At 41.8% G+C, this 51474-nt stretch overlaps 2 protein-coding genes across 2 annotated transcripts; one reads left to right on the top strand and one right to left on the bottom strand.

Annotated features, from left to right (window-relative positions):
* Nucleotides 1-4339: 4339 nt before the first annotated feature.
* EIF2A (eukaryotic translation initiation factor 2A) lies at nucleotides 4340-36135 on the bottom strand. The gene is made up of 14 exons (XM_054039131.1): nucleotides 36003-36135; nucleotides 26488-26557; nucleotides 25996-26070; nucleotides 23361-23479; nucleotides 19970-20069; nucleotides 19496-19578; nucleotides 17207-17280; nucleotides 16931-17075; nucleotides 14954-15070; nucleotides 11693-12264; nucleotides 10011-10127; nucleotides 9277-9405; nucleotides 7783-7848; nucleotides 4340-6040 (listed from the first exon to the last, which is right to left on the bottom strand). Exons 1-14 carry the CDS (start codon nucleotides 36028-36030, stop codon nucleotides 5975-5977), a joined length of 1761 nt encoding a protein of 586 aa, XP_053895106.1. The 5' UTR covers nucleotides 36031-36135; the 3' UTR covers nucleotides 4340-5974.
* A 172-nt stretch (nucleotides 36136-36307) lies between these two features.
* Nucleotides 36308-38470, top strand: SERP1 (stress associated endoplasmic reticulum protein 1). Its single transcript, XM_054039139.1, has 3 exons — nucleotides 36308-36595; nucleotides 36837-36912; nucleotides 38183-38470. The coding sequence occupies exons 1-3, from the start codon at nucleotides 36512-36514 to the stop codon at nucleotides 38221-38223; spliced, it is 201 nt and encodes a 66-aa protein (XP_053895114.1). The 5' UTR covers nucleotides 36308-36511; the 3' UTR covers nucleotides 38224-38470.
* The last annotated feature ends 13004 nt before the right edge of the window (nucleotides 38471-51474 follow it).

The raw sequence follows: 51474 nt of genomic DNA, 5'->3' as shown, positions 1-51474 counted from the left end.
CCTGCCCAACAGAGTGAACAGCCCTTCCAGGCCCCAAGGTCTGAGGGAAGAGACCCCACCAGAGGCGAGAGACTGAACTGGATGTCTGGCCTGTTGCCACCATGCCCTTAGGGGCTACTACAGACTAAGGGGGTCCCTTCCATCAAGGAGGCTGGGAGGAACCTTGCACAGACAAGATGTGGACAGTAAGCCCAGGGACATGGGGAAATTCTGAGGGAGAGAGGAATACCCTGGCTCGCCGCTAAGAGGAAGCGCGAAACCCACCAAGGCCGAGATGGAGCTCTGTCACAACTGGTGTTAGGGTGGGATTGTGACAGTGCAGCAGATTAAGCTTAAAAAAAAAAAAAAAAAAAAAAAAAAAAAAAAAGACAGAGTGGGATTTTTCTTGTCCTCACCACAGTGGACGATGTGGTGAGGGCACTAGTACAGGCCATGGTGGCTCAGCAGAAGGCCATCCAGGCTCAAGTGACAGCCCAGCAGGAATCAATGCAGTTTTAGCATAAGACAAACCAATTACTTATGAGTCAGGTGACCCAGGACCAAGCCCTCCTGCGAGAGGTGATAGATCAGATAAAAGCTCTGAACACCCTAGCCCGTGAGCCCAACGGGACACAAGCACTGAGGGCCACCAGTTATCTACCAAAGATGGCTGTGGAAGACAATGTGGAGGCATAGCTCCTTACCTTTGAAAGGATTGCATTACGCGAGGCCTGGCCCCAAGACCAGTGGGCCAGCATCCTCGCCCCTTTTTTGTGTGGGGAGGCCCAGAAGGCTTACCATGATATGTCTGCAGAAGCCGCAGCCAATTACCCCCAGTTGAAAGCGGAGATCCGGCCCGATCAGAGATGAGGGTAGCAGAGCAGGCCCAGAGGTATCACAAGTGGAGATACCAACAGAACAAGCCTCCGTGGTCCTAACTATTTAACCGTATCCACCACACATGGAAGGGGCTGCAACCTGAGGACCGTAGTCCAGAGGAGATTCTCATCATAGACGGTACATGAGGGGACTGCCACCAGACCTTCACACATGGATAGGCCAGAATGGCCCCTCCTCCTACGATGAGGTAGTTGCACTGGTGGAAAGATGAATGATGGCCCAGGAACTATCCCGACCACCCAGGGAAGATTCACTCTGAATCAAACGACCCGCCCCGATCCTGGGAGTTCGGACAACCTAGCACCCAGGAAAGTCTAGGTGGAAGCAGAGAGGAGTCAAGGACCAGCCAGGAGCCACGAAGGGATGGAGCAACCTGGGCAGAGGACCGCGGGGTCCAACCCCTTAGTCCAAAGAACAAAAGGGGTTCCTAGGACCACATATAGGTGTTATGCACGAGGGGAGTTGGGGCACATAGCGTCCCAGTGTTCCAACGCCAAAGAGCCCATGCAGTGTAACCTGGGGAACTGGGCAGACCTGTGCACCCTAATCCACCTCGTGGAGGTTGCAGTGACTCCACATAAATATACAAGGCTAGTGAGCCTGAATGAGGTAGAGACCATGGCACTTGTGGACTCTGGGAGTGCTATCACACTCATCTCGGGGAAGCTAGTGAAACGTAGCTGTAGCCAGCTAACGCAGGCCAAACGTACTGGGGGTAATATGTATCCATGGGGCAGTTAATTATTACCCCACCATCTGAGTGAAGACTGAGATACAGGGGAACGTTACTGGAGTAACAGCGGGAGTGGTCCCTAAACTCCCAGACCCCGTACTCATAGGGAGGAATTTCCCAGGATGTGGAAGCTTGCTTCCACCAGAGGGAAGGAAGGAGAGGATCCCGAAGTTAATGAATTGTCCACAGCAGAATGCCAACTCTCCCGACTTTCTCTGAGATATCTCAGGGTCTGTTCCCCGTTCCTGGGAGGGTCAGGAAGGGTATGTATGAGGTGAACTGAAAAATAGTATTTCTTTTATCATTTTTACAGTGCCTATATTTGTAAACAAAAATACTATAAAGTGAGCACTGTGCACTTTGTATTCTGTGTTATAATTGATATCAATATTGAAAACGTAGAAAAACGTCCAAAAATATTTAATAAATTTCAATTGGCATTCTATTGTTATAAGTGCGATTAATCGCAATTCATTTTTTTGAGTTAATCGCATGAATTAACTGCAATTAATTGACAGCCCTAGTTTTGACCCTTTAAGGTACACTTAAGTCAGATTTTCTCTGCTATCATGAGAGCTAGAAACTTTTTTTTAAATAAAAGCTGACAGTCTCGCATAATCACTTGTTCCTAGGAGCTTTATGTAAAGCATCAAATATCATAAGACTGGCAATAAAATGAGCACTGGGTCTCTCATCTCTGCTATGTCAACAAAAGAGACAGGAAGCCTTGTATTTGGGTTCCTGCAGGTCAGATGCTTGCTCCTAGTCTCATGTGCTCTGTGACTACAGCTCTCGGTTTCAAAGGGCTCAAAGGCTGTAGCAGCTACCCTAGGAAAGGACTGTCTCCATAACTACACATTTTCTCAGGAGATCAGTGTTAGGCAATCTTCAGAAAGGATCACTAATCTAAATTAAATAGCCAACCAGCCATAATGATATTTTTCCTCACAAAAAGACAATTGATAGTTTAGATTGCTAGGCACAATTCAAAACCAGACATCACTGAAAACCTCTAAGCACTAAAATAATGGGAATCATGTCAGGTTACTTAATTCTGGCAGCAGCCTTAAAGGGTTAAAAATCACATGCTTACCTTGTTTATTTTAAACTTATTACCATTAGAAGTAGCACTTAAGGATACTGTAACTTCAAGATAAGAAACTATTCTATTTTTCCACTCTGCTTTCTGGGTTTGACCGCACTTTGTGGCATGGCCAGTTTTTCTTGTTGCTTGTGTGGGTATTTCACACAGCAACAGGGAAGAGAAAACCTTATAAAACAAATAGGAAAAATAGTAAAAAAGTTCAACAGAACCACAAAAAAATTGGCAGAGAAAGTGTAATAACTGACCGTACTTATAACTCTCTTTTGGAAACTGACTAGCTTGCAAATGAACTGTTTCTTTAATACCTAGTTAATGCATGCACACACCAACTACTGTTATTTCCTTCATTTTTAGTGTTCGTAAAAATCTCTCTTGTTTTTTAATTGCTCTTAGCCTCCTTAATTGTAACAAAGATTTTCATGTGAATTGAGATTTTTTTTTTGTTAAAGTTGTTTTATGCATTTGGGATGAAGGAGAAGCTAGAAGGTTTGACTTAGTAGAAAAGATTGACAGAGCTACATATAGGCAGCTTGGTTAGGAAATAATTAACTGTCTGTGTGATACATAAACCATTTTTATGTTTTTTAAGGATGTTAACTACAAAGAGAGGAACTATGCTGCACAGTAAATGGAGGTGTAATTTGAAAAAGGAGAAATTTAAGCCACATAACAGGAAATACTTCTTGACAGACTTATTAGGATGTGGAATAGTCAGAGAACATGGTAGAAGCCCCATCACTTTGGATATTTATAACCAAATTGGTCAAACCAGGAAATGTACTGAAGAAAACAGACATTGGGAAGGAGATGGTATGGATGGTCTAAATAGTCTTTTTAGAGTAGCAGCCGTGTTAGTCTGTATCCACAAAAAGAAGAACAGGAGTACTTGTGGCACCTTAGAGACTAACAAATTTATTAGAGCATAAGCTTTTGTGGACTACAGCCCACTTCTATGCATCCGAAGAAGCGGGCTGTAGTCCACGAAAGCTTATGCTCTAATAAATTTGTTAGTCTCTAAGGTGCCACAAGTACTCCTGTTCTTTTTATAGTCTTTTTAATTTCCAATGTTTATAAAATAAATAAATAAATAAATAAATGGAAATGTCCTATCTCCTAGAACTGGAAGGGACCTTGAAAGGTCATATAGAGTCCAGCTCCCTGCCTTCACTAGCAGGACCAATTCCAAATTCTTATGTTCAGCACTGCCACCAGAGTGAAAGTTTCATATCCGTCTAAACAATAATGTGATTCTTCCACTAGAGGGAAACCATTGCATTTCCATTGATTGTTGCTGTATTGAGGAACTGTGAAGTCCTCTTAAACAGTGGTTTTCAACCTCTTTTCATTTGCAGACCCCTAACAAATTTTGAATGGAGATACAGATCCCTTTGGAAATCTTAGACAATCTGAAGACCCCCACGGATCCACTGATCGCAGGTTGAAATCCACTGCTCTAAAATGAGCAGTAGATTTTTGCACAAAAATTTCTATTGAACCATAATGGCTCATTTTTACAGTATTCTGAAAAGTCAAGATCATTTGTTTCCAACCAAGTCACAAAATCAAACAAGCTGAATTCAGTTTAAAATAAAAGGTTTCTTTTCTTTTCTTTTCCTATTTTTGGTAACAGTCTCATATGTTTTTCCTTTAACAAATGTGGTAACGTACTGACACTAACATTACAAAGCAATTATATGTCTAAATGTATGTTAAAAAAAACTACAAATACATTTTTAAATCAGATTAACTGAGGGAGACACCAGATAGATGCAAAATTAAATTATTTGCTTTATTCTTCTAGCATAAATTTTTAAAAATCTTTAAATCCTTATTTTCTTCAAAACTGTTTCAGTATAAAACTGTGGACTACTATTTGTTACAAAAACAAAGAGAAAACATTTACACAACATAAATTAATAAAATGTGATTGTGAATTGTGTATCAGAAACAAAATGTAAGGAAAGATTACTTTTTAAAGAATGGAAAATGTTATACCACCTAAACAACAATGATCAATTTAATTTAATAGGACATCATCAATTAAGAAAATATACTTATATCTGATTTTTAAAAATAATCCTACTATTCAAGTAACATCCATGACCTCAATCTTTTAGTCTCATCCATATGGGCAATTTGCTACCTCTATGCAGAGCTCCATTGACTTAACTGAGACTCTACATTGGTTTAAAGGCAGGGCTGGCTCCAGGATTTTTGCCACCCCAAGCTGCGGGGAAAAACAAAAACGCCGCAATCGCTATCGGCGGCAGGTCCACCATGCCACTTTCTTCTTCGGCGGCAATTCGGCGGCAGGTCCTTCCCACCGCCGAATTGCCACCGAAAGAGCCCGACGTGCCGCCCCTTCCCCTTGGCCACCTCAAGCACCTGCTTGCTGGGCTGGTGCCTGGAGCCGGCCCTGGTTTAAGGGTCACCCATATGAATCAGATTGCAGATTTGGCCTAACATTACTATAAACGGAGAGATCATCAAATTTTCTTTTTCTCAGTTTACTTTGTGCATTTGATAGCACCCGGTGTAGAGTCAGTTTCAGTGGTTTCCTCCTATAATCTGTTTTCCTTTTTGTTTGTGTGGATCACATACAAAAACCCAGCAAAAGGGGAAAGGATTTAAAAAAAAAAAAAAAAAAAAAAAAAGGGAAATGTGATTGCAAAACCACAATAAATTGGTATGGGGAAAGACAGGTGTAGCAACTGAAAATACTTTAAACTTATTTTTAGAAATTTACTAGATTTCAAGTTGATGGTTTGCGATAACTTGGAAATGGTTGGTACATTTTACAAGTTCTGACTTGGTAACACAAAACCAACAATTCTTTAATGTTAAATGCTCTTTATTATTGTCTGCAATCCTATTATTGCATAAGGGTCACATGTATCTTAAGTTTAATAAAGCTATCAAATTGGTAGACCAACCAAAAAGCCAAAAACACACACACACACAAAAAAAATACTTGTTTTGATTTTTAAGCAACACTGTTTTAAAACTGTGAGTGAATGTGTTTCTGGTTTTGAATGGAAGCAGGAATGACTGACTGAACATACATTGTTTGATTACAATTTTGCACATGCGCAGATTTCAGAAAAAAGGGTTAACAAATGTAGATGTGCAGCAAATATGTAAATTTGTCCTTCCTCAGCCAATTGCAGTTGAAGGATATTCTTTGTTCTTTTCAGGTTAAAACGCACCTCATTTTGCACAAATTTTATGTAACAATCCAATTCCTTTTGAGTAAAGTTTTAAAAGCCCAGTTCCAAATCTTCTAGCTCCTTTAGGAGAGCAGCCTCTTTCTGAATTTTCTCCAACTAGAAAAAACAACAGCACAAGATCATACATTTTGCTTATTACACAGGAGGTAAAAAAGCAATATTTAATGCAATAAATAATGTACATCATTGTTAATATGCAAGTCTAATAGCAAAGAATAACAGTGCAGTAATTTAACAGCAGCAGACATAATGAAGACTCAAAATACAGAGGCTGATCTAGAACCACATTCTATTTTAATGTTTAAATTATGCATGCAAATTGATAGTGTATAAAAATACTAATTTTTTAATTGAAGACTTCATATTATTGCTATTTTGGATCAGTCCATTACGTACATTCTCCACACACCTTACAATACAGTAATAATTCTTTCCACTTGTATAGCTCCTTATATCAGACATTCAATCAATGTGTTTTACAAGTGTGAAAGTGCCACTGTCAACCTGAAATCTAGTGAATTTCCAAAAATGAATTAAAGTAGATTTAAGTACTACACTTGCCTCCGAGTCTCTCTGCCAATTTTTGTGGCTTTATAATCAGATTATCCTATTTCCCCCCCCAGTTTTTCCTCTCCTTAGCACCATGTTAAAGACCCATATAAGCAACAGGGGAAATTGACAAACTACATAAGGCAGATTGAGCATAGTCAATTTCACTAAGTGCTATGAAATGCAAAATTGAAAAAAATAGAGAAAAATATTTTCCATCATCTCTCTGCTATAGTAATCTAAGCAGAGTCTGTTGTTACTTGTGACTATACCACAGAAAGGGTTTCAAATAGACGTGATTTTTAAGTTGAAGGTGTCCCTTCAATTTAGCCTCACACAATGTAATCTTCATTTTAGAGATGAGGGAACTGAGAGACACAGGGTAAGATACTTGTTCAGGATCAAGAAGTTTGGGGCAGAGCTAGAGGCAGAACTCAATTTGTCCCAAGTATCACTTGACCACAAGACTCTCCTCTATATTCGTAAAGCTTTCTATGCTCCCTACTAGTCCACCCGGGGAGAAAGGATACAAAAGCCTGTTCAAGAGGTATTCAGGTTGGGTAACACTACGGAGGAAATGCATGGACAGATTCTGAGTATACTTCCCCCCTCCACTAGCAGCTTCTTGTATCTGCTAAAGGGGGAATTATGTGAAAAAAGGGTCTGGCCAGCTGAAGGAGCGACAGAGTTGAGAAGTAGCCACAGACAGCATGCTGCCATCCAAAATTTGTGTAACTTATGATAGTAAAAGCAGCACAAGTTAGTGTTCTTCGTCAAGCACATTAACCTAATCAAGTGGAGTGTGGGTAACGGCACAGATGGCTGCAGAGAACAAATGGCAACAAAAGTGTTGTGATGGGGAGGGACACATAGCTACCAATGGTGACCGATTCCCTTGCTCCTGTGTGTGTGTTCTGTTGGCCATGCTCCCTAGTAGTTCCTCAGCACTGGTGGCCTTGCCTCTTTAGCGGTGAATTTGAGAAGAGAAGCTTTACCTTTTTTAATGTATGTTCTTTCACTTCATTTGATTTTGACATGGGAGAGAGACAGGGAGCCATACTCTTATAGGCATTTAACCAGAATTATATTTCAAATGTACTATGGATTAGCTACTCCCACTGAAATAGCTTCTGCTGTTCACGGAGGTGGTTTTATTACGCCATCGGCATACAGCACCTACACCAGATGCGCTGCATGGTACGGTTGCAGCGCGGTACATATAGATATGCCTTTAAGTGCATTGAAAAGAAGTATGATCCTGAATAAAAACACATGCCAGTTAGTAATACCTGGTTTTTCTCTAGCTGTTTTCCAGTAGCTGCTTGATCTTTCAGCTGCTCAATTGCTTTCAGTTTCTGTGAAAAACAGAAGTATGGGAGAGCCAAGAGAGGAACAGAAATTTTCAGTTTTCTGGGTTTACAGTTGATCAGCTTAACAGAGAAAGAGAAACTCCGATGGGGAGACTTAGCAATAGAAATACATCTACTTTTCATTTATATACCTAAAATCAGAATTTCACATCAACAGAATCCAAGACAACCTAACAACCTATCTTACTTTCTTCATGCATAGACCTGAGTAAGGAAACAACCATCTCTAGTACCTGAAGAGCAGGGCCGCCTGGGGGGAGGGGGCGGGGGGCGCAAGTGGGGCAATTTGCCCCAGGCCCCCAGGAGAATATAGTATTCTATAGTATTGCAACTTTTTTTTTTAATGGAAGGGGCCCCTGAAATTTCTTTGTCCCAGGCCCCCTGAATCCTCTGGGCGGTCCTGCTGAAGAGTTAGGAAGATTATTTCATGCATTTGAAATGTAAACACCATAAAAAATCTGACCCTAAATAACAATAACAATAACAATTTAAAAGTAGGATAATTTCTTGTACAGGGAAGCTACACGTAAGATTCAGAAAGGGAACTCCTCCATTGTAAATATCCCCCTTCTCCATACATCTTTCCTCAGCATGGCTGAGCATTAATCAAAGAGATAGATATGGAAAGAGAAGCTAACTTGACTTGGAGAGGAAAATCTCTCTGTATTATGAACCAAAGAGAAGATGGCCTGCTGTGCAATGCAGAAATAGGAAAACTTCTCTAGCACTGGCCAAATGCAACTCTACCCTTGTTTGAAAGGATTTAAATCAAAGAGGTCTGAAGCCTGACAGAGCTACACAAGCAGTACACTTGGGTCCCTTTGTAGGTTTGGGGACTGAGAAGAAAGACAGACTGACTTCCTTTGTCCTCTAGTGACTCTCTCTCTCTGCACACAGTTGATAGGATCTAGAGAGATACATGTCCAACACTGCTCCATCAAAGGCAAGCTTTATACCTTCCTGGCAATCCTGAGATATAAACACCACCAACCCTCTCTTCTCCCAACCTTAAGTCAGAACAGCCTTCCCAGATCCTAAATGAGACTAGGATTTGCAAAGCAAGGTTAGGAAGCTCACTTAGTTCCTTCACAAATATTGACCAGCTATACCATCTGCCCTTTTGAGGGGAGCCTTTGTCCAATACCCAGCAGTTCTTGAGAATGGAAGGTGGAAAAACTACTGCTGTTCTGAACAAGTCCCAATTTTCTTTACATGCTTAGACACAGCCCCATTTTTAAGTGGTTACTGTTGTGCTACTTTACACTATGAGAAAGCAGAGAAGAGAAGTTGCCTGAGGTGTATGCTCTACATACGCGCTACACCTCACTGCTATTAGTCATCTCCACAATCAGACTAGCCCGCGTCAGGACTTTCTACAAGAGGAAACTATTCTTAATTAGAAAAATCTCTCACCTTTTTCAAATTCTTTATTTTTTTGTCTACCTCAGGGTCTCCTGATGTCACAGAAGGCAGAGCGCTGCGTGGTACATCCTGTAATGCTGGAGATGGTGTTGATTCCTGGCTCCCATCAGTTTTGGCCTCCTGTAAGTTAATACACTTCATCTACTGTTCCTGCAAACCATTTAAACAACAGCTCTGTTGTTTTATAACATGGAAACCTAGAAAAGCTGTTGAATATTTCTCCCTTTCCTTAGTCCTCTGGTGCTCTCTATTGTTTGTGACAAGTTTTCAGTTATATGTTATGTTATTTGAGACAGAGCTCCTACCAGAAGATGTTAGGCATAATATTAGAGTTCTGATATACTGTGTCTTCATTCTTCCCACAGAGAGAGACGAGAAACATGCTTAATATAATGAAATTGGTAGGAATGAAACAACAAATATACATCCACAACTATTTCTTATAATAGCTAGTGGTCCATCCTCCCCACTACCACGAAAACCAAAACCAGATCTAATTTACTAAGCAAAAGTATTATACACTTTAGAAGGGTGTTTTAGTAATTGTGGAAACTGTAGAGATAACATCAAAAGCTGAAATCTGCCATCTAGCCATAGAACAAATACAATACAGGTAAGCTGCAAAAATACAAGCTTCTTTGCCAAAGTTTGATACTGCAGGACTAGTCAACACATTTGTAAAAGCTAATGTAATGTTACCCCAAGAGGGCTGATACTAGCCGTACCTGTTTAGCCGCTTTCTTTGCTTCGTGCTTCCTTTGATTTTTAAGTGCCATCTTAGATAATGGCTTATCACTATTTCCTGGTTGTGGTTTCATGTTCTGAGGTGGCTCCTCCTCATGCTAAGGGATACATAAGATTGACATTTCTGAAATGTATGTGCCATACTTCAAAATATCCTACAAAAGAATAAAAATTCTAGAAAAATTTTCTACATGTTAAAGTACCACAGTTTAAAAGGTGACCTGCAAAGGACAAAAAAAACAGGTTTATGCCCTTTCTGCTTCTTTTGATGGTTGAAGGCAGCCTGAAAAAAGTGTCACCCCTAAAAAGATTTTCCTTTGTTTTTTACACTAGCCTTTTAGGACTTGTCTGTCCTGTTTCTCCTAGAGGCATCTATAGATGGCTGGAAAAGTACTAAAGCAAGTACTAGGTATATAAAACCTGAACAATTGAGTGGGAAGGTGATTTTTAGTCAGACTGTTTAAAACTTTGCTTTTTGTTTACACCTATTTAACTCAAATGCCTGATGTATAGTTGGAAGCAAAGCACTTTGTTAACAGTTTTACAGTCCTACCCCTCCAGTTAAGGGATAAGAAAGCTCCCACATCATTTCTTTAATCCTACAAGCAAAAACAGGACAGACCAAATTTGATTTTGTTTTTACATCTTAAAGAAGCCAAGATAGGAAGCTTCCCCCGCCCTGCTGTTCATCTTAAGAAAACCCAAAACTTACCATTAATATACTCTGTTATTGTCTTAAAAACTAGTTTTAGCAGGTCAGACACATTAAATGCTCAAATAGATTTAAATGTTTTCCACCCACAACTCTGATTTTTCCACCATAAAAGCTGGCAGAATATAGTTCCCTGAATTCTTTTACAGAATGAATCTTTTCTTGCTAACTCTGCTTATGTAGCACCTGTGAAGTCAGACCCTAGTAATAACCAACTGCTGATAGCCTGTGATGAGTCTATCGCTCCTTGGAAGATAGAAGCCTCAAAATCAAAGTCTTCTAAAATAAATAAAAACAAAAACAAAAAACAAATCAAGGCTGTAATCGTTAATTACAGTTAGTATCTTCGCACACAAATCTACTTCTGAAAACTGAAAAAGAAAACAAAGCAAGGCTAAATAAAGGAGTAGGTCCACATCAGGAAAACAGTTAAGCTGCAGTGGACTTGCCAATAGTATCACTGCGTCACAAATGCTCAAACTATACTGAAGGAGGGCAAACAACCACTCAACTACTTCAGTACTTGGGCAAGCTTGGCCAAATCTGTGTTATGTCTGACTTTAGCATGTTGGTTCATGAAAACCAGCTGAACACACCACAACTGAAGTGACAGTTTACCCACCCACTCAGGCTCTTTGTTGTTCAACAGCAACAAGACGACGCAGCATTTGCAACTGTTTGTGCTGCTGGTCTAAGGGGCAGTTTTGTGCAGGAAAGAGGATTTGACCCATAAAATTACAGCATTCCTAGCACATATTCCTGCAAACAGGGAGCAGAGGGGCAATCAGTGAAACAAGCCTGTTAAAAGGCAAATGTTTATTTCTTAAAATACAAACAAACAACCAAACAACCTCACGACTGGTGTCGTCATTCCCCAACCAGTATTTTGCAATCAAATTTCAAGTACAGATGAAATGATGGGCCAACATAATTGAGATGAAGTTTACTTACCAGCTTAGAACTGGTTATAGGCTTGTTTCTCAGAGCTGGTGGTCTATAAGCTTGGGCAACCTTCAGCTCAGCACTTGGCAGTTCACTTGGAACTGCCTGGTAAGTTACTGCTTTTGCTGGAAATGTTCCATCCAAAAATGGCTGCCAGGAAACTTGCCATATTTCTGCATTTGGTGGGACTTCACATTTGTGTAGAACAGAGCCAGTATAATGCCAGATCTTGTACCCATTACCAACTCGTAGTCTTGGAGCACACGTAGCAGTTACAAAATGTTCCCCATCAGGGCACCAAGCAAAATATGTAGAATCTGATGCCAGTGGCTTGGAAATAAGTTTGTAGTTTTTTACATCCCATACTTCCATCTGTCCTCTGAGATTTCCAAATCCTGCTAGTACTAAGATATGTCCAGGAGAGCTGTAGTAGGCAGCGTTACGAGGGCCAGTTCCAAAATCAAACAAAGGGTCACATTTCAGATTGAAAACAGTTGCCTTCGCAGGCATAAAACCATACACAGCACAAAACTCTGTGGAATTGGGATTCCATACTACATCATAAATGGGACCATTTTTTGCTAAAGAAAAAAAAATATAACAGATTATGAAATCATATCATTTACATGTGTCTGGATAAAAAACAAAAAACATGATTACAAAGCTTTCCTGAAATTGAATCATTCGCAATTCTAGAAAAACTAATTTTTGGTAACTTGTTTTGGTGTTGGTAGAAATTAATATTGCAAACCAACGTCTTATGCTCAGTTTTATTTAGAGATTGCACCACATAACCTTCCACCAACTCTGAGTTACCTTTCCTTCTCTGGTCAGCATCACCACTTCTATAGTAAGAATAGTTTTTTGTGTGGAAAAATCCCATTTTTGTCTCAATATTCAAGTATGATCAATCAGAACCTTCCAAAACTAGTAGCAATGGCCCACTAGAAACCTACAAATATCCTCTTTCACAGTTGTACAAAGCTCCTGTTTCTATGCCTACGTAGTTGTGAAATATTGGACTTTAATTTGTCACTGGACTAGGAATAAGTACTGCTCAACCTGAACCTCTTACCAGTGACATATTCTTTTAATGGAGTAAGTGGGCGTGCCATCTTGTTCAGGACACCCAAAACTGTGAGCCACTGCGTTACTCTTCTGCCTTAGCAAGAGGAGACACACTTTAAACCACAATATTAGTGAATATCCCTAATTCCTCATATAGTGGTAATACATATATTTCACAGTGATATTAATCACCAGTGTATCACCAGCTTTCATAGAAGACCTTACTTTAATACTTTTACAATACAGTAATACCATACACTATCAGTTGATTTAATTGCTTATTCTTTGGGGTTCAGACCCCTTCTTCTCCCCTATGGGTGTCTGGACCCTGATAATCACAAGGGAAGAACAGAAAACATTTTTGTGGTATATTTATTTAAAAATGGGGGCTGTCTGAAGCTGCTCAGGCACTTGGAACAATAGACTAAGTTATGGGGAGATGGATTAGTGGCCAGAGTGCAAGTGAGGTGCTCAGTGATGAATGAAAAATGTGATTCATTACATAGTTGTAAAAATTATCACATGGTTATCACTGCCAAGTGGTATATATAGACATCTTTACTTATGTCTTGTACAACGTCAACTGCATTTCTAGTGCTTAAAGTAATGACTCTTAAAATAAAATGTTGACCCAGTATATCTAAAGAGCTTCAACCACTGATTCCTGTAGCTTTTTTTTTTTTTGGCACGCACACTGGAAATAGTTATTGCAGTTGCAGTAACCCATTTTATAAACAAAGTGAGTCATACTTCATTTTTCCCTCCAAAGAGAATACCCACATTAGGGATTATTAACTACAAAGTTTCATTTAAAAAAAAAATATTTGAAATAAGGGGGTACATTAAGGCATCTGAAACGTAAATGTCAGTTGGCAAAGAGGGTATTAAGAGACACAGGCACAAGCCCTAACTGGAATGGTGAAATTGACAAGAAAGGATGGTAGGTTCCCTGCTGATTCACCCTGCGGTCACCCCAGGTTGGGGGCTCCTTCTGGGTGCAGAGCTCCCTCCTGGGAACGGGCAGTTGGGGAGGGGGGCAACTGGGTTTGCAGTGGGGAGCTATGCATAGCTCTCAGCCCCCCTCACTGCCTCTCTTAAATTGGTGGAAGTTGCTCCTGGTTGCTGTAAGCTGCTGTAAGTTGACCTAACTTAGTTCGACTTAAGTTTGTAGTGTAGACAGGCCTTCAGGCTCCCAACACTCTTGACTCACAACAGTCTTTAACAGTGCAAAACAAGTCTAACCACAGTTAAGGAAAGAAAGGGAAGAACACCATTACAGAGGAAATTTTAGGTATACAGATTAGAGGTTTGGGTATTGAACCAGGGCACTGGGATTAAACATTCCTATTTGTACAAAAAAAGTGTCAGTTTTAAATCTCTCAGTGTTGCCAACTCTCATGATCTTGTCATGAGTCTCATGATAATTATTGTTTTCCTTAAAGCCCCAGCTCCTGGGGTCAAGTGGATATGTGATGATTTCAGCCTTCATTCTTAAAGAAAAAGTAAGTTTCTAGCCCCCATGGCTGTGGAGAAAGCTTCAAAATGTGACTCCAATGCACCCTAAAGGCTCAAAAAGCAGAAGGCAAATAAAAAGAACACCAAATCTATAATTTTTACATAATCTCATGATTTTTGGTGAGCCTGACTCATGATTTTTGAACTTTTGGGGCTGGCAATAGTGTCCCATCCAAAAGTTTTAGTGATTTTTTCCTCCAAAATAGTAAACCCTTTTGTTTTGCAATGCGTCTTTTCACTGTACATAGGGGGATATGATTAGTTTGTATGTGTGCCTTTGTGGGGGGCGGGGCAACTTATTATGGAATGTCCTCGAAAAGAGGCAGGGATTCCTCATATGGGATGCTTTCATGCTTTGATTGAACTTCAGGATAGCAAATCATATGCCACCAAGCATGATGCAATTTAGCAGTTTTTCAAGTGTCAAGGAGTGGAGTGGAATTTTAAGTGTTTTTATTTTGAATAGTCCATCACTATTATTAAACAGAAAGGGGAGAGGTCATAGAAACTCTACCATGTGAGGTAACAAAATTCACTACCTTAATAGCTGTTTAGTGCAGAAACATATTTGAATGACAAACAGTAGTTCACAGTTTTCACCGAAACTGTAAGATATTTAGCATACATTAAGAACAATTCCCATTAACATAGGACATAACACTATGTAAATGTCCAAAAGCCACTTACGTAGTTGTACAACAGCACTTTCTCCATTTGTTGCAATGTAGTGCAGGGTTTGTTCTCCATAATATGAAGCTCCCGTTTTATCAACTTCTGTACTAGCTATTACTAGCACAGCCGTAGCTATTAGGGTACAAAACATAATAAGATTCTTTTAAACATGCAAACCACCTAGTAATCCTGAGACTCTACATTTTAGTCTCCACTAACAGAAACTACCATATACACAGAGGAAGAATTTTAAGTTTGGCCAGTTGCGAAATCTAGAATTAAGATTATATGGACACTTTCTTTATAGATGCCTTATCACATGCTCAGAACTTTCCATCCTCTTCTCCTTTTCAATTAAAATTTTCCTTTCTTGATTTTTAAGCCAAAGATGATCTTTTTTCATTTAAAGAGGATGGAGCAAGTGTGAGCAAAACCCATTCACTCATTTTGAACTATTTAAAGGTAAGGGGTTTTTTTTTAAGTGGTGTAAAGAGAATTTTTATACATGCATAACACTAACACTAACTATATTAAGCTTTCCACCTGACCAAGACTAACTGTAAACTAGCATCCAGGCCAGTTTACCAATAAAACAAAACAATTTTGCATATTAGTAGCTTTTGTATGTATATCTATTTCACTTACGCACACACAAATAAGCAAATATACATGTATATAATATAAACATTGCCTTCTGTTCACATGTATATGTAATAATTGGTGGTTAGTATAAAAGTTTTACCAACATGACTTTGAAATGACCATCATTATTCATGAGTGGTAAAGCACAAAGTGAACTATGCAGCTCATCTTAAATGTGATGTGTTTTTATGTAATTACATTTTGAAGTTTCCCAAATCTAAGTGTCTAAACACAGTGGAATTGTATACATTACACACGAAGGCACACACAATACATATTACGTATAAGATGAATTTTCCACATTATTAGGCGGTATCTGTGTTCATGGGACTAGAAGTATGTATTAATAAAGTTTCGTTAGTTATGTGAATGTGTCTCTGTGCTGTTTCAGTCTGTTGTTCTCTAGTTTTCTAGATTTTTGACTACACAAATGAGAGTGTACAGAATGTAGTGTTTTAATCCCACTTTATAAAATGTATGGAAATTATAGATAAACATATGCTCCATGTATACACTAAAAAGTCAAGAAATGCATGTTCAGATTCCTGTAGTAACTTGAATTTGCTCACGTTACACATATATGGAATATTTCCAATTATTAGTTATTATGTTAAATATACAACTGAATACAATGGGCCAGCTTCTACTCTCAGATATTCACAGATGATTCCAACTGACTTCAATGGGAGTTGTGTGGACATAGGTAGGGCAAAATTAGGTCAAAGAGTATGTGGAATGGTGCTTACCACACATCTTATGTAGCAATGCAAATGTATGTGGCATTTTACAAAAGAAGGTAAGGCATGTTCCTTGTCTCAAAGAGATTACAGTCTAAAGAACACATGACACCAGTTCAGGTACAGAAAGGATGATGAAGCAGGATTTCTGGATGAAATGGCTTTTAAAGAAGGACATGAAAAAAGGAGAAAGTATTTTCTGTGTTAACAAGAATTAGGACATGGTGTGGTGGGATTTCCTTTGGAGGCTGGAGTTTAACTATAACAGATTTTCTAGTCCTACATAGATATACAGGGCAGCATGAAAGAGCATGCAAAGATGAGAATGGAAGAAGAAATTATAGTGTTCAGGCAAAAGAAAGGTATGCAAGGAGTTGAGGGAGCAAGATGATTAGGAGGAAATGAGAGCAGATACAGATGGGGGACGAGATCATGAAGGGCAATGTGGGCAATTTATGAGAACTTTATTGTTTAAAATTATAACATTAATGTTGCATTAACACAAGTTTTTTGTCTTTGCATTTGACGAATACAAAAACAACAGTAAGCAAAATAACCAAATCTTGAGGTTAGTGAATAAAATATAAGAGATTAAATTAAATAGCTGCTGTACCTTTGTTATTCCAGAGCATTGTTGCCTTGTCAGCTTTAAAGAAACTTTTATTGGCCAATGCAGACTGAGGGCCACCAAAGTTAGGGTACTGATACAACCTTACAAACGAGGGTGCACCCTTGCTTCCAGGAACATAAACAGAAACCTAAATCAAAACCATTATATTAAATTAGTGATACATTGTTCTTAGTAGCACAAAGACAGAGAAATACAATGATTTCTAAAGGAATTAAAGAAAACCAAAATATATGAATTGTGAATAAACATTATAGGTACCTTGCTTGGCTGTGGTCCTGGTGATAACACAAAATCATTAACTTTTTGCAAATGAAGTTTATTTGCAATAGTATCTGCAAAATCACAATTACGGTCAGGTTAATGACAAAACACTGTTAACTCACACTACTTAATGTATTTTTATATTATACCATTTTATGAGCGTACCCCATTGATAATACACAAGGAACGATGTACTTAACCATAAAAAGATTCTTTACTTGGCAAAAGCAGCATGATAACCATCTTTGATTATGTATTCTCTCAGACTTGAAGTTTTGGCTAGATTTATTTCTCTTTATGATCACAGGTATGACAATTATAGGGTGTGAAATGTCTCCATCAAACTTTGAACCCACTTGAACCAGCCTTGGGTTTAAAACATTCTACAAACCTTGGAGGAGAAGTTCACACAGCAAGAAAGTCTTTGAACCCGCATGAACATACTTCATGTTCTACAATCAAAGCAAGTGGCAGAGCCCCCCACCTTAACTAGGCTGTCGTCAGAGGAAGTGCGGCCACTTCCCACACATCCTGCTCCACTCTGTACAGGCTCCCCTCCTTGGATCTTTGTGGATGGGACACAGGTGATTGCTCCCCACAGCAGGCTCTCTGAAAGGCCTGCTGTGAATTGATCACTCCCCTACACATAGGAGTTTTCTTTGGAAGTGAATCCTGCACTCGGTGCCAGTTCCCGCACAATACGGCAGTGGGAAAACAGTCTCATTTGAGCAGCTATCAGAATGAGCTCAGTGGCAGAAGTGACAAATGACCCCAACACCTTAGTAGATACACCTCATATTTCCCTACCAAATGATAGGGGAGTTCCTTAGCTACCACACTACAGATTATGGAGAGCTTCTGCCCAAGCTAGGTCTGGAAGCCATTGCCTTGTTCCTGCTACTATAGCTTTTGGGAGGGATGAGGTGGCACCTAACATCCCTTTGACCACCCTGACTGATTTGTGGGATGAGTGGATTGCCAATACCATAAAACCTCTGTGTGTGGGGAGGGGGGAAGGAGTATGGAGGAGAGAGAAAGGAACACCTGGCACCCTCCTTAGGGAGTGGCCAATAGGCGGCACAGTAGGAGAAGTGGCCGTGCTATCATGGAATTCTCTCTTGGCAGCTGAGGCTTAATTAACGTAGGTTTTCTAGCCCTCTCAAACAAACTTCAAGATTCAGTTCATGAACCACCATTGCTATGTAAACCCAGCAGGATTTACACAGACTAATAATAATCAATGTTAAATAAAAAGCTTAAAGGGTGTCTGCTCTCATAGCAGTCTCATCTCTCCATCTATAACAGATCAGAAATGGGAAAGAATAAGAGCACCATGTAGGAAACCCCACCTGACGAGAATACAGATTTTTCCCAGCATAACCCCTGAACACCTCCCCTTTAATAAGCATTACGGAAGAATGGTGAAAAGCCTCCTCCCAGAACAACGCCTATGTTATTCTGTAAACCAGTCACCAAATTATAGGGGTGGGACTTTCACCCTCATCTTCCTCCTCCAACAAGCATGGAGCCAGAGACATCCCATGTCGCTATATCTCCAAGTTCCACTAGTTTCAGAAGAAACTGCCCCCGAATCCTAAAACCATGTCTCCCGTAAGGCAGTGTGTTACACCATTAGCCCCCAAACAACTTTTGTGTCATCTACGTTTTTTCTTTTTCTCTGAATTCCTCCTTTCTACTTTCACTGTTCTCTTTTTGTCTCTTTCCCTGGAGTTCCTTTTGTTCTCTTCCATTTTCAACAATCTCCAAACTCTCCTGGGTTCCTTCCCTCTGCCTCAGCTTGTTCTCTTTACTTCCCAAACACCTTTTGTTAATGCTGAACTACTCTGGAAAATATCCTGGCTCCACAGTAATGGTGTTGCCATAAGCATCAATCTTCTCGTGGCTCTTTGGAAACCGAAAGAGATAAGCTCAGCACAACCCACAGAAGAAATCATGGGTCAAATTCTATACTGACACACATCCTTTGAACTTCACTGGGCATAGATCAATGCAGAATTGGCCCTCTGTATCTAAAATGGGGAACGATCTCACATTACAGAGGGGCAGTTGAGAAGTAGAAAACAAAAAATGTCAATGTGCTGAAAATATGCTAGGACTTCATAAGACCTTATTTATTCTGGGTACAAAATAAAAGAGGATTTAAGCAAGATTTCAGATAAAGCCAACAACATGAAAAAAGTCAGAAAATGCGGAAAGGGTGAAGATAGGCAAAAGAGAGACATATCTAGAATGCAATGAAGCCAAAGCTTAGAAATGTTTGCATACCAAAGTTGTTGTTTTCAAAGAAGTGCACTTCATTATTTACGATCCTAGCAGATATACTTTCGTCGTCTGCCCAGCAAGGACACCTAAGATTTAAAAAAAAAAAAATGACAATATAAAAACTGAAGTAGGCAACATTTACTATCGCAATATTTAAAAACTACATTTCATAACTTAAGTTTAAAGACCAATGCTCACAAAGAGATTCAACAATACAAGTTTATATGAGGTTAGTGGTAAAAATATCATACAACCAGTTACTAATGGTACTATTTCCCCCCAGTTGTACAAAATGGTAGTGGATTTACTATGTTACAAACTGACTACACATGTGTACAAAGATACTAGTATAGATACTTTCGGTTTGTAACAGAAAGTATTTTGAGAATCAACACAATATTAAAATCATACTTTCAAAATTAGGTTTTGAAAACTACATTTCTCTGCAGATAATTAATACTTGAAAATATTATTTACCAATTCTGCATCTTTTTCTGGATGAAAGACTTTAAACACTTCCCAGTTTTTACATCATAAAGTTGTAGGTTGGGCATGCCTGCTGCGCCATCTTTAGCAGCTGTAATAAAAAACATAGGTTTGCAGTCGTGGCCCCAGGAATAAGGTTAGGTTTGCTTCACTCACCATCCTATTCCACCCCAACAATGGCCTTTCCTAATCCTGCAAAGGGCTGGAAACCCTTATGAATGTGCAAGCACTTTGCAAGATCAAGTCCTAAATTTGGCAGATTCTGACAGTATAAGGTTTTCACCTACTCCTTCATTGGACCAGCTGCTTATTTTGTGCAATCACATATCTACTTTCTCTTTAAATATGGTAGCTATGCTCCTCCAGTTTACTGGATTTACCTTGCACTAGTGAAGCATCCAGCATTCTTCAATGCTGTGATCCTCCTGCCTAACAAGAATTTTAGTTACAAGCTGGGGACGCATCGGTTGGAAGTAACGGAGGAGGAGAAAGACCTCGGAGTCCTGGTAGACCACAGGATGACTATGAGTCAACAATGTGACGTGGCAGTGAAAAAAGCCAATGCGGTCTTGGGATGCATTAGGCGAGGTATATCTAGTAGGGATAAGGAGGTGCTGCTTCCGTTGTACAAGGCTCTGGTGAGACCTCATTTGGAGTACTGTGTGCAGTTCTGGTCTCCCATGTTTAAAAAAGATGAACTCAAACTGGAACGGGTACAGAGAAGGGCCACTAGGATGATCAGAGGAATGGAAAACCTGTCGTATGAAAGGAGACTCGAGGAGCTCGGGTTGTTTAGCCTAACCAAAAGAAGGCTGAGGGGGGATATGATTGCTTTCTTTAAATATATCAGAGGAATAAATACCAGGGAGGGAGAGGAATTATTTCAGCTCAGTACTAATGTGGACACGAGAACGAATGGATATAAACTGGCCGTGGGGAAGTTTAGGCTTGAAATTAGACGTCAGAGGGGTGAAATATTGGAACAGCCTTCCGAGGGAAACGGTGGGGGCGAAGGACCTGTCTGGCTTTAAGATTAAGCTAGATAAGTTTATGGAGGGAATGGTTTAATGGGATAACATGATTTTAGTCAAATGAACAGCGTACCATCGCTGGTAAATAGTATCAATGGCCAATGAGGGTCTGGCTGGAGAATCTTGCCTACATGCTCGGGGTTCTACTGATCGCCATATTTGGGGTCGGGAAGGAATTTTCCTCTAGGGTAGATTGGCAGAGGCTCTGGAGGTTTTTCGCCTTCTTTCGCAGCATGGGGCAGGGGTCGCTAGCTGGAGGATTCTCTGCGACTTGAAGTCTCTAAACCACAGGATTTGGGGACTTCAACAGCAGAGTCAAGGGAAAGGGGTTGGGACGGCTTTGTGGCCTGCATCATGCGGGAGGTCAGACTAGATGATCATAATGGTCCCTTCTGACCTTAAAGTCTATGAGTCTATGTAGTTAATTATCCAAGTTCATGTTTTGTTATTTGCTAAGATGTTCAAGTGACTATGTCACTTCCTTTCAATTTATCAGCAAACCAGGAGTTAGATTTACTGAATGAATTAATTTTTGATTGTATTAGCCATCTGCAACATTAAAAAATATTTACTGCAGAGATGACTTTCTGTTATCAGCAGCGGTTCCTGATTCTTCCTCCTAATTTCCAGTTTCTAAACTATTTTTCCATGGCTTCATTCTGCGGTTCCTTTAGCTTCCTAGGATGCCATGAGCAACATTAACAGTCTCCCCCACCATAGCCTCTAGCAGGTTTCCCCACAGAAGATAGCTCATCAATCGTAAAAGAAGAAGATGATTTTTTTTTATATCTAAAATTGTTACCATAGTAGTAAATGATACACTTGAATTGCACTTTACCTGTTAACAGTGCAACTCAAACACTAACCAAATTAATTTTCATATCCAGGCGGTAGCGAGGTGCTACTATTAAAATACAGTACTACTCTACAGACTAAATAGCCTCTACTTACTAATCAGATCACCTCCCTGTGTGCATTCAGACTCCCATCCATGGACTTGAGTAACTAAAGTAACTTTTCACTCCTGTTAGCCCTGCAGAGCCAATACAGCTGAGAAAAAATGAAGGGGAGCACATTGCAGCTCACACATCAACAGAACAGATAACTGGGTTCCAGTCAATTAACCACATTGGCAGAATAGGTGGATAGGTGACACTTAGGGCATAATCTGAAGACTATTTGGGTGCATAAGTGTAATTAAGGAACTAATTTGGATTGCACAATCTTTATGCGCAAAAAAGCATGAATCCAGCATGACTCTCAGAGTTCAGTTTTCCAGACTAGTTTTGGCGGTTAGGTTCCCCCCCAACCATGTCTGATATGGAAATCATTATGGGTCAATAAACATGAACCCTCACAATGCCATTTTTAAAGAGTCCATTTTCAGAGTAGAGTCAGGTTTAAGCGACTTCCCTAAGGCAATACAGGAAGTCAACAGGAAAGCCCAAACTGACTAGAACTCTGAAGTTCCTGGTTTCTCCTCCCTACACTATGAGACAAGGGCACAGGAATAGAGTCACTAACCCTAGGAAAAGTTGGTTTTTTTTTTTATAAAAAAGAGCTCAGAAAATCTACCATGTGGGCAAACAACTGAAAGTAAATGTTCCAAGTCCTCTAAGATTTGTTCCCACATGACCACATCCACCCCCATCATCCATCACCTTTGCTTTCACTCATTATCTATAATACACCTATTGACCTGGCTATTCACAACAGTCTTTTAACCTTGGCCTTACTGTTCCCTCCCTGTGACTCTCCACAGTTGGGACCCACTCTGATTTGTTCTGCCACCTAGAACCTCACCAAGCCACTTTTTAAACTCCCATGTTAAAGTCTCAGTTTCTCTTTAGCTTATGATGAACTCTTTCCATAAAGTATCTTATTTGCATGGTTATAAGCTGGTTTGAACTGTATTCTAGTATGTCCACACATATTCTGGGAGGCATGGATCAGCGCTCACGTTTTACTCCCAGTCAGTACCTGGCCGGGAAACCTAATGACTCAACCGCGGACCAAATTCAGTGATGAATCCTAGTCATGTGCCACCTGATGCACTTTGCACATATACTAAGATGACACATATTCTCCATGTAGTATTCAGTAACTTTTTTAAAACATAGCATTTGCTCAGTAGATCAGACCACTATTCCAGTGGCCCATACCTGATGCTTCAGTAGGCATCTTTTCTCTTGACCATGCACCTGTACATGGAGGAAACAGTCTTTCCCTCCACGACGTCTATGGCAAATTGTTATACAAATCAAAGCAAATCAAGTAATGGCAAGTCTTCATGTTGAATTGAGTTGGTGCATAATTCTCTCATGTATTTTTACAGATGGTAAAATACTCACTTGTGTAGGCCTGCCACGTTGCCAGGACATTATTCTTTGGCGAGAATTCAAGGCAAACTGCCTTTGGGAGATCAAAAGAGTGCAGTAATTCAGTGCTGGCAACTTTCACAATATTTACTCTGGAACCAAGAGAGGTCATTTCAACAAAGCTTGATTAGCCTGGTTAATCAATAGCCAATGTCATTTCACATATGCTTGGCTGTTCTAGATATCTTCCACATTTGGCTGATGTAACTAAATGCAGGAGGGTTTTTTCCTTTCGTTAAATGTTGATTAAAACACATTTTAAGACCACATATCCAATCATACCAAAAAGTAAATTAGTAAGTAAAAATCTCAGGTCAAAAACATGTTATATACTTGGTCTGCAAAAAATTACATTCCAGCTAAAAAAAAAAAACTGCCACAAAAAACCTCTTACCTATGTTTCTGTAACGTTAAAGTTGAGTTACAGATAGACAATAGCAAGGAAGAATAGAGTTAAATCTGTAAGATACTGCATTTAATTTTTTTTGTCCAGAGAATATGTACATCACAGTAAAAAAATAACTATAACAAGGTGAGATAACAGCCCTGACACCGTACGTTTGTGGAAACTAAAGGTTGATGGTGACCTGTGTCATAACTATAAAGGGAAGGGTAACAGCCCTCCTGTGTACAATATTATAAAATCCCTCCTGGCCAGAGACTCCAAAATCCTTTTACCTGTAAAGGGTTAAGAAGCTCAGGTAACCTGGCTGACATCTGACCCAAAGGACCAATAAAGGGACAAGATACTTTCAAATCTTGGTGGGGGGGGGAGGCTTTTGTTTGTGCTCTTTGTTTTGGGGGTTGTTCGCTCTTGGGACTGAGAGGGACCAGACATCAATCCAGGCTCTCCAAATCTTTCTGAACAAGTCTCTCATATTTCAAACTTGTAAGTAAACAGCCAGGCAAAGCGTGTTAGTTTTTATCTTTGTTTTCTCAACTTGTAAATGTACCTTTTTGCTAGAGTGTTTCATCTCTGTTTGCTGTAACTTTGAACCTAAGGCTAGAGGGGATTTCTGTGGGCTCTTTAAGTTTGATTACCCTGTAAAGTTATTTTCCCTCCTGATTTTACAGAGATGATTTTTACCTTTTTCTTTAATTAAAAGCCTTCTTTTTAAGAACCTGATTGATTTTTCCTTGTTTTTAGATCCAAGGGGGTTGGATCTTGATCCACCAGGAGTTGGTGGGAGAAAGGAGGGGGATGGTTAATTTCTCCTTGTTTTAAGATCCAAGGGGTTTGGATCTGTATTCACCAGGGAATTGGTGAAGAATCTCTCAAGGCTACCCAGGGAAGGGAATTAGCATTTGGGAGTGGTGGCAGCGGACCAGATCTAAGCTGGTAGTTAAGCTTAGAAGTTTTCATGCAGGCCCCCACATTTGTACCCTAAAGTTCAGAGTGGGGAAGCAGCCTTGACAACCTGCATCATGTGGAATCCAAAGAACAATATACAAATAGAATCACACCCTATCCAACCCACTGCTAGACTCCAGTGACTGGAGTAGGACCTTGCTCCCACTGGTTACATTAACTGCCCCCTTCCCAGTGACAGGACCTTTCCAGCTGTCTGAAACAAAATTCATAGCACAGTGGTGAAAAACCTCAACATTTTGAGGAACAAAACTGAGCAGAGAACAAAACATTCATTAGCATTAACAGACATTTTGTTTTCTCCACTAGCCAGGTAATGAGTAAACAGAGCATTAAGAATCTTAAAACCTCAAAACAGGTTCTTATCTCCTCTTCCCAATCACTATCAATAGACCATTATTGCAGAAAGGAATGTTTCTGAGGCATGATTCTTCATAGATGGGCCTAATTCTGTGTAGTCTATAAATAAGGGAGCCTGATCCTGTAAGGAGCTCAGAATCCTTATTTTCCACTGATTTCACTGGAAACTTAAGGAATTCAGTACCTAACAGCATCTGGCCTAAAGTGCCAACTTCTTTTTAAACTACCTTGTATTGTACTGAAAATTCCACATTTGGTGGACAATCAAGTAGTTCCAAGCATTCTGAGCACCCAGAATATTTTCAAAATAGTAAGACCATACACAATTATTTCCTTCTCTTGTTTTTAAAGAATTTAGCCTAGAAATCATGCTGCAACCCTATTATGTTGAAGGTCCTGGGATGAGTCCCAGAACTGGGAATTGGATATTTTTTTAACTGGGCAATGTGAACAGAAACGATATCACCCCCTAATAAAAGGGCATCCAGATTCCATGGTGCCCTATACATGTATGAAATCAATAATAAATAATTCATATACTAATTTAAAACAAAACCTACCACTACAACTGGAGTACAAAAAGTGCCTTTATAGTGTTTTCATTTATACCATTTATGCACATTCTACAATACACCTCTACCCCGATATAACACGAATTTGGATATAACGCGGTAAAGCAGTGCTCGGGGGGGGGAGGGGGGGCTGCGCACGCCGGCAGATCAAAGCAAGTTTGATATAACACAGTTTCACCTATAACGCAGTAAGATTTTTTTGGCTCCCGAGGACAACGTTATATCAGGGTAGAGGTGTGTATATGTATATATCCAGATCTCATAATATCAATTAAAGGAAATCATTCATAATAAAAGAAGCACTGACTTTTCTCCATTGCACCATGCAAAGAGAGTACCATCCTTACTGAAAGCAAAAACTTTGCAGTTTTTCCCGAAGTCCCTAAAAAAATATAACAAATACACATGAACAGTCAAATATATCACACAAAAGAGGTTTCTCATAAAACAAGATGAAAACCAATGTTACAACCAGTTTCCACGCTGCTCATAGAAATTACTGGGGAGTATTTATGTTATAATTGAGAGAATAGAATCTGTCTGTGTAATTATACTTATATGCTCTGGTGGGGCAATAGTCAACTATCAAATACAAATATTATTGGGGTGTATACAAATGTAAAGCCCTCAAATACACCAATTTTCTAAGTTATTAACTTAGATTAAAATTAATTCATTATCAGATATTGGCACTCACTTTATGATTTTTTATTCCAAATGAAAACTCTAGATGTATATTAAATATTTAGAAAAACTGTTTTATTTTCTGCAGAAGATGCAATATTTAGAACAAAAGTACCTTTGCAATGTTGTATTCTCAGTAAAACTAGGTGGTCCAGTCACCATGTAGAATCCTTCAGATCCTCGCACTAGAAAAGAAAAAAGTTAAATAAACTATTGTTCACTTTAAATTGGAAAAAGGTCTGGAGCTAGCTAACTTATCAATGTTGAGGCTGATATTCCCTTTTTTATGGATCTTAGAGTAGTAGCCAAAATGAGGATTATATTGGAAACTTAATATTGTAAAACTATTCTATGTCAAATGGTTTTCTTTTGATTATATAACAAAGCTTGACAACAAAATCTATTTGCTTATTGTAGCGGGGTAGCTACCCGCTCCAGCCCTGACAGGGTTAAAACTAGCCCAGGGAGAGGGCTGGAGGGCTGGGAGAACAGCCCAGGCTGAGTGGGAAGCAGGCTCAGCAGGGGCCATGCCCCAATCAGGGCCCAGCTGGCCCTATAAAGGCTTGAGCCTGGAGCTCAAGAAGACACTCTCTCTCTGCATTCAGAGAGAGAAGGGCCTGGCTGCAGGGAGCTAGAGACAGGGTACCTGAGTGGAGCAGGGCTGGAGAAAGGCAGAGGAGCTGGGGAGCTCCAGCCTGGAAAGCTCCAGGCTGCGGCCTACCATAAGGCCAACAGGTATTGGGGGTTGCAGAGGGCAGCCCAGAGGTAGGCAAAGGCAGCAGGTCCAAACCCAACCTTGCCAATGATGAGTAGGCTGATATTGCAGTCTGCCCCAGGGCGTGGGGGCTAGACGATGACTGGCAGTAGCCTTATACTGAGGCGAGGTGGGGATAGTGGGTGGGGGTTTCTCAGGGAGGGGAGACGTGAGAGAAAGGGGTTACTGCCAGGGGGCAGCACCCCAGCTAACAGGATACCGGAGTCCAGGGAGGGACACCGGGGGGCCAAGCGGTAGTGGATCACTGGCCTGCAGAAGGTGCTCCGGGCTGAAAATCGAGCTAATTCCCCAAGGACAACCAGCAGGAGGCACCGCACTTATTAATGAAAAGATCAAGCATGCCAAAAATCTACTTCTGTACAAGAAACAGAACAAAAATGAACTGGAAACTATTCTGCTCTACAAGAGAAAGGAAATGTTCTTACATGAGGCCTGATCCTTCAAGGGGCTGAGTGCCCTCAACTCCCATCAATCTTCCAGGAAGTACTTAACACTGGGTTCATGACTCTCAATTAACACAAGAGTATCACAATAACATACCTTTACAATGGTATTGAAAATGCTGTCCAAATATTTCACAAAGAGATGATTAAAAGACAAAATACATGAAGGGCATATGCTGAATAAAGATGGTGTCAGCAAAAAAAGTCAGGCTGACATGAGACAAGATTTGGTCCACTGTGAAATCTGAGTTTGAAAACTAAACTCTAAACAAAGCAAATATGAAATAAACATTGGTAGAAAATGGAATACGAATTCTGCAACGTGCTGTCTTGTTGCAACTATTATAGCCCGTCAATAAAGTTGGACAGACATCCAGATTCATTCCCAAACTATCCATTAGGAAGGACTTTATAGTGAATGGAAAAAAAAAAAATTCAGATTAGCTGACTTTCCAAAATCATTCCAAATTTGTTACTGAAGTCACAAAACAAATGTAAATGCATAAGCATTAGTTAAATATTGTGTTTTCATAGGATATTAAAGATAGCAGGGGCGGCAGGTTTGTATAATTTTTGCCCACAATGGGTCTAAGTTCACGCCCCCGCTCACCCGCCTTGTAAGCCAATATATATTTTATTAAATAATGTAAAACGTACTGGAAACAGTAAGCATTTAACAGTTTCCCTTATTGCACAATATCACTATCGTAAGAAAAAATTATTTAACTAAGAATATCAATGTTATTAATATTCTTTTAAATATGGAAACAACCAAGCACTCTTTGATCAATAACCCTCAAAAGCAAATACTTTCTAAAATTAAAACAAATATAGCCCCTTCTTTTGCGATGATAAAGAATTTGTTGCTGGGATAAAATGAAGCTACAACGCTCCGGCGCCACAAGATTACAAGGGTCAATTAAAAGTGGAAAGTCAGAAGCAGCACTCACCTGCTTCAATATATTATATTTTGTTGTGACAAAGTGGGAATGTTATTACTGTTTTCTCTGAATACTGTATGGGTGCCTCAGTTTCCCCTGCAAGGTGCCAACTGAAGGTGTAGGAGAACAAAGAGATCAGATGGCCTCCTTGCCTGGAAAAGAGACAAAGGCCAGAGGAGGGGCTGGAGGGAGTGTCAGTTTGGAGCTGGCTGGGGAGACAGGGAAAGGCCCAGAACTTGGGTCTGGGCTCCCCACCCCCCAAGATGGACCTGACTGAGGGGTCCTGTTTTCTGTACCTACAAGCTCTGTTTTAGACTGTGTTCCTACCATTTACCTGAAGCAGAATTGCAAGGGATATAGTTTAGAAAAGAATTTAGATCTATAAATTTAAAACTTTTAGTCTAGACTTTGCAAATTACAACTGGACTGGACTACAATGAACAAGTACTATATAAGCTTAAAAAAATAAAAAAAAAATAATTAAAACATACCACACATCCAGACCTCTTCTAACTACATTCCCTTGAAAAGTTCTTTTCATCTGTTTAAACATTATTTATCTTTTGCAAATGGTTTGTCCCTTTTCAAGTATAGATTATTTCAGATAATAGACTTTATAGTCTAGCACAGTTCGCAAATTACTACAAGATCAAATCATTGCCTGACCTATAATGTATTAAAGGTTTATCATGGCCTTCATAAAAATACCTAGAACTACACTGCACTGCAAGCCGTATCTTTGTGAACTTCCAAGTTGAAAATAATAAAAAGAATAGCAATTTTCCTCTTGTGGAGATTGAGAGAGCTAGGACAAATATTACCCCAACTCCTTTTTTAAAAAATTAATATATATTCATGATAATAATTGAATGTATTCTGAGGAAAAAATAAGAATGCTAATTAATTTTTTAATTCTAAAGGTTAAAGATTAATCAAAAAGCAAAGATATTGCCTTAGTATATTCACATGAGTTGGCTACAACAGAATGAACAAAAATGACAAGTTTTGTGTTGCTTTTTAATAGGTATCAAAACAAAATTGACTATAGGTTATCTAATAAGAGGTCCAATCCTTCTAGCTCTCCATCCACCAAACCTCACTGATTTCAATGGGAGGTCCACATGCAGATGGGTCTGAAAAAAATATACACAGTAATCTCTCTCAAAATTTGGGAATAAAAAAATACTTTGTCTATGTCAGGTTCTCTCATCAAATTCTAACATAAAAAGTCAAACCTGACCCTGTTCTAAAGGGGAAATTGATAGGAACAAAAGGAACCCTAATACATAATGTTATGAGTCCTTCACTAGATGGATTTTGTAGAATTGTCAATAATAATGAAGTCAGAAGGGGAGCCATATAATGATCTCCTACCTCTGTGCAGCCAGTGGCCTGTGCTCCCCAATGCCATGCTGGAGCCTCCACTTTTATTTGACAACATCTGCAGAATTTTAAAATATTGTGCCAGAATTTTTTATTTTTTTGCACAGAATGCCCTCGGGAGTAGATATTCAAAAAGTGATTCACAAGCCCCACACACATTACTATGCACCAATGTACATTATCAATTTGCACAATCCACTTCCTTGGCCTTACTCTCAGAAAGAGTGAAGCACCTGTGATAGGAGTGCTCCCTGTGCAACTTGACAGTGTAGAGACCACAGGCAGTAGTGAACAGTGCAAGAGACAGAGCTGACAAGGGGGAAGAAAAATTTGAACAGCTGAAATCCCCATTATATCCAAGCAGCCAGGAGCAAGAAGAGACTCCTCACTTCCAGAGGTGAGGAACAGAAGGAAAAACGCATTCCCTCCTTTCCAGTTAGCCTGGAGAGGTGGGAAAGAAAAAGACAGAAGATACAGAATTGAATGGAGTCTGAGCATACCACAAAATGCAGTAAAGACAGTACTTACATGAGGCACATTTTATTTAACCATTTCAAAACACTTTACAAACAATAAATGTAGACTCTCTGCATCTCAACGAGTTAGGGAAATATTGCCATTTACAGATAGAAAAGAGGCTCTGGCCCCGGCGTATCCAGCCCGGCTTGGGCCCTGGGGCACCGGCCCTAGTTCTGGCCAAGCGCGCCAGCCCCGGCCAAGCACCCCCAGCCCTAGCGATTCCAGCTCGGCTCGGGCCCCAGGGCACCGGCCCTGGCTGATCAGCTCTGGCCAGCGGCCGAGTACCCCCAGACCCAGTCCCAGCGTCCCCAGCCCAGCGGCTTGGCCCCAGCACCTCCGGCTCCAGCCCGGACCCAAAGCCCAAGACCCCTCCCTATTTTCCCAGACATGTCTGGCTTTTTAGCAATTCCGCCCGGACAGGGATTTGAGGACCAAAAAGCCGGACATGTCTGGGAAAATCCAGACGTATGGTAACCCTAGAATAGTCCACTCCACCAGCATAATCTCAGTTTTAGCAGAGAATGAAATGCAGATACAGAGCTGGCTGTCATCCCAATACTGGAGACACCACAACACATACCTCCTTACTATTTCCCCTAGCAGCCTCACATATATATTGAAAATGAGAAGTTTCAGAGTAACAGCCGTGTTAGTCTGTATCCGCAAAAAGAAGAACAGGAGTACTTGTGGCACCTTAGAGACTAACAAATTTATTAGAGCATAAGCTTTCGTGGACTACAGCCCACTTCTTCGGATGCATATAGAATGGAACATATAATGAGGAGATATATATACACACATACAGAGAGCATAAACAGGTGGGAGTTGTCTTACCAACTCTGAGAGGCCAATTAATTAAGAGAAAGGAAAAAAAAAAAAAAACTTTTGAAGTGATAATCAAGCTAGCCGAGTACAGACAGTGTGATAAGAAGTGTGAGAGTACTTACAAGGGGAGATAGTCAACGTTTGTAATGGCTCAGCCATTCCCAGTCCTTATTCAAACCGGAGTTGATTGTGTCTAGTTTGCATATCAATTCTAGCTCTGTAGTCTCTCTTTGGAGTCTGTTTTTGAAGTTTTTCTGTTGTAATATAGCCACCCGCAGGTCTGTCACTGAATGACCAGACAGGTTAAAGTGTTCTCCCACTGGTTTTTGAGTATTTTGATTCCTGATGTCAGATTTGTGTCCATTAATTCTTTTGCGTAGAGACTGTCCGGTTTGGCCAATGTACATGGCAGAGGGGCATTGCTGGCACATGATGGCATAGATCACATTGGTAGATGTGCAGGTGAACGAGCCCCTGATGGTATGGCTGATGTGATTAGGTCCTATGATGATGTCACTTGAATAGATATGTGGACAGAGTTGGCATCGGGGTTTGTTACAAGGATAGGTTCCTGGGTTAGTGGTTTTGTTCAGTGATGTGTGGTTGCTGGTGAGTATTTGCTTTAGGTTGGGGGGTTGTCTGTAAGCGAGGACAGGTCTGTCTCCCAAGATCTGTGAGAGTAAAGGATCATCTTTCAGGATAGGTTGTAGATCTCTGATGATGCGCTGGAGAGGTTTTAGTTGGGGGCTGAAGGTGACAGCTAGTGGTGTTCTGTTATTTTCTTTGTTGGGCCTGTCTTGTAGGAGGTGACTTCTGGGTACTCGTCTGGCTCTGTCAATCTGTTTTTTCACTTCAGCAGGTGGGTATTGTAGTTTTAAGAATGCTTGATAGAGATCTTGTAGGTGCTTGTCTCTATCCGAGGGATTGGAGCAAATGCGGTTATATCTTAGAGCTTGGCTGTAGACAATGGATCGTGTGGTGTGTCCTGGATGGAAGCTGGAGGCATGTAGGTAAGTGTAGCGGTCAGTAGGTTTCCGGTATAGGGTGGTATTGATGTGACCATCGCTTATTAGCACAGTAGTGTCCAGGAAATGGACCGCTTGTGTGGATTGATCTAGGCTGAGGTTGATGGTGGGATGGAAATTATTGAAATCATGGTGAAATTCCTCAAGGGCTTCTTTTCCATGGGTCCAGATGATGAAGATGTCATCAATGTAGCGCAAGTAGAGTAGGGGCGTTAGGGGACGAGAGCTAAGGAAGCGTTGTTCTAAGTCAGCCATAAAAATGTTGGCATATTGTGGGGCCATGCGGGTACCCATAGCAGTGCCGCTGACTTGAAGGTATATATTGTCCCCAAATGTGAAATAGTTGTGGGTGAGGACAAAATCACAAAGTTCAGCCACCAGGTTAGCTGTGACATTATCAGGGATACTGTTCCTGATAGCTTGTAGTCCATCTTTGTGTGGAATATTGGTGTAGAGGGCTTCTACGTCCATAGTGGCCAGGATGGTGTTTTCTGGAAGATCACCGATGGATTGTAGTTTCCTCAGGAAGTCAGTGGTGTCTCGAAGATAGCTGGGAGTGCTGGTAGCGTAGGGTCTTAGGACAGAGTCTACATAACCAGACAAGCCTGATGTTAGGGTGCCAATGCCTGAGATGATGGGGCGTCCAGGATATCCAGGTTTATGGATCTTGGGTAGCAAATAGAATACCCCTGGTCGGGGTTCTAGGCATGTGTCTGTACGGATTTGTTCCTGTGCTTTGTCAGGGAGTTTTTTTAGCAGATGGTGTAGTTTCTTTAGGTAATCCTCAGTGGGATCAGAGGATAATGGCCTGTAGAATGTGGTGTTAGAGAGCTGTCTAGCAGCCTCCTGGTCATATTCCAATTTATTCATGATGACGACAGCACCTCCTTTGTCAGCCTTTTTGATTATGATGTCAGGGTTGTTTCTTAGGCTGTAGATGGCGTTGTGTTCAGCATGGCTGAGGTTATGTGGCAAGTGATGTTGCTTTTCCACAATTTCAGCCTTTGCACGTCGACGGAAGCAATCTATGTAGAAATCCAGTCTGTTGTTTCGACCGTCCGGAGGAGTCCATGCAGAATCCTTTTTTTTGTAGTGCTGGTAGGGAGGATTCTGTGGGTTAGTATGCTGTTCAGAGGTATGTCGGAGACGTCGAAAGTAGGATTCTAGGTCAGCGCAGAACTGTATCATATTCATGGGTCTGGAGGGACAAAAGGAGAGGCCCCGAGATAGGACAGACTCTTCTGCTGGGCTAAGAGTATAGCTGGAAAGATTAACAATATTGCTGGGTGGGTTAAGGGATTATCAGTATCCCTGATAATGTCACAGCTAACCTGGTGGCTGAACTTTGTGATTTTGTCCTCACCCACAACTATTTCACATTTGGGGACAATATATACCTTCAAGTCAGCGGCACTGCTATGGGTACCCGCATGGCCCCACAATATGCCAACATTTTTATGGCTGACTTAGAACAACGCTTCCTTAGCTCTCGTCCCCTAACGCCCCTACTCTACTTGCGCTACATTGATGACATCTTCATCATCTGGACCCATGGAAAAGAAGCCCTTGAGGAATTTCACCATGATTTCAATAATTTCCATCCCACCATCAACCTCAGCCTAGATCAATCCACACAAGCGGTCCATTTCCTGGACACTACTGTGCTAATAAGCGATGGTCACATCAATACCACCCTATACCGGAAACCTACTGACCGCTACACTTACCTACATGCCTCCAGCTTCCATCCAGGACACACCACACGATCCATTGTCTACAGCCAAGCTCTAAGATATAACCGCATTTGCTCCAATCCCTCGGATAGAGACAAGCACCTACAAGATCTCTATCAAGCATTCTTAAAACTACAATACCCACCTGCTGAAGTGAAAAAACAGATTGACAGAGCCAGACGAGTACCCAGAAGTCACCTCCTACAAGACAGGCCCAACAAAGAAAATAACAGAACACCACTAGCTGTCACCTTCAGCCCCCAACTAAAACCTCTCCAGCGCATCATCAGAGATCTACAACCTATCCTGAAAGATGATCCTTTACTCTCACAGATCTTGGGAGACAGACCTGTCCTCGCTTACAGACAACCCCCCAACCTAAAGCAAATACTCACCAGCAACCACACATCACTGAACAAAACCACTAACCCAGGAACCTATCCTTGTAACAAACCCCGATGCCAACTCTGTCCACATATCTATTCAAGTGACATCATCATAGGACCTAATCACATCAGCCATACCATCAGGGGCTCGTTCACCTGCACATCTACCAATGTGATCTATGCCATCATGTGCCAGCAATGCCCCTCTGCCATGTACATTGGCCAAACCGGACAGTCTCTACGCAAAAGAATTAATGGACACAAATCTGACATCAGGAATCAAAATACTCAAAAACCAGTGGGAGAACACTTTAACCTGTCTGGTCATTCAGTGACAGACCTGCGGGTGGCTATATTACAACAGAAAAACTTCAAAAACAGACTCCAAAGAGAGACTACAGAGCTAGAATTGATATGCAAACTAGACACAATCAACTCCGGTTTGAATAAGGACTGGGAATGGCTGAGCCATTACAAACGTTGACTATCTCCCCTTGTAAGTACTCTCACACTTCTTATCACACTGTCTGTACTCGGCTAGCTTGATTATCACTTCAAAAGTTTTTTTTTTTTTTTCCTTTCTCTTAATTAATTGGCCTCTCAGAGTTGGTAAGACAACTCCCACCTGTTTATGCTCTCTGTATGTGTGTATATATATCTCCTCATTATATGTTCCATTCTATATGCATCCGAAGAAGTGGGCTGTAGTCCACGAAAGCTTATGCTCTAATAAATTTGTTAGTCTCTAAGGTGCCACAAGTACTCCTGTTCTTCTTTTTATTGAAAATGAGGGCAACACACTGGAATGCTCTAGCACGCCATACATGAAGGCCTGGAGACAGATAATGAATCACCCAGTATTACGCTCTGTATCCTATCAAAAAGAATTGAAAGGAATTTAGCTATTGCTCCATACACTCCAACTAATAATTACAGCCACAATCGCAATACCACTCAAAGTAAATAGTATCAAAAGCAATCCCAGATCTAACAAAGTAACATGGGCAAACTCCAGGTCTATGTAATGTTGAATACTGATGTAGCGGCACCAAGTTAACAATGTCACTGCCCCTCAAACAGCAAAACTGCTCAGACGCATCACCACACGCCAACGGCACGTGTCACGCTGAACCCAAGACGCTGCCTTGCCACGCGACCGCGGGGTGGGGTTTCCCTGGCAGGGCAGCTTGCAGTGACACGGCCCCCCTCCCTGTGTACTGAGGTGCCAGGCTGAAATGGAGCGGGACGCTCCACAGGGCACAAGGCAGAGACTCAACAGCACCAAACGCAAACTGGCCACCGCAGCCCACGCTGGGGAAGCGGGCAGGGGACACGAGGTTGGGGAGGGGGCAATGGCAACCAACGCAGCGAGGCCTGGGGGAGGGAAGGGACCGGGAAGCAGGCGCAGGGCGGCAGGGAGACGATAGCCCGGTTGGGGAGCGTGACGGTGACAGTGCAGAGTGGGAACAGGGCGGCGGGGCAGGGTTTAGCAGCGCAGCATGACCGGGAAGTTCCCCGCAAGGGGAGCGGGGCAGGCGCTGCTCCTCCGAGCGACACCTGCCCCCATACCGCTGACCTTAGCAATTGGCACAGAACCCACCTGCCAAAAGCGGCGTGGAAGGCGCCATGTTGGGTCGGACGCAGAACTTCTATTTCCGGGTCAGAAGTCACCAGCACAGACTCTAGAAAACACACGTCGCCCAGGTCTCCGATAGCGGGAACCGCCTCCTTGGCTACGTGGGCTTCTGTGGTCATGTGCTTCGAGGAAGCACGACTTCCTGCCTCAGATGGCCCCCCTCGTTACCGTTGACCCGGAAGTAGTGGGGGTAGAGCGAGCGGGTTGGAGGATCTGTGAGAGCGGAGACGTTTTCCCTTCCGGGTGGCCACCGCCCCCCTTTCTCCTCGCGTTGCGTGTTTCCGCTGGGCGGGGCGTGAGCTCGGTGCTTACGCTGGCAGCGGTCTGGGAGAAGCGGGCGGCGTTGAGTGCCTGAGACCCCCCAGCCCGGCACAGACTCGGCGGTTGAGTGGCGAGGCCGGGACCGTCGTTTCCCTCAAGTCCACAGAGCAGCGGGGAGGAGCGGCCCGGGGCCCCGGCGGCGCGGGGGGAAGATGGTGGCGAAACAGCGGATCCGGATGGCGAACGAGAAGCACAGCAAGAACATCACCCAGCGGGGCAACGTCGCCAAGACCTCGGTACGGGCGGAGGAAGGGGCGGGGGACCCTGGCCGTGCTCCGGCACACGGGGGCTGGGAGCGGGGAGCAGGACCCTGTAGGCGAACCGCTTTGTTCCCTCTGGGATCTGGTGGGGAGCTGGCAGGGCGTGGGGGGCTGTGGGGATGGAGCATGTGGGTCAGTGCGAGCCCTCAGAGCCAGGGGGGTTGGCTTGGCTGGAGGGGAGTTGGCCCTGATGCTGCTGCTGCTGCTCTCCCTGCAGAGAAACGCCCCCGAGGAGAAGGCATCCGTGGGGCCCTGGTTGTTGGCGCTGTTCATCTTTGTGGTTTGTGGCTCAGGTAAGTGTTGCACAGGGGTGACCTCATGCTGTGCTCCCTCCATACTCGAGAGGGAGGCCAGGCCTTTCCCTGCCTGTGAGCAGCGGGGCCAGAGTCCTCTTGGAACGAGCCCCCCTGTGGCTGTGCCCTCTGGTCGCTGGAGAAAGCCCCGCAGGTGTCTGACCTTTCTTGGGGCAAGCCTGGAAGGAGATACTGATTAGTGTGCAGGTGAGATGGGTGTCCCAGCTGGTGTCACTCCTCACTGCCACCGACTGGCAGGAGTTAAAGAGGAAACTAATTTAAATGACTAATCTTGAAAGATGCAAAAAGCCACACATAGACTTACAGGCTTTCTGTGTAGTTACTGATCTTAACAAACACAGTGGTAATCGAGAAATGACTCGACAATATAAATGAGAAAGCTATAAAAATATTTAAGACAACCTAGCATCAGCAAGTTAGATGTGTATCTGCTAGTCATATTAACTTTAGTGAGTACCTGTACGCTTTGATTGGGAATATCTTGTTGGTTGTCCACCTGTTTTGAGCTTGTCAACCTTAACCTTGCTTAAGATATGGCATTTAGCCATGCAACTTGTATTATATAACAGACTCTAAAGGACCCCACTATCAAGTTACAAATCACTTAAAGTAGGGTTTTTACACTTCTGTACTTTTGCTTTAGCACTATACTTACAGCAGTGGTTCTCAAACTTTTGTACTGGTGACCCCTTTCACATAGCAAGCCTCTTAGTGTGACCCTCCCTTATCAATTAAAAAAACTTTTTTATCTATTTAACACCATTATAAGTGCTGGAGCCAAAGAGGGAGTTGGGGTGGAGGCTGACAGCTCGCGACCCCCCCCATGTAATAACCTCGCAATCCCTTGAGGGGTCCCACCCCCCAATTTGAGAACCCCTGACTTACTGGGTAAAGCAGAGTAACCAATCTTAACCAATCTTTAGTGCCTACTGTTGGTTCCTAGTAATATATCTATGATGATTCACTTTTTAGAGTAACTTCTCTTTTCACATTGTGCATTGGACAACATTTTGTTTCTTCTTTGATCAGTCTCCTTTGCTGAAAAGATCCATATAAATATCAATAGGGGGCCTTAATTTTTAAGCCATTAAGAATACAAAGGATATACCCTTTAAAGGGTCATTTAAGAAAACAACTTGTGTGCCTTCATGAATGTGTGCGATTGATGTATGTGATTCTTCCAAGTATTAGCAATGATTTGTTTGACTTGTCTCGTAAGCATCACTTGTATTCATCTTTTCTTTTGCAGCTATCTTCCAAATTATTCAGAGTATCAGGATGGGAATGTGAAGGAGCTGACCTTAAACAAGTTGTTTTCATCTTCCTGTGAATTACAATGAACTGTCATTCCCAATGTTTGATACCCCGGTCTAAAAACTTAATTCATGATACTGTCCTGCTCCAGAACGACTTTCCATGTTGGCCATATGTCATTCCAGGTTCCTTCACAAGTCATTCCAAGTTTTCTAGTCAATACCACAGTGCCTTGAAAAGCACCACATGTATAAAGCAATAAAATTCTATTGTTGATCTACAATCGTGGACCTACTTATTTAGTGAAGAATAAATTTTGTTTTTTTGTGTAGATATGTTAAGCTGTATGCAGCGTAGATACGTAGGAACTACTACATCTGTGTAAACACCGGTCTTGAGATCTGTTAACCCTATGTATAAATGGAAGTGGTTTTATTTAAAATTGAGATGCAGGGATTCTTTTAGTGGCCGTACTCTGAATTTAAAGCACACTTGATGAAGCTGAGTGGGCTTTGCTGCATTACATTGCTTATTTAAATGAAATATCATGTGTAGTTGTAGCCTAGTTTTACTATAGCATGTGGCAATGCATTGACGCTCAAATACTTATAATGGTGAAACACCTTATTCTATGCCCCTTGCAAGACTCTCCTCATAAAAAAAGTATTAATGTAAAATCAGTAGGTTTTACATGATCAGGCTGACGAAACATGACAAGGCAACAACTGCTTTGGGAATGCTTTAGTACTAACAAGGTAAGGCATAGCAGCTATGATAAATGCTGCTGCTAAGACTCTCATTGTTAAACTTTTGTTGGCAGCAGAGTTTATAACTTGGCTGTAAATATTTCTTGAACCACTTTCAATTAATGATACTATATGGTTATATTTTTATGCATGTACTTAATCATACACATGCCATTTAAATGCACACACAATACCTCCAAAGAGAAGTAACATGTTTTCATGTGAACCAAGCTACTGGGTCCAAACCTGCCTTTGTCTCTAGCACTTAAATATTTCCCCGTCAAATATCCCAGCGGCATTCAAATAACCCTACAAATCTGATTTGACTTCCTTGTGTATAAGACTGAAATTATCTTGGTGATGTAATGTATCACACCTCGTTTATTGCAGAAGTCTCTCAAAAGCATAGGCTGTCAAACTACCTGTTGTAATAGTTAAGTCTAACTTAAAGGTGGAGTCAGTCTTCCATTGTGCACTTTTGGTAAAATAAAGGTCTGTTTTTCCAGCATGTTTTTTGGGTAGAGGAAGGGGGTATTACTCTAATTTGGTTGCATTAAGAATTAACTAAAAAAATAAGCTATGCTTCTTTTATAGGGATGTGTTGCTAACCACCTAGTGGCAGATCCTCACCTGCTTATATCCACTTGAAATTAGTGGGCTTGTGACAGTTTATATAGCTGAGGATCTGCCCCATAGTTTAGCCAGACAAGTTATGTTCTCTGTCCTTGGAAATTGGTATAATTTGTAAATGAAAAAGTTTGTGTACAATTGCAGTACTATTTTAAATAAATTACTTTTAAAATGTGAATTGTCTCCCTTTTAAACTTGTAGGTACTGACCATTCCAAACTAAATCTTCTGGTTTAATGGGAAAATTAGCTCCTAATTTTTTTTCAGTTATAGTTGTCTATACTAAGAGCTTTGACTAAGTGAACTTCTAAATGGGTGTACAGATGACTAACGTAGCACTAGTAAAAACAAAATAGGCAATACCTTTCTATGGTATCACTTAGAATGAATTTAAATATCAATTTTGCTGCATTTTATGTTGAATAGTAGTTTATGCAAGCTTGATTAAATGAGATGTTAAGTTTGTTTCAGTCCAGTGTGAATAATTTTTTTTATACTCTGCTGTTTAGCAGCTGAGTTGGCTGCCTCCAGCATGGTATAACAATCACCATGACAGAGCTGAGAGAAAACATGGAGTAATTGCTTATTTTTAGTCAGATGTGGATAATAATCCTGATGTTACTCAGCCTTATGTGGCTGTAGTGAGAGCCACATAGCTTGAATGAGAGCAAAGTGAGTTTCTAGCTTTGAGTATCACAAATTTACTTAACACGTTATTACACTTGGAAAATGGTAGTGTCTAATTTCTATAAGGCTAAGTATTCTAGTTTTTCTTTAATCAAATGGCTGGAAACTATAGTCAGATTCATTCCCTACTAATACTTAGTTTTGGCTGTACAGTTGCTAATGTGAAGTTGTTACAGCAACAATTTGGTCATTAACCCAGAAAGGCCATTGCTATGACACTTAGGCCTGGGCTACACTAGGGGAGAAGGGGGTCGAACTAAGATAAACAGCTTCAGCTATGCTATTCACGTAGCTGAAGTCAAAGTATCTTAGTTCCACTTACCTGGCAGTCCTCACGGCGGCGAGTCAACCGCCGCGGCTCCCCCGTTGACTCCGCTTACTCCTCCTGCCAAGGTGGAGTACAGGTGTTGATTTGGGGATCGATTTATCTCATCTAGACAAGACACAATAAATCGATCCCCAATACATCACACTGCCAGCGGGTAGTATAGACGTACCCTCAGAATTAACAAAAAGCACTGTTAAAATTAGTCAGGGTTAGATTTAATAAAGCACTAGAAATTGTACTCTAGGGCCTAATTTTGCATTGGCAGGGGCATGAACTAGCCAACCTAATTCAGTTTCCATTTCACTAAGTATTAAACCTTATGCTTAAATGAGAAACAGGTCTGATAATTAGAAACTTCATTAATAGAGCCACTAACATTACGTATAAGGCTGGCTCCTTAGCTGGTGTGAAATCAATGGTACTACTATGCAGATTTGTCAGATAGAGCCCCTACCACAGACTAGGTCTTTATTTGGTTAGCAACAAAATGTTTCCCATAATACTGGAGCGTCTCATATTACGGTTATGAAATACATGTATATGGCCAACAGCTGTTCATTAATTTCCTTTGCACTATGTCTTTTTATCCAAATATGTAAAAAATGGGACTTAAGTTGTGTCTCATTATAGAACCTTGAAGAAAAATTAGTTTCCAAATCTTAACTATTTTGTTAGTGGTAGGTAATATTTATTGGCAAATAGCTAATACAGTCAATGGGTAAGTGTCAAAGAGTCAGGCTTACTTCCACTTAAAACTCAAGCACCGCTTTCAAACTTGGATTTAGTTTTCTTCACAAACAGATGTAGGGAAGTCTCAGTGTTATCTAAAAAGACAAAGTTTATCAAATCTTATGATGCAGTATATTGTTAGTGTAATTTAAAGTCCTTAACTGTGCTACCTTAGATGATTTTTTTTAACCATGTACTATTCTGGTAATGCAAGTCAACTAAACAGATAATATAATATGACAAAGTCCTCTTTGCCTTATGAGTGGTCTTGAGGATATCAGTGGGATCATTAGTGAGTGAGGCAGGATTTGATCTTATTTTGCATCACAAGCCAGTTTCCTGAATTAACTTCGGGTATGTCTTCACTACCCGCCGTATCGGGGATAGCAATCGATGTATCCGGGATCGATATATCGCGTCTCGTTAAGATGCAATATATTGATCCCCAAACGCGCTCACCGTCTACTCCGGAACTCCACCAGAGCGAGCAGCGGTAGCGCAGTCGATGGGGGAGCCGCGGCCATCGATCCCGCGCCGTCTGGACCCCAAGTAATTTGTTCCAAGATACTTTGACGTAGCTGAAGTTGCGTATCTTGGATCGATTCTCCCCCCTCTCCCCCCCAGTGTAGACCAGCCCTTCAGCTTGACTGCTGTATGGAATAGAATTAAATTGCAGTCAGTACATAGCCTGGTTTAGGGACACAGAGGTAATCCCCATACCTACTGCAACAGTGCCAAGCATACATTTTCATTCAACATTTAGCATTACACTGCCAATATTTTCCTTATGATACAGAATCTGCTGCTGCAATAGACTGTCAGTGAGTTTTTCCATAATGCCTTGAAACCTATGAAACCTCCTGAAGTGATTAAATGAATAGAATTATTTCAGTTAGATTGTTGGAGGAAACCTTTGTAGAACTTACAAATTCTGATTTTTATGAATTATGTATAACTAACCCTCAATATTTATTGAATCAGCTATTTGCTGATGGACCAGGTTAGGTATTACACATTCTGTCTGGAAGCAGCTACACAATTAAAGAAGTCATTAACACAGAATGACTGTGCCTTAATAGAACAATGAACATAGCTTGGCCAAACTCCTTAATAAAATAAACTAGTCATTCCAGGGAGAGAGGTTGGAGCAATAGAAATTCCCCAGCAGAAAAAGGAAGAGGTATTAGAAGATGCTGTTAAAAACCACATGTGCTCTGGGAACTGTGAGACCAATGGGCCAAAACAAACTAAAAAGAGCTTGTGGCAGGAGCAGAAAGAGAGAGGAGTTGGGGGATCCTGACTAACCAAAAACCAAAAGGACTCTGAATGGTGAGGATGCTGGAGGATGAGTTTTTACATGCAGGTTTTGTTTTTGTATGGATTGATAAATCTCTGCTTTTGCCAGGAATAAAATGTGTGGGTATCTAAAAAGTTACTTTCAAATCTTCTGAGTTACTTACTGTAACTGTCCCATCCCCAGAACACTGAATTGGAATAGCCAAGGAGATGGAGCTCTGAGAAAAAGTGTGTTTTAAGCTTTCAGGGATATGAGGGAGGATGGATTTCAGCACTTATCTTGGGGTTTAGGGAACCTCCCTCTTTACCATATTGATGTAGCTGAATGTGATTGGGAGGAGCTCCCTCTCACTGAGGTTGTCTTTCCCTTATTTGCATGATGGTATCTATCAATAATTTTGCATTTAAAAAAAGGATTGTAGCCCGATTTATGGGTTAATTAATGTATCCATGAAGCCAAAGCACATGAGCATTTTAAAATAATGTATTTGTAATTTAGGGGTGAAGGACTCATTGCTTTCCAGTTATTGCTTGTCTGGGCTTCTACAGTGCTAAACTTTTAAAGCCACAGAGATGCCACGCTTAAACTTTTAATCTTGCCTACTTTCTAACGATTAAATATTATAGAAAAAGTGAGCTTCATTAAAACAATGCAGTTGTTTCATAAGAATGAAACTATGCATTGACCAACCCAGTACACTTCTCTGAGTGACAGAAAGTTCAGTATGATGAGCAGCATGAATGTGACTATTCTGCTGTTAGGTTCAGTAATAAAAAGAATGCACTTACCATATGCCCTGTGTCATGAAGTATGTACTGTTTTCTGTGCTACTTCAGAACTACATAACACCTTCCTTAAACGAAAAAACATCATAGAAACCTGTTAACTGCTTTCATTAAGAAAAGGAAGTTGAACCACAGAGCTGTGGTTAAGTTATTTTAAAAGCCCTTCCTCCGCCACGCAATGAAATTGAGACAGGGAGAACACTGCATCCTGCTCAGTTATTACACAGGGCTCCTAACACAGGATGGTCAGAAACACCCACCCCTCTCATTTAAATGGGACATTTGCCTCATTAAGGACTGCAAGATTGTGCCTAGGCAAAACAAATTCCTGTAGGAATCAATCAGGATAACATTTTATCCTTAATACTAAATTTCTTTGCATTTGTCTGCTAAATTCAGATTCTTATGTCATCTGACCATAACTTTACTATTTATCAAGAATCCAATCTGCACTCAGCCAGCAACTGATTTTTATAAAATACAAAAATGACTTTCCCTTTACTGTCAATAGGTTTTTTTAATTGGACAAACCACACACACACACACGTCAATCCTAAGCAGGCAGGGATACTTTTGTTCTGAATGCATGACTGGTCAAAACCATATGGAAAAGTATTTACCAACAAGAGTTTCCCCTTTGCTAATTGCATTTTACATATCTTCACACTTGGTAATTGGCATTAAAAACTCACAGCAAAGATTTAATAGAGTGTGCTGTAGTGAGGTCTCCTATTACTAAGAGTTTATTATAAGAAAAATGAAACAGCAGTTGTCAAAATAAATTAGCAAAGTATAGTTTGCATACACAATTTGCAGAGCTAATATGATATGCAAAGGTAGTCTAGCTTTTTTTGTTCACTTGATTATAGTATTCCATAATTTACAGAAGATCTTTGTTAATCTACACTATTGTTATATTTGCTAATAGCTTTTAAACAAAGCTAAATTGCAGTAAAGCCACATGAACAGAATTTTTATGAACAGAATCTCACATTTTTTTGTTCATTTGGTGGACTTATCTTTGATAAAACAATACTCATTTCAAAATCTTAATGCACATAATGCAAAAAGAAATAAGCATTGCATCATTCTTAAATAAAACAGTTGTAGCTGTATGGTGTAGCTTGCAGTTTCTCTTCTGCCTTGTAGCTGTATATTTTCCTCTTTGTGTCTTGTAGGGCTTTCCCAAAATACAGCACAACAGAGTTAGGGTAAATGCCACATCCAGCGGCTTTTAAAAGAAGCAGACTTCCATAAATTGATTGTGTGACTCAGGAATTTTTTATTGTGCTGTAATTTACTATATTTAATGTCCTAATAGGCTGTGATATCACACAAATAACAATTCCGAAATCTTTGTATTGCTGGAAGAAAACCACTGACATGCACCAAGACTCCTGATAATTTACATAAACAGGCCTCTTGTCAGAGGGGAACAACCCTGAATGTTGTCCTGGATCCAACTAACCTTTGTTGTTTGGTGAGTGAGAGTTATCCTCATTTTATAATTTGGGAAACTTTGGCTGAGAAAGGTTGTAACTTGCTCAAGATGACATAGCAATCAAAGCAAGCAATAAAACCCTGTTTTTCTGGCTCAGTCCCCTGCTCTAACCAGCAGGGAGTACTGTTATACAGTCACATGGAGGATATGGTATGGGATAGTACCTGTGGGTTGTGCAGGGAGGAGGAGTTGGACCTCAGTTCATAGGAGAAATAGGACTTACACTCATGTAAGGGGAGAGAGAGAGAGAGAGAGAGAGATACGGGACGGGCCTTGATAGATGTGGACAAGGGGGAAGTAAAACAGTTTTCCAAAGTAGAGTACTAGGAATCATCCTCTGGTCCCCCTTAAGAAGTGACAAGAAGTGGGCAGGAGTAGCCTTTTCTAGGTCCTGCAATTCCTGACTCTAGCCCTTTCACCATATACTATAAGACCACTTCCATGGGAAAATAATTTAGATCACTTTAACAACTGTACGGTATCAACAGTGGCACCCAGTGGGCAGATCAGTGAATCACACAGAAGAAGTCTTCAGCAATTTGGGTCGTCATCTTTCTATAATGACAAATTAGCCCTGATTGGCATCTCTGTGCAGTATCATCTACAACTCTAAATGGACACACACTCAGCTTTTGATGGCAGAGCAAGAGCAGCAAGATTATCCAAGAACATCCAGAGAGAAAACCACGTATGATGAAACAAAAACAAATTGCTTTTTTCCTTTATTGCCTTTTTAAAAAAATTAAAAAGCCAAAATGTAATGAGTAAGGTATTTACATGAATACAACAATCACTATTACCACCAGCAAAAGAAAGGAATGTCAACATGAAAGTCTCTTGCCTTACATTTTAGCTTTTCTTTTTTTTTAAATCAGGGTTTCCCAAATCTTTTTCCTAGTGTGAATCACCACTTTGAGATCTTGATGAAAAGTGCTCTGTAAGAGCTATGTATTAATAATAAAAAATAATAGAGAAGTTGTCTCATGCACTATCATGCCTTCCATTCCAGATTGTGAAAATCACTTGCAAATCCAGTCAAGATCAGATAACTTCCCTATGACAATTACACCAATTGCTTAGGTGGAAAAACAAGATTAGGAAAGTATTCACTGTTCTCTTTTAGTACAAAATGGCAGCTAGAAACTGGGAGGAGGAGCCAGCACCATGTGACTAGCTACTGCTCCATGGACTACCAGCAAATGCTCTGTGCACCACATCTGAGAACCTGCTTTATGTAACAGGCTTTCTAAAGGGACATTATCAACTTGTCTTGACAAACAGTATATCCAAGGCACTATTTCCTGGATAATGCTTTTCATATATTAGAAAAGGCTTTCTGGGTTGTTGTTGTTTTTTTTTTTAAATACACTAGGATATTCTGATAGGAGGATACTACTGCAGGTGACTATTAATCACCATCTTGCAAATGGCAAGGTAAATATAGTTTTCACTAAACTTGAGGCCTCTGTGTTAGATGTTTGTTGTGGAGACAATTATTTCTAATGCTGTTATGATGGGAGTAGGTTTCATCGGCCCACTGTAAGAACACATGGGGAACTAGTGGAGCAACTTTCCCTAGCAATATTAAAGGCCCCATTGGCATTGGTGGGCAGAATTGCAGGCTCTGGGGGACAAATTCTGGGAACTTAGAGGTGTTCTTACCATGCCAAGAAGTGGTCAGGGAAGAATGGCTGCCTGAGATGGCCCAGAGTAATACTGATGTGAAGTCACGTCTCCGTGCACAAATACCTCTGAAAATAAAGTGATGCTGAGGAAGGGTGAACTCACCATTGGCACACCCCTGCAGGACTGGGCATGGCATATCCATCTCTCCTCATCTAGTGCCTCCCGTCTCACAGTGGTCTGCTTCTTTGCATGACTCAGCCCTCTAGCCAAACAACATTTTAGTCCCACCCTCCTAGGGTAACAAAGTCTTTAAAAAAAAAAAAATAGCCTGTGTCCTTATAAAAGATCTTCACCCCTCAACTTTGGGCTGCATGGCCCATATACCCTTTTCTCAGGGCTTCCAGTAGTCCTTTTCCCATTCCCATGCTGGTAAGGGTACACAGGCCCACTCACCACTCTATAGTCCAGCCCACAGATCCTATAACTATCAGCAAAGGTCTGTTCCATCAGCCTCCTTGTTGCTGCCTCTCTGGACTTCTTCCTACCAGGCTTGCCAGCAGGCCTCTCCAAGTTTAACCTTCTTTCAACACTAGGACTCTCAAAATTCTCCCCTAGAATCTGCCAACAAATCCCCAAACCAAGATTACAAATTATCCTCTGCCTTTCTGGGGTTTGACCTTTCATGTCCCTTACTTAGTACCTCAGCTGAATACCTCCAAGGTCTCTCTCCCTGGAAGTCCCCATCCTGCCTTTTTAATCACAGCTCACTACCAAAGTTTACTCCACTCTGGTAGCAGCTCTAGTTCTTTCCTAGACCCCTAGCAGACTTTTCTACTTAGAAGAGATTCCCAGGGCCAACTTTCTCCTCAATTCTCTAATCATAAGGAGTAACTACAGAGTTTCCTAGTTCAGGCCTCTTTTCTTTATACTAACCACCTAGCTCCTCCCCTAGCAGGGACTCATGTTCAATTAGACCTGGCCCATCCCCATCCTCTAGGTGCAACCAGGCAGGTTAATTGACCTCACCAGCTCCAGTTAACTCTTTCAAAGCCAAGATGGGGTATTTACCCCATCACAGCTGTCTACGGTGAACTGTATGAATGTCTGAAACAACAAATGCCCAGTCAGAAATGCTGTTTAACAGAACTCAGTTTCAAGCAGGGCCATGGGTGATATTGATATGGCTAACAAAGTTGTTCAACTGTTTGAAAAATCAGAACATGGAGATGACATCACATGTGGGTACTATCCAGGGGTGAAAGTAACTTAAAGAAATTACTGGTACGCCGGAGTCCTGAGCGGGGGTGTGGCCTCAACCAGAAGAGGCGGGGCCTCAACCAGAAGAGGTGGGGCTTTTCGAGATTTAAAGGACCTGGGGCTCTGACTGTGACTGGGAGCCCCAGGGCCTTTAAATCACCCCGGAGTTACCAGCTGCAGAGGCGGCTGGGGCTCAGGGGCGAATTAAAGGGCCCGGGGCGCTGTCCGCTGCGGAGCTCTGGGCCCTTTAAATCACCGTGGGAGCCCGGCTGCCATCAGGAGTTAAGGCGCCCAGGGCTGCTTTAATGTGCTCTAACTTGCAAGTGTAGCCAAGCCCTAAGATAGTACCAGAGGTGAAAGTAAGCCAGTACGGTCTGGTACGGCATACTGGCAAGAGCCAGTACGCCGTGCCAGACTGGACCGGGTTCCGCAGCAGTGATTTAAAGGGCCCAGGGCTCTGGACGCTGCGGGGAGCCCCAGGCCTTTTAAAGCGCCGCCGGAGCTCTGGCAGCCGGGCTCCGGTGGGGATTTAAAGGGCCCGGGGCGCCCCGCAGCGTCCAGAGCCCTGGGCCCTTTAAATCACCGCCGCGGAACCCGGTCCAGTCTGGCACGGCGTACTGGCTCTTGCCAGTATGCCGTACCAGACCGTACTGGCTTACTTTCACCTCTGGTATTATCTTAGGGTTTGGCTACACTTGCAAGTTAGAGCACATTAAAGCAGCCCTGGGCGCCCTAACTCCTGATGTGTCCACACGTACGGCCGAATCATTGCTCTGTCTGGTGTGAACAATGCTGCCTCTGTTAAGTGTTGCATTTTGGCTTTACAGACGCAACCCTGAGATCCCAGCTGTCCTTGTTATCAACCGCCGAAAGACTCCAAAGAATCAGGAAGTGTCTGCGAAGAAGCAAAGAAGACATGCTGCATGAAGTCATGCAGCAGTCCCTTAATGAAAATCAAAAAGTGCAGGTGTGGCGGGAGAGTGAAAGGAGGGTCCGCCAGCAGAATGCGGATCGCCGGCACCAAAGCACGGAGCGGCTGCTAAGCATCATGGAGTGCCAAGCAGACTTGATACAGGCGCTCGTAGCAATGCAGGCAGAGACATCTGCGCCTGCCCCCCCACCACCACAGCCCTTGTCCCAAAACTCTTTCCCTTGTGCCCCCATGTCACCGCCAACCCACTTTCCACAACATCTGGGTTCTTATCGCCACCAGCTGCCTCCAACACCTGTAGCTTCACCACCCAGCCCTGCAAACTACGACCATTACCCATTGCACTCAACCCCCATCACCATGCATTTTAGCCAGCCTGAAGTGCAGCACTCATTGCACAGCACTCCAGACAGGAAGGCTGAATATGATAACAGGACAAACACAAATCTCTGATTGTCCCATTCCCTACCCTTCCCTCATCCCACACAGCACAGATGTGTCATGCCCTTTCTGTTTCCCAAGCAGTTGTGTTTCTTTTCAAGAAACGAATTTTCTTTTCAATAAATGAATGTTTTGGTTTTGAAAACATTCTTTATTATTGCATTAAGTAAAAGATACCGTACCCCAGGAAAGCAACAGGCACTGCAAGTCAGTGCATCATATGTAGCAAACACAGATTCCTACTAACATTCGAACCACTGCACTGCATTCCCGTGCAGGGCACCAAACATTACTGGTGGCCAGGGCCGCCAAGAGCGGGTTCGGGCCCCCCAGCAAGGGCGGACCGGCTAAACAGGGCCAATGAGAAGGGGGGGAAGCCAGGCCCCGGGCCCCCTTCCGGACCGCCAGGCCCCAGTAATTTGTACCGGCTTCCCGCCCACCTCGTCAGCCCTGCTGGTGGCTTTCAGCATCAAATTGCTCCCTCAAGGCATCCCTAATCCTTGCAGCCCCGCGCTGGGCCTCTCTAGTAGCCCTGCTCTCTGGCTGTTCAAATTCAGCATCCAGGTGTTGAACCTCCAAGGTCCATGCCTGAGTCAAGCTTTCACCCTTCCCTTCACAAATTATATGGAAGGTACAGCACGCGGATATAACCATGGGGATGTTGTCATCGGCCAGGTCCAGCTTCCCATACAGACAGTGCCAGTGGCCCTTTAAACAGCCAAAAGCACACTCCACAGTCATTCTTCACCGACTCAGCCTGTTGTTGAGCCGCTCCTTACTGCTGTCAAGGCTTCCTGTGTAGGGTTTCATGAGCCACGGCATTAAAGGCTAAATGGGGCTCCAAGGATCACAATGGGCATTTCGACTTCCCCTATGGTGATCTTCTGGTCTGGGAAGAAAATCCCGGCTTGCAGCTTCCTGAACAGGCCTGTGTTCCGAAAGATGCATGCGTCTTTCCGGACTAGCCTGCGTTAATGTCAATGAAACACCCACGGTGATCCACAAGCACCTGGAGAACCTTAGAGAAATCCCCTTCCGATTTATGTACTCAGAGGCTGGTGCCAGAATTGGAATATGCGTCCCATCTATCACCCCTCCGCAGTTAGGGAAGCCCATTTCTGCAAAGCCAGCCACATTGTCATGCATGTTACCCAGAGTCACAGTTCTTCTGAGCAGGATGCGATTAATGTCCCTGCAAACTTGCATCAACATGATTCCAATGGTTGACATTCCCCTCCAAACTGGTTAGCAACTGATCGGTAACAGTTTAGAGTTGCCAACTTCCAGATCGCAATAGCCACCTGCTTCTCTACCAGCAGGGAAGCTCTCAATCTTGTGTCCTTGCACCGCAGGGTCGGGGCAAGTTCAGCACACAGTCCCATGAAAGTGGCTTTTCTCATCCAAAAGTTCTGCAGCCACTGCTCGTCATACCGTACTTGCATTACAATGTGATCCCACCACTCAGTGCTTGTTTCCCGAGCCCAAAAGCGGTGTTCTACTGTGGTGAGCATGACCGTGAATGCCACAAGCAATCTCGTGTCATATGCGTTATGCGAGTCGACATCATCATCGGATTCCTCACTGTCAGTTTGTAGCTTAAGGAATAACTCGACTGCAATTTGTGACATGCTGGTGAGACCCCTCAGCATATTCCTCAGCAGTTCGGGATCCATTCCCGCAGACCGAAAGGGAAGACAGAGTGCGCAGTATGAAAAACTTTGAAAGATAGCGCCAAATGTGGACGGAAGCATAGGGATTGCTGGGATGCAAAGCGATGCATCACGGGGCGTTGGGACAGGACCCAGAATGCCCCCCACCCCCTTCCCACAAGCCACAGCGCCAGAATGGGAAGAGGTGCTCTGTGTTTAAGCTGTCTCAGGTACTTATGTATCAGAGGGGTAACCGTGTTAGTCTGGATCTGTAAAAACCAACAAAGAGTCCTGTGGCACCTTAAAGACTAACGGATGTATTGGAGCATAAGCTTTCGTAGGTGAATGCCCACTTCGTCAGACGCATGTTTGTTGGACTATATTTTAGTGACTTTGCTCCAGAATGCTAGATTTGTGACTGGAAATGGAAACCTATATAAATATGTTTCCTAGTAGGCCAAGATTTTTAAAATGCATTATTTGCCAAGGTTGTTATCTCATATCGTTGCTATCTTGATAGGTCATTATGTTGGGGAGTTTCTGTACTAAATATTTTTATTATTATAATTAATTTTTACATAAGAATGGTCATACTGGGTCAGACCAATGGTCCATATAGCCCAGTATCCTGTCTTCCGACAGTGGTCAAGTCCAGGTGCTTCAGAAGGAATGAACAGAACA

Source organism: Malaclemys terrapin, chromosome 9 (genome assembly GCF_027887155.1).
Source record: "Malaclemys terrapin pileata isolate rMalTer1 chromosome 9, rMalTer1.hap1, whole genome shotgun sequence".
Classification (NCBI taxonomy): Eukaryota; Metazoa; Chordata; order Testudines; family Emydidae; genus Malaclemys; species Malaclemys terrapin.
The sequence above is the reverse complement of the archived record's forward strand: the minus strand, read 5'-3'. Positions and strand labels throughout refer to the sequence as shown.

What these genes read in the sequence shown, in the direction of transcription:
- EIF2A (XM_054039131.1), bottom strand. Translation starts at nt 36,030, where the DNA reads ATGGCGCCTTCCACGCCGCTTTTGGCAG. An exon ending in CTATAACCAGTTCTAAGCTG is followed by an intron (nt 10,128 to 11,692) that starts GTAAGTAAACTT and finishes TGTATCCCTTAG; the next exon opens with CATGAGGAGGAGCCACCTCA. An exon ending in CAAAGAAAGCGGCTAAACAG is followed by an intron (nt 9,406 to 10,010) that starts GTACGGCTAGTA and finishes ATTAACTTACAG; the next exon opens with GAGGCCAAAACTGATGGGAG.
- SERP1 (XM_054039139.1), top strand. Translation starts at nt 36,512, where the DNA reads ATGGTGGCGAAACAGCGGATCCGGATGGCGAACGAGAAGCACAGCAAG. An exon ending in GCAACGTCGCCAAGACCTCG is followed by an intron (nt 36,596 to 36,836) that starts GTACGGGCGGAG and finishes CTCTCCCTGCAG; the next exon opens with AGAAACGCCCCCGAGGAGAA. An exon ending in CTTTGTGGTTTGTGGCTCAG is followed by an intron (nt 36,913 to 38,182) that starts GTAAGTGTTGCA and finishes TTTCTTTTGCAG; the next exon opens with CTATCTTCCAAATTATTCAG.